This window comes from Macaca nemestrina, chromosome 20 (assembly GCF_043159975.1).
Source record: "Macaca nemestrina isolate mMacNem1 chromosome 20, mMacNem.hap1, whole genome shotgun sequence".
Taxonomy (NCBI): domain Eukaryota; kingdom Metazoa; phylum Chordata; class Mammalia; order Primates; family Cercopithecidae; genus Macaca; species Macaca nemestrina.
The window spans coordinates 65,592,957-65,657,699 of NC_092144.1; the positions used below are offsets into that span (position 1 = coordinate 65,592,957).

At 57.8% G+C, this 64,743-nt stretch overlaps 8 protein-coding genes and 2 long non-coding RNA genes across 15 annotated transcripts in view; 4 read left to right on the forward strand and 6 right to left on the reverse strand.

The window, feature by feature from the left end:
- LOC105488178 (lysine methyltransferase 5C) overlaps nt 1–726 on the forward strand; it is a 6,009-nt gene extending 5,283 nt beyond the window's left edge. Inside the window, 1 exon segment of the mRNA XM_071087898.1 lies at nt 1–726. This exon segment is cut by the window's left edge and continues 441 nt beyond it. Coding sequence (XP_070943999.1) covers nt 1–53 — 53 coding nt within the window. The 3' untranslated portion in view covers nt 54–726.
- A 2,863-nt stretch (nt 727–3,589) lies between these two features.
- LOC139360503 (uncharacterized) lies at nt 3,590–4,695 on the reverse strand. 2 transcript variants are annotated; one of them, XR_011617899.1, is made up of 3 exons: nt 4,558–4,695; nt 4,179–4,413; nt 3,590–3,727 (listed from the first exon to the last, which is right to left on the reverse strand). It is a non-coding gene; the product is annotated as an uncharacterized lncRNA (long non-coding RNA). The 2 variants fall into 2 exon arrangements; XR_011617900.1 differs by having other exon boundaries at nt 4,179–4,370; nt 4,558–4,687.
- Nucleotides 4,696–5,981: 1,286 nt separating this feature from the next.
- LOC105488177 (cytochrome c oxidase subunit 6B2) lies at nt 5,982–7,327 on the reverse strand. Its single transcript, XM_011752027.2, has 4 exons — nt 7,179–7,327; nt 6,944–7,056; nt 6,250–6,350; nt 5,982–6,158 (listed from the first exon to the last, which is right to left on the reverse strand). The coding sequence occupies exons 2-4, from the start codon at nt 7,053–7,055 to the stop codon at nt 6,105–6,107; spliced, it is 267 nt and encodes an 88-aa protein (XP_011750329.1). The 5' UTR covers nt 7,056; nt 7,179–7,327; the 3' UTR covers nt 5,982–6,104.
- A 115-nt stretch (nt 7,328–7,442) lies between these two features.
- GARIN5B (golgi associated RAB2 interactor family member 5B) lies at nt 7,443–15,116 on the reverse strand. The gene is made up of 11 exons (XM_071087895.1): nt 14,804–15,116; nt 14,466–14,620; nt 14,133–14,391; nt 13,387–13,411; nt 13,139–13,209; nt 12,965–13,068; nt 12,818–12,870; nt 12,658–12,734; nt 10,624–12,311; nt 7,771–7,862; nt 7,443–7,613 (listed from the first exon to the last, which is right to left on the reverse strand). Exons 1-10 carry the CDS (start codon nt 14,951–14,953, stop codon nt 7,835–7,837), a joined length of 2,610 nt encoding a protein of 869 aa, XP_070943996.1. The 5' UTR covers nt 14,954–15,116; the 3' UTR covers nt 7,443–7,613; nt 7,771–7,834.
- Nucleotides 15,117–15,473: 357 nt separating this feature from the next.
- LOC105488173 (interleukin 11) lies at nt 15,474–30,376 on the reverse strand. Of its 4 annotated transcripts, none has more exons than XM_024794800.2 (5): nt 30,306–30,376; nt 20,680–20,852; nt 20,392–20,478; nt 20,110–20,271; nt 15,474–17,815 (listed from the first exon to the last, which is right to left on the reverse strand). In XM_024794800.2, the coding sequence occupies exons 3-5, from the start codon at nt 20,419–20,421 to the stop codon at nt 17,645–17,647; spliced, it is 363 nt and encodes a 120-aa protein (XP_024650568.1). In that variant the 5' UTR covers nt 20,422–20,478; nt 20,680–20,852; nt 30,306–30,376; the 3' UTR covers nt 15,474–17,644. The 4 variants fall into 4 exon arrangements, with proteins under 4 accessions (XP_024650568.1, XP_070943998.1, XP_024650567.1 ...); XM_071087897.1 differs by lacking the exon at nt 30,306–30,376 and adding an exon at nt 28,907–29,033 and having other exon boundaries at nt 20,392–20,475; XM_024794799.2 differs by lacking the exon at nt 30,306–30,376 and adding an exon at nt 28,907–29,031.
- A 34-nt stretch (nt 30,377–30,410) lies between these two features.
- LOC105488174 (transmembrane protein 190) lies at nt 30,411–32,240 on the forward strand. The gene is made up of 5 exons (XM_011752025.3): nt 30,411–30,566; nt 30,646–30,681; nt 31,587–31,712; nt 31,796–31,880; nt 31,969–32,240. The coding sequence occupies exons 1-5, from the start codon at nt 30,509–30,511 to the stop codon at nt 32,195–32,197; spliced, it is 534 nt and encodes a 177-aa protein (XP_011750327.1). The 5' UTR covers nt 30,411–30,508; the 3' UTR covers nt 32,198–32,240.
- Nucleotides 32,241–33,236: 996 nt separating this feature from the next.
- LOC105488172 (transmembrane protein 238) lies at nt 33,237–40,456 on the reverse strand. The gene is made up of 2 exons (XM_071087896.1): nt 38,367–40,456; nt 33,237–33,360 (listed from the first exon to the last, which is right to left on the reverse strand). The coding sequence occupies exon 1, from the start codon at nt 38,899–38,901 to the stop codon at nt 38,374–38,376; it is 528 nt and encodes a 175-aa protein (XP_070943997.1). The 5' UTR covers nt 38,902–40,456; the 3' UTR covers nt 33,237–33,360; nt 38,367–38,373.
- A 6-nt stretch (nt 40,457–40,462) lies between these two features.
- Nucleotides 40,463–42,988, forward strand: LOC105488171 (ribosomal protein L28). The gene is made up of 5 exons (XM_011752022.3): nt 40,463–40,595; nt 40,975–41,063; nt 41,194–41,317; nt 42,539–42,657; nt 42,856–42,988. Exons 2-5 carry the CDS (start codon nt 40,983–40,985, stop codon nt 42,943–42,945), a joined length of 414 nt encoding a protein of 137 aa, XP_011750324.1. The 5' UTR covers nt 40,463–40,595; nt 40,975–40,982; the 3' UTR covers nt 42,946–42,988.
- An 11,977-nt stretch (nt 42,989–54,965) lies between these two features.
- On the reverse strand, nt 54,966–62,251 carry LOC105488170 (ubiquitin conjugating enzyme E2 S). The gene is made up of 4 exons (XM_011752020.3): nt 61,833–62,251; nt 61,061–61,208; nt 58,254–58,444; nt 54,966–55,444 (listed from the first exon to the last, which is right to left on the reverse strand). The coding sequence occupies exons 1-4, from the start codon at nt 61,833–61,835 to the stop codon at nt 55,118–55,120; spliced, it is 669 nt and encodes a 222-aa protein (XP_011750322.1). The 5' UTR covers nt 61,836–62,251; the 3' UTR covers nt 54,966–55,117.
- A 111-nt stretch (nt 62,252–62,362) lies between these two features.
- Nucleotides 62,363–64,743, forward strand: part of LOC105488168 (uncharacterized) — a 15,325-nt gene continuing 12,944 nt past the window's right edge. For both annotated transcript variants that reach the window (XR_011617902.1, XR_011617901.1), the window contains exons 1-2: nt 62,363–63,593; nt 64,498–64,604. This is a non-coding gene — a long non-coding RNA (uncharacterized lncRNA). The remainder of the gene's footprint in view (nt 63,594–64,497; nt 64,605–64,743) is intronic.

Here is a 64,743-nt window from a genome sequence, read left to right on the forward strand (position 1 = left end):
TGGTGGTCAGCCACGGTTCCATCGACCTAGATGTCGACGGGGAAGAGCTGTGACAGGCCGGACGGGGAGGCCCAGCAGGGAGAGAGGGTCCCTCTCCTAGCTACTCCCCAGGACCTTCAGAAGGAGCCCTTGGACCTCTGGGAGGGAGCTGACCCTTGACTCCAGCATAGCTCTGACCCTGGAATGGGGTTGGTTTGGATGCCCCCAGGGATCTGACCCCTGACCCTTTGTGACTGCTGACCCCTGAGCCACCCCCACTCCCACAGGGAGCCCTGGCCATTTGCTGCCCTTCCCACCCCTGCCCCAGCCTCAGGACTGCAGGAGCCGTCCGCCTCCCTCAGCCCCTTCCTCCCCAGGGAGCAAAGCCATAAGGGGCAGGGGCCACCCCACGGCATCTCCTCCTCGGAAGTACAGGCCTCAGGAGGAGGTGGAACTGACGGGGGGTGGCACTCCCCGGAGACTGTCCTCACGAGGGGACTGGGTTCGCTCTCAGCTCTGCAGCTGTCTACAGTGGGGGGAAGGTTGGGGGGTGTCTGGGGGCATGTTCCCCTCACCACCCCCTGTGGGTCTCAGGGAGGCCGGGTGCGACCTCATCTTTCTCATGGTGCTATCCTGGTGCTATCGGGGTGGGGGGCTCCCTCCCCTCCCCCACACCAGAAAGGGGTATGTTGGGGGATTGGAAGCACTTGAACTTTTTATTTTATTAAAACCTTGTTATAAGCAGCACCCTTGGCGGTGTTTGGTTTTGGCTTTACGTTTTCAGGGATATGGGGAGGGTGGGACCGGCAGCTGTGCTGGTGAGAAGGGGAAGAGGCAGCCCAGGTCTGCGGCCCTGAGAGCTGTCGGGAGAGGGATTTGGGAGGGTGACGGACTAGGGGGACTGAGGCTGGAGCCCCATCCCCACTCGGGCTGTGCTTATAAAAATGCCTTCAGACCCATCCTCTCCTGGGAGCGGGTCCTCCCATTTTCCAGGCGAGGCCAACAAGGTTTAGCAAGCAGAGTGACTTGCCAAGGCCACATGGGGACTTGAGGGCTTTTGAGGGCCCTTCTCCCTTCTGGCACTTCTCAGTGAGAGGCCCCTCCCACATCTCAGTCCAAACAGAGAGAGACTGGTGGGGGCTGGCTGAGTGGGGGTATGGGGGCTGCCCAGGACACCAGAGCCAGGCCTGGGGGAGGCGGCGCTGACGGGGCCTTCCTCAGCTGTGGCATCTTGGACTTTGTGGTGTCTGAGACCAGGATGATGAATCTTGTTTCTTAAGGTCCAATCCAGGATCTGGATTTTGCCGGGGCGTCTTAACTCTCCTTGTAATCTCGTTTTGCAAAAGGACTAACTGGCTGACTGTGAGCACTCCCTGATCCCAGGTACCTCCAGCTTCTCACAGACACTTTTCTCATTGGGGCCACCGAGCCCGTCTTACTTGGGCAGCTACAGGTCACCTGCTGGCTCCAGGACCCCCCTGTGCACCTCCACATCTGCCAGCCTTGAACAAGCTTACTGTGGAGGCGGACGAGGCCAGGCCGCAGGTATCAGGGAACTCTCCTCGGCCCTGGTGGAGAGGGAGCAACGGGGGAGGAGGGGCCACAGCGAGACCCATATAAGCACCTCTGCAGTGGCCCTGGGAGGTGGGGACAAGGGGGCAGTTGAGAACGGGTCAAACCTTGTTTACTTTAAAACTCGTTTAGATACATTGGATAATATGGCCTGTTCTATTTCTTTTGCAGGGAGAAAATTCCTCTTTCTTGTAGTGCAAATCCTGCTAAACCCTGTTTGTTTTCTTTCTCATGGTAAAAATAAGGATGGAGAGAGCTCCAGGTCGTCAAACGGCAGAGAGATGGCTCCAGTAGCAGTCCCCAGGGATTTGTCTCTGAATAATGAACTGAAGCCATGCCGTTCGTTTCTTTCCTTTTTTTTTTTTTTTTTTTTTTTTTTTGAGACAGGGTCTCGCTCTGTGGCCCAGGCTGGAATGCAGTGGCGCCATCTCGGCTCACTGCAACTTTCGTCTCCTGGATTCAAGCAATTCTTCTGCCTCAGCCTCCCGAGTGGCTGGGACCACGGGCGCACGCCACCCCGTCAAGCTGATTTTTAAAATTTTTTGTAGCGATTGTGTCTCACTGTGTTGCTCAGGCTGGTCTCAAACTCCTGAGCTCAAGCAATCCTTCTGCCTCCGCCTCCCAAAGTGCTAGGATTACAGGTGTGAGCCACCACGCCCGGCCTTTTGTTTCTGAAATTCAGGTGCTGTTGCAACAGCTCTTAGAAAAAGAGGGCAGCAGAGCAGGGAGTCTTAGCTGAGGACTCATGGGTGGACGTCGGAACTTCCAGGAACGTTCGGAAATCTTCAGTGCACGTTTTTTACAGGGAGTTCAGAGCGTTCATCACATTCTCACAAGTTTCTATATCTGCCCCACCCCACCCCCAACAAAAAGGGCTAAAAACCAGGGGCAAGCCGGGTGCGGTGGCTCACACCTGTAATCCCAGCACTTTGGGAGGCCAAGGCGGGCGGATTGCCTGAGATTGGGAGTTTGAGACCAGCCTGACCAACATGGAGAAACCTCATCTCCACTAAAAATACAAACTTAGGCAGGCGTGGTGGCGTATGCCTGTAATCCCAGCTACTCGGGAGGCTGAGGCAGGAGAATCATTTGAACCCGGGAGGCGGAGGGCGTTAAGAAACTGGCGATCAGGGTTTCCCGGCCTCCATGCTGCTGCCATGCCGAGCTGGTGTTTCTGGGCAGGGCGTGTCCTCTCCTATGCATTGCAGGATGTTGGGCAGCTTCCCTAGTCTTCACCCACTAGATGCCAGGAACATACCTCCGTCCCAACCAAAAATGTCTCCAGACCTTGCCTGATGTCCCCATGGGGGCCAGAGTCAGCTTCTGGCTTGAGCCAGGCAGCAGCTCAAGTGGTGCTTGGGGAGTGGTGGGGGAGGGGAGACGCCAGGACCATAGTGATCATTCCCTATCCTTGTTGCAGCATGATGGTCGGGACAGCCTTAGGGGCTTGGGCGCTCTCAGAGTCATGTGGCCCACGCAGACAGGAGCCGGCCTGGGGAGGGTAGATGTTTTGCTTGGGGTCCCTCAGCTGCGGGGGCCCCTGGCTTCCACGAAGTTTGAGGAATTCATGCTGGCACTTCCCAGCTGGCAGGACCTGGGGGCATCCTGGTGCAGCCGGGGCCTGGGGTCATGAGTTCACCAAGGTAGCTCAAGAACGGGAAGAAACGGTGGTGGCGGAGGGTCCTCTGGTCGAAGCCTGGGCCTGAGAACCCCGTCATACACTTGGAGGCCAGAGCAAGGGAAACAAGGAACTCGGAGGCTGGTGGCTGTAGGTGAAGGTGGAAGGAAGTTTATTGAAACAGGAAACCCTGACGACCAGGGCTGACCTGGGTGTGTGGCACTAGAACTGCTCTCAGCGTTTGGCTGGCAGGCAGCCAGGGCCCTAGCCAAGGACTCCCCACCCTGACCCCGTGTCTCCCTGTGCGGGCGCGCTCTGACTGCAAGCTAGTCAACCAGATGCCTCCAAGAGCTCCAGGACCGGTTTCTGGGGCCATCCCTGGGCTGTCTGTCCGGTCGATCAGTCCCACTGTCCAGTAGGAGATGGGGCACCAGAATTGAGCCGATATGCTGATTCGAGTGACTCAGATTGTCTCTCTGGCTAGAGACCCCACACACTGAGAAGAGCCAGACACTGCTCTGCTTTGTATGTTTTCACATCGCCGTCCTCCCCACAGCCCTAGGAAGTGGAGGTGTCATTATTATGTCATTGTTACCATATTTCAGATGAAAAGACCACAGTGCGGAGGGGCTAGCGAACTCGTCCCAGGCAACATGGTTAGTAAGCTTCAGGGCCTGGACCGAACTCATTTTCAGAACCGTTTGGGCTCTGCCGCCTTCAGGATGGGGAAGAGGGAAACCCAGAGAGAGGGGGCGAAGCTGCGCCCCTAGGAGCCAAGGGACAGTGAGTAGGAGAGGCAGAGCAGGTGGCCTTCAGGATCCATGATCTGGAGGCTGGGAGGACAGAGCAGGTTCTGAGGGAAGAACTGCAGAGGGAGGGGATGATGGGAGGATTGAAGAGATGGGGCTGGAGGAGGAGAAGGAAGTGGGGGGGAGGAGGTTGAGCGAACAAGGATGCAGGTGTTCTGGGTGGGGCAGGAATAAGTGGAGTGGCCTCAGTTTTCTCTGACCTGGGAGGTTGCCGAGTCTGCGAGGCTGGCACTGGGGGTCTCAGGACGCGGCTGCTAGACACCAGAGAAAGCCAGCTGGAGCACATGTTGGAGGTGTTTGGAGTTTGCACATGTGATGGTCCACCAGGCTGTAGGCCAGGCCGGGCAGGTCTGCCCCTGCCCCTGGCTCAGGCATCGGTGGGGCAGTGGCAGCTGCAGAAGGGGTCGGGAGTGTGAGAATGTGCTGAGATGAGGTCTGGAAGCAGTGAAGAGAAGATGGGAGGGGGAGGAAGAAGGAAGGCTGGCCAACAGCGCAAAAATGGGTTCTAGACACAGCTCTGGGGAGGTCACGAGGCAGTTGTGGCTGCACAGGTGTGGTGCCCTGTGCTTGGGATGTTACCTGGGTGACCTCACCAACTTAGCTCCATTCTGTGACTCAGAGAGGGGTCCTGCCCCCGTGGTTCTACCAGCGCCTCTGTGCCTGCGGCAAGGCTCTGGGGACGTTGCATGAACAGGAAGCCCTCCTGTAGCTGAGTCCACACCCTGTACCCTCACCCCATTCTCGGGTTGTGGTCAGAGACGGAGTCAGGAGGCCAAGATCTCAGAGGTGGCGTCATCCTGGGAGATGGCCCGTCTAGGGTGTGTCCTGGGCAGCGTGGAGGGCAGGTGATGGACAGGTCATCATGGAGCAGGGAGCAGGATGGAGTCAGTCCTCTGAGCTCACCCAGCTCCACCTCCTCTGATAATGGGGCCCTGAGCCATCTTAGCTTGCCTTGGGGAACCTTGGGTTCACACAGGTCAAGAAGCTTGTCTAGGGTCACCCTGCAAGTTGTCATGATTAGTTGTAGTCACCTTTGAACCCTGGGGTTGAACAGGGCCTCAGAGGACCGCTTCAGTCAGAGGTTGGGACTTCCCCCTCCTAAGAGCCCCTTTGGGAGGCTGATAGTTCAGGGAGCACCAGTTGGGAAAACCAGCACCCCAGGCTGACTGGTCTCACGGCTCCCTCCGCAGGACCAGGCTAGAACCCTAGGGATCTGTGCCAGGATGGGGAAGGAGTAGAGAATGATTCCAAGGGAGCTCTGAGCGTCCTCTGGGTGCTGGCAGTCTGGCGGGGGTCACGGGAGAAATTGCGGCGATATGTGTGGTAGGAGAGACCGACAGCGGCCTCTGCGGGGTGGGGTTGCGGGGTGAGCCTGATGCACTGGAGAACCGAGCAGGCTGCTACTCCTGGCTGTGGGTGTGGGTGCCAAAAGGGTGGACACCAGGGGACTCTGTTGGGAATAAGCTGGCTCCCGTGATGGGGCTCTCGATGTTCTGGGAGGGGAATGAGCCAGGTGGGAAGGGAGTGGTGGAGAGTCCAGAGAGAGTGGGGGAGGGAGGGATGGAGTCAGCTTTGGGTGGTACAAAGAAGACCCCTCAGGACCCCAGATGGGATGGATCGGGGTGGGATGGGGAAGGAGCCTGGGGAGATGGTGCAGGCAGGAAGGGAGTAGGGGAAAGACTGAGGTGAGAGGTAGGTGTGGTGATTGAGAGGCAGGAACACCTTGGAGCCATCTAGGTGGGACAGTGTTGAGAACTGGGGACCCTGAGCTGGCTCACAGCTGTCAACATGAGGCATCTACCTGCTGGATTGGAGAGGGAGAAGGACGGGAGGCACTCGGCTTCCTATCTTAGGGCCCTGACTGCCGTCTCTGCCTGATGGAGCAGCAGTCCTTCACCTGCCCCTTATTAGAAAAAGCAGTGTTAGCCCGGACACAGGCACAGGGAGGATCCCCACCACCACCACGACGCACCGCTGCCTGGGCATGAAGAAGGAACATCAGCAACAGCATAACATTATTCGTGGCTTAGACACTGGGAGGTAGGGGTGGATAACCGAGGCCGGGCCTCCGCAAGACAAAAAGATGCAGGGTCACTGCATCTTCAGAGGAGGCCGCGCCGGGGCAGTCAGATTTTGCCGGCGAAAGTCCCGTTCTTGATCTGCTCATTCCAGCTCTCCACCTGGGAAGCAGAAAGGCAGGGAGCGGGACGCCGGCTCAGCCTCAGCCGAGCCCTCCCCACGCCTGGCCCGGCGCCCCCTCTGCCGACTCACCCAGCTGGTGGGGCACAGCGAGTGGTACACGCGGTAATAGTACTCGCAGGGCTGCGTGCTCTTCCCACGGCGGGTCCTGATCTTGAGGCAGCGGTGGTAGTCTGTGGGGGGCGGGGTCACGCGACAAGCCACGCCCATTCCAGGACAGGATCCGCCCTTCCACTACTCGGTCCCTCCCAGTTCTTCCCTGCTTCGCCCCGCCTCCCTCTACCCCCGAGGCCTCCATCCCGCCCCTCCCAGCCATGCCCCAACCCCTGCCTCCCTCACACTGCTCCTCCTAGCCAGACCCTGCCCCTACCTACCTCGCCCCACACCTTCCAAATCAGGCCGTGCGCCTACCAACCTCGCCCCGCCCCGCCCCTCCCGGCTCAGCCCCGCCTTTTCTCGGCCCGGCCCCGCCCCTATCAACCTCGCCCCGCCCCACCCCTCCCGGCTCAGCCCCGCCTTTTCTCGGCCCGGCCCCGCCCCTATCAACCTCGCCCCGCCCCTCCCGGCTCAGCTTCGCCTTTTTTCGGCCCGGCCCCGCCCCTACCAACCTCTCCCCGCCCCTCCCAGCTCAGCCCCGCCCCCACCAACCCAGGCCCGCCCTGCCTCCCACCCTAACGGTCTCCACGGGACTTCGGGTGGGAGTGGCCCTCCCTGCCTTCCCTCGTCACACCCTGCTCCCCCCATAACCTGGCTGAGCAGGTCTCACCCAGGAAGTTCTGGTAGCAGTTACGGGTCTGGTTCTGGTTGGGGAAGCGCGGGTCGAAGGGCGGCGTCGACCATTTCCCCTTGGGGGGCTCCTGGGCTTCCACATCCAACATCCTAGAAGGAGGCAACTTCTGCGGGACGGGACGGGGACTCCGTGGGGCCGAGGGGGCGCCCTCGCTCCGACCCGTCCCCCCATCCGGACCCCCGCCCCTCAACCCCACCCGTCGTGCCCTCACCAGCCTGACGTCGGCGGCCACTGGATCTGCTGTAGGACGGTCCCCGGGTGCCGCTGGCTTCTGAGTCCGCGGGGTGCGGTGCCCCCAGGCTCAGGAGAAACGCACCCGCGGCCAGATTGGCTCGGACGCCCGAGCCCCAGCCAATGGGAGCAGTCGTGCGCCGCGGGCCTGGTAGGGGCGCCCCCACCCACCCCTCGCTCCCTGACGCCCCCTCGGGGACCCGCGCGCGCAGGCACTGAGGTGCGACCTGCTGAGTCTCAGACTCAAGCTTTAATCTCTGCGAAGTTGGTCGGCTCCACGGGCTCGCCCCGCCCCCGCCCCCCAATATATAAAGGCATATCGATAGTTCTGGTATCTACCGGACGGGGCGAATCCCCCCAAGCGGCCTTTCAACATTCCGCTTCTTACAGTCGGTGCGCACAGAACCCTGGGGGCCTGTGGAGTTAAGAGGAAAGAGTGGCGGTGGGGTCAGGGCTCCTGGGACCCCCCTTCCCCCCCCGTTCCTCCCCTCTGCCCTCCCCCCAGCCCTCCCCCCCTCCTCCTCCTCTCGGTCCCCTCTCCCCCCCCCCACCTCCAGGGTCTTAAAGGGTACCTGGCAGCGCTGGGCTCCTCCGGACAGTTTCCGACTGGGGTTGAGCCCCACCCCCCGCATCCAGCTACTCAAAGTGCTGGGAGTGCTGCAGGCTGCAGGGAGAAAGCAAGCAGAGAGAACTTTGGGGGACAGGGTAGGGAGAGAGGGGTACCCAGGGCTTTAAGAGCTGCAGATACCCGGCTTAGGAATCTGGGCAGGTGGTTTCACCTCTAGAACCCTGCTAAGCTTCTCTCCCTCCTGCCTGGTTAATATCAGGCCTGACTCAGGATTGGTCACTCTGGCAGCCAAATGTACGAATTAAGAATCCCGGCCAGGTGCGGTGGCTCATCCCTGTAATCCTAGCAGTATGTGGGGCGGAGGCGGGAGGATTGCTTGAGCCCAGGAGTTTGAGACTAGCCTGGACAACATGGTGAAACCCCATCTCTACAAAAAATACCAAAGTTAGCCAGGCGCGTTGACGCATGCCCGTGGTTCCAGCTACTCAGGAGGCTGAGGCAGGAGAATCACCTGAGCCTGGGTAGGTTGAGGCTGCAGTGAGCTGTGATGGCATCACTGCACTTCAGCCTGGGCAACATGTGAGACCTCGGTTTTGTTTGGTTTTGTTTGGTTTTGTTTGAGACTGAGTCTCACTCTCTCTCCCAGTCTGGAGTACAGTGGCACCATCTCCGCTCACTGCAAGCTCCGCCTCCAGGGTTTACGCCATTCTCCTACCTCAGCCTCCCCAGTAGCTGGGACTACAGGCGCCCGCCACCACACCCGGCGAATATTTTGTATTTTTAGTAGAGACGGGGTTTCACCGTGTTAGCCAGGATGCTCTCTATCTCCTGACCTTGTGATCCGCCCGCCTCGGCCTCCTAAAGTGCTGGGATTACAGGCGTGAGCCACCGCGTCCAGCCCCAGAGACCTCTTTTCTACAAAAAATCAAAAACTTGGCTGGGCTTTTGGAGGCTGAGACAGGAGGATCACTTGAGCCCAGGAAGATTGAGGCTGCCGTGAGCCATGATCACACCACTGCACTCTAGCCTGGGAGAGAGAGCAAGAGACTCTGTCTCTAGAGACTGCCCTCTAGCCTGGCGATAGAGCTCACCTCCAACCACTCCCTTTCCTCCACACCAGGCCCCTGGCCTCCAACCATTCACTTTCTGTCTCTGTGGGTTGGCCTGTTCTGGGGATTTCATGGAAATGGGGTCTCTGTGGCCTTTTGTGTCTGGCCCCTTTCATTTGGCATGGTGTTTCTGAGGTGTTGCAGCCTGGAGACACCCCTCTCTCCACACTCTCCTGACTGCTCCCATCAGGACTTCAACCCCAACCCCCACATCACTTCCACACTGGTAAATCCAGAGGTGTGACCCCAGGCCCCGCTTCCTTCACCTGACCACAGCGTTTGACACCGACGTTCTCTCCCCGCCTTGTCGCTGTCTCCACATGGTGCTGAGATGCCCCCGTCTCTGGCTGCTCTGCTCTCCCTGACTCTGGCTCCTCTTTGCCCAAACACCTCAGACTTTTCTCCATCTCCACTCACTCGCCGGTGAATTCCTCCAATCTCACAGCCTGAGTTAACCTGTCTGTGCACCAGTGACTCCCCAAATTGCTTTCCCTGAGCTCCAGACTCGTGTCCAACTGCTTACCCTGCATCTTCCCTGACACCTCAGAATCAAGGTGTCCAAAAGAGAGGCGTTCCTGAGCGCCTCCCAGAACCTACTCCCCTGCACTGCCGCCGCCTGCTCCGGGCATCTCGAACCCACATCCTCCCAGCCGTCTTCAAGTCAGCCTTTCTCTCACATCACAAGCCCCGATCCGTGAAGCAATCTATTGGCTCACTCTTCAAAGCATCTCCAGAGTCCCCCGCTTCTCCACACCTCCATCACCTCCCGTCTTGTGCAAGCCACCATCATCTCCTACCTGGGTTCCTGCAGCCGCCTCCACCCTGTCCTCCAGGCGCCCACTCTGGCCCCCTCTACATCCTCCACGCCCCAGCCAGAGGCAGCCTCTTCACACATAAATCAGTCCCCATTATTCTTCTGCTCCAAACCCTCCAGCTTGCTCAGAGTCAAAGCCAAAGTTCCTAAAATTGTCTGCAAAGTCCTCCGTGATGGGCGTCCCCCTGCTGCGCCTCTGAGCGAGTTTCCACCCTGGGATCCCCGTGGTCCAGCACATTACAAACACTCCTGCCCCAGGGACTTTGCAGTGGCCATTCCTTCTGCTGGGATGCTTTCCCTGCAGATGGCCTCATGGCTTCCTCCGTCCTCTCCTCCAAGTCTTCACACAAACCACTCCAGCTCAATGAGGCCTCCCTAGACCACCTGGGCTGTGGTGGGGGCTGTCCTGTGCACTATAGGATGCTGAGTAGCATCCCTGGTCTCTACCTGCTAGAAGCCAGGAGCACATCCCACCACCACCAGCCCCATGGTCAGACGCTGTATCCCCACTGCCTAGAACAATGCCTGGCACAGAGTCGGCACTCACTATGTATCAGAGTGAAAGGCGGCCGAGTGTGGTGGCTCACGCCTGTAATCCCAGCACTTTGGGAGGCCAAGGCGGGCAGATCACTTGAGGTCAGGTTCAAGACCAGCCTGGCCAACATGGTGAAACCCCGTCTCTACTAAAAATACAAAAATTAGCCGGGCATGGTGACACACGCCTGTAATCCCAGCTACGCAGGATGCCAGGAGGTGGAGGTTGCAGTGAGCCAAGATCATACCACTGCACTCCAGCCTGGGTGACAGAGTGAGACCCTGTCAAAAAAAAAACCAAAACAAAACAAAACAAAAAAAACGGGAAAGGAGGGAGTGATCGTCTCTATCTCATAAACAGCAGAGCTCACAGTAAATGCTAGCTGCTAACCCCCGCTACCTGGGTGGAAGGTTAAAGACACCCGATTCCTCCTGTATTTCCTCTGCCTTGGTGGCCGTGTTCCTCACAGTTTCAAGTTCTAAGAGCATGGGCAAAAGAATTTCTGAAGACGAGCCCACAGTGGCCAGGGGGTGCTGGGCTGGCATCTTCACGGGCTCCTGCGACAGTCTCTTGGGCTGCTGGGACGCCTTGGCTGTGGCCTCCGTCTTTGAGATGGGGGTCTCTGAGAGGGGGGATGGCGGTAAGCCCTCCCACCGTGAGGCGGGCAGGGGGATAGGCGCCTGGGAGATTCCTTCCCTCTTGGGACTGGCAGAGGTGGGCTTGGAGCGAAGGGGCACCTTGGGCGGCCCCTCGGGGTCCCAGGATGACCCTTTACTCTCGCCCCATTGCCGCTTGCCCTCCTTCACCCAAGTGTGCGACTCTGGCTGTTCTCTGACCACCACTGGCTTCCCCTCCGGTGAGGACAGCTGGCCTGGGTGGAAGGGCATTGAAGCCATCACTGACGTGGCAGACGCCTGCGAAGTCGCCAAGAGCCAGGAGGGAAGTGAGACCAGAGAGGGTTTCACGCGCTGCTCTTTGGAGTTGGCCAGGATCGTGAGCTTGGCGAGAGTAAGCGTTTCCACGGAGAAGGGTCTACTGAGCTTCTGGGAGGGGCCCTCGACGGCCAGCTCCTTTGTCTCGACCCATCTCTTCCGCTGCTCCAGCTCATTGGATCTTGCGCCAGGCAGGTCCAGGGACCTCTCTTCAAGCTTCGCCAAGTGGGCCCGGTCCTCCAACTTCCCCTGGCCCCCGAAGGCCTCCAGGGTCACCTCCTGGGTTTTGCTAACCAGGATGTCCTTGGACTCCTTCTTGGTCACGGTGAAGGGCGACTCCAGGGACTTGACCTGAGTCGTCATCACCACGTCTGTCTCCTGGGTGCCCACCGTCACCGCTGGCACCGTCACCGCTGGCTCCGGTCTCCCTCCAGACGGGCTTCTCTCCAGCGCAGCTCTTCCAGGGATTCCTGTTGGCAGCATGTCGCCAGGGAGCCTCCCCCGTGAGGCAGGCGAGCCCGGTGCCATCTGGTACTGGGGAGGTGAGGTCTGCAGAGCCTTTTGGGACGGGGCAGGGAGAAGCAGAGATTTCCTCTTCGGAGCAGTGGGGGACACAGCCTTCTGGGGAATGGTAGGTACAGATGGGGCCTTCTGAGATGGGGGTGGGGTCTTCTGGGGTGGGGCAGGTACAGCTGGGGCCTTCCAGGGAGGAGCTGGTGCAGCTGAGATCTTCTGGGGAGGAGCCAATCCAGGTGGGGGCGTCCACGAGGAAGCAGGTACAGCTGGGAGCTTCTGGGACTGGTCAACGAGGAATGGTGCCTTGCGAGATGTGACAGGGCCCGTCTGGCAGGGTGGTGGCCCCCGCCCCTGGTGGGAGCCCATAGACCTGGCCTTTTCCCTGCCCCTGGGGATGGAAGAGTAGGGTGTGGAGAGGCGGGCAGCCGGGGGATAGGGAGCCAGGCCGGAGGCAGCAGATGACAAAGTGCTGCTCTCAGAATCCATGAGGTCTTCCATGTCCTGATGCCACAGGCACGGGTCCAGGGAGCTGCCGGAGCCCAGAAAGAAGCAATCAGGGCTGTCAGCTGAGACACAGTACGAAGGGCTCTCAACCACAGGTCCCTGGCCTGTGGCCTCCTCAGATGCAGATGTGCAGGCCTGTAGATGGACAGAGGGGAGAGGATGCATGGTCAGGATGCATGGAGACCCCAGACCCGGGAGGGCAGACCCCAGCCCCTCCTCCCTCAGACCCAGGAGTCCAGACCCCCGGCCCCTCCTCCCTCAGACCCAGGAGTCCAGCCCCCCGGCCCCTCCTCCCTCAGACCCAGGAGTCCAGCCCCCACCCCTCCTCCCTCAGACCCAGGAGTCCAGCCCCCACCCCTCCTCCCTCAGACCCAGGAGCCCAGACCCCCAGCCCCTCCTCCCTCAGACCCAGGAGTCCGGGCCCCCAGCCCCTCCTCCCTCAGCTCTGGGGCCTGGGCCCCGCCCCGGGTATAAGGCTGGCCTTTGGAGAGGACTGTGTCTGCTTGGCCGTGCTGGAAATGATGCTGAAGATGGTCCAGATGGTGATGCTGGTCTTCTCTGGATGGGGGAGCAGTCTGAGCCCTTTGGGGCGGGAACCAGAGCCACGCAGTGTGGCAGGGGGTGGGGTAGGTTGATCTTACCAGAAAAGTGGACTTGGGTGTGAGTTCTGTCGGGGTGGAAGTCTGGGTGGGACCTGCAGGAGCAATACCGTGGGACTTTGGTGGCATCTGGGCTGGGGTCTCCCACCTTCTCCCACCCACCCACCGGCAACAAGACCCCACGCCCACTTCTTTTCTGCAGGTTTCTTCCCGACGTCAGCATGCTCCAGCTGTGACCAGATGAGGGGCACAGAGTCGCCCACGGCCTGAGACTTGAAACTGCGCTTGAGTGCCTGGCATGGGTGAGGAAGGGACGGTTAGACAGGGGCAGCCCCTAGGGCGCGCACCGCCCCGCCAGCTCACCTTGGCCTTCCTCTGTCTCCGAGTGGCCTCTTGAGGCTTCTTATAAGGAAAGTTGTGCTCAGCAACCCTGACTGGGAAGAGAGAAAACATCCTGGATCAGGGACCCCAGGGGAGGGCACGAGGACCTACCCCAGGAGCTTGTGCAGGCCCCGACCGAGGGAGGGGGAAGAGCCAAAGGGTGCAACTCCGTCCCTGCTGGGGGAGAACCCGACACCCAGAGGTCCTGAAGAACAGCAGGGCCTGCTCACCTGCATGTCTGCTGACGGGCTGGTCCTGCGGAGACAGAAGGAGGCAGGAGGGGCCTGAGCTTCCACATCTCCATAACCTACCCAGCCAGAGGTCTAGGCCCCCTCCTGCTCCCAGGACCCTGCGATCCAGCTCCTCCTCCCTCAGACCCAGGAGTCCAGACCCAGCCCCTCCTCCCTCAGACCCAGGGGTCCAGACCCAGCCCCTCCTCCCTCAGACCCAGGGGTCCAGACCCAGCCCCTCCTCCCTCAGACCCAGGAATCCAGACCCAGCCCCTCCTCCCTCGATTCAGGGATCCAGGCCCCAGCCCCTCCTCCCTCAGACCCAGGAGTTCCCCAGCCCCTCTTCCCTCAGACCCAGGAGTCCAGACCCCCAGCCCCTCCTCCCTCGACTCAGGGGTCCAGGACCCCAGCCCCTCCTCCCTGAGACCCAGGAGTCCAGACCCCCAGCCCCTCAGGGGTCCAGGACCCCAGCCCCTTCTCCCTCAGACCCAGGAGTTCAGACTGCCAACCCGCCACCCTCAGAACCAGGAGTCCAGGCCCCCAGCCCCTCCTCCCTGAGACCCAGGAGTCCAGGCCCCCAGCCCCTCCTCCCTCGACTCAGGTGTCCAGACCCAGCCCCTCCTCCCTTGACTCAGGGGTCCAGGCCCCCGACCTAGACTTTGGGCTCTTGGTCCCAGTCCCCTGTGGATCTGGCCGGGGAGTTCCTAGGGCCTGCCATGCCCTGGGCTGTGGAGCTGGGGTCCCACCTGCAGGTGCCAGGTGGAGGCAGGTGCTTTGGCCAGGGGCACATCCAGGGGGGCCGTGCACATGGTCCTGGGGGCCCAGGTGGGAGGTGGCTCCTGAAGCAGGTTGATGAGGCGGATCCAACAGCGGAACAGGAAGCCCGCCTCGTTGTCAGGGGCATCCAGGGCCAGGTAGTACTGGCGGCCCGAGACCAGGCGCAGCTTCAGGCGCCAGGCAGAGAGGTCATGGACGCAGAGGTGGACGAGGTCCAGGGGGATCATCCTGGGAGAGGGAGAAGGGAGCGTCTAGAGCAGGAAGGGCAGAGGGGGCGGCCAAGGGGTTGGGGGATGCGGCACCTGGTCAGCACGAGGCCCGAGCAGTCCCCATCCTCGGCAGGCTGGCCCATCAGCAAGATGTCGGGCAACACCAGGCCTGGCAGGGAGGCAGCCACGCCCATGGCCAGCCGGTTGGTTCTGTGATTCACGAACACTGGGCCCCCTTGATGGGTCACCTGGGGCAGTCAGGGAGAGGCGTTGGAACCACTCCTTCCTCCAGCACCCGCGGCCTGAGCCTCCCTCCTGATCGTCCCCTACACAGGGACGGCTAAACCCCATTCCCTCTCAAAATCCCCCAGCCCGGGTGGCCTCGCTTCCCCTCTGCCCCTCTCAGCCCCAGGGCACTGGGAGCTGGAGACCTGAACAAAGTTACTCTCGAACATGGGCAGTGCACGGAGGGGCAGGTATTCGCCCTTCTGGAGGGTCTTTTGCAGCTCCCCCAGAACAGGGACCCACTTCGGGGTGCCCTGGAGCGGCTCAGTGCGCCTCCTGTTTCGAAGCCAGATCATGGTGGAGGTGGGTGCTGGTTTAGGGACCCAGAACCCAGGTGTGCAGGCCTCCCAGGCCCGGCCCACCAGCCTTGGCCCCTGGGGCTTCACGGGTGCCTGGAGCTCAGAGTTACAGAGCGTGGAGATGCCCCAGGCTAGGAGACTCGGCCCTCGGCCATGGCCCTGCCAGGGTGGACAGCAGGGGCCGGGGGGAGGAGCCTCTGGTGGAGGGGCTTTGTGACCTCATCGGACACACAGGGGCCTCTTCCGGGAACTCTCCGGGGACCGTGGGCTCTCTTCTCCTCCAGGGATATAGCCTGGAGTTTTTTTGTGCGTTTGTTTTTTTGTTTTTTGAGAGGGAGTTTCACTCTGGTTGCCCAGGCCGGAGTGCAATGGCGCGATCTCGGCTCACCGCAGCCCCTGCCTCCTGGGTTCAAGCGATTCTCCTGCCTCAGCCTTCCCAGTAGCTGGATGGTATTTTTAGTAGGGACAGGGTTTCTCCATGTTGGTCAGGCTGGCCTTGAACTCCCGACCTTAAGTGATCCACCCGCCTCAGCCTCCCAAAGTGCTGGGATTACAGGCGTGAGCCACCGCACCTGGCCAGCCTGGAGTCTTGAGGGCTGAGATGGGTGAATCAAAACTCCGGGCCCAGGATGGGCACCCCCAACTGCAGACCCAAACTAGTGACAACACGGGGCCCCTGGAAGTCTGTCTGGGTTATTGTAAAGGGAAAATTAGGTAAAGGGTTTGAATTATCGTCCCTACTCTGCCATTGACCCTTCTCCAGGCCCTGGGTAAGACCCAAATCCCTGCTGAACCTGTTTTTCCGTATCTCATGTGTGTGCCTGTTGCAAGGGTTCCTCAACACCAAGTTGCAAAGAGAGCTTTGGGAAAGAGCCAGACATGGCACAGAATCCCACTTCCACCTCTCCCTAGCTGTGTGACTTTGTGCAACAGAGTCCCTACTCCTTGTCTGAGACTCAGTTTCCCTCGCCTGTAAAACAGGACGTATTCAAGGGTCCGGGGGATTTGTGTAAGTAAAAAGCCCACACTTAGTGCACAGCCCTGAGAGGCCCACTCAGTGGTCAACTTTGTCCCCTCCTGAGGGCTTATTTTTGGAGGGGAGGAGGCTGCTATTCTGTTCTTCTAAAAATAGTGTTTATTATTTTTAAAATGTGTCATGCAAAATACACAGTCATGGCAGAAATTCTGTAAAATACAGACAATCATAAACATCAAAAGTCACCCACAATCCCACCTCTCTCCTTTGACCTGGAGACAGTCCTTGTCAACATTTGGCTTATTTCCCTTTAGGGTTTTTTTTTTTTTTTTAATCCATATATAGAAAGAAAAACACAAAAATTGGAATCGCATCATGCAGTGGTTTTGTAGCTGTTTCATGTCAGGACATCGTTTTTTCTCTTTTGAGACAGGGTTTCGCCACGTCTCCCAGGCTGGTCTCGAACTATTGGACTTCAGTGATCCACTTGCTTCGTCCTCCCAGAGTGCTAGGATTACAGGCGTGACCAACATGCCTGGCCAATGTCAGGCTATCTTTCTATATCCGAAGCAGGCCTCTCTCCTTAGCCTCCCTGAATGCTAGTCCCTGCTCTGGGTGGCCAGGTGGCATTCCATCCACCGATGCACCATGTTGCTTAACCCTCACCTGTTGGATATCTGGATTGTTTCCAATTTGCTACGGTCAACACAGCCATAATGAACCATCTTGACCTTGCAGCTTTGTCACATACGGGTACCGTTAATCGCAGGGTGACTTCTGGAACCTTCCATTAAATATTTATTGAAGACCTATATAGGTCAGGTGCGGTGGCTCACACCTGTAATCCCAGCACTTTGGGAGGCCAAGGCAGGAGGATCACCTGAGGTCAGGAGTTCGAAACCAGCCTGGTCAACATGGTGAAACCTTGTCTCTACTGAAAATACAAAAGAAATAAATAATTAGCCGGGCATGGTGGTGCACGCCTGTGATCCCAGCTAATCGGGAGGCTGAGGCAGGAGAATCGATTAAACCCGGGAGGTGGAGGTTGCAGTGAGCTTAGATTGCGCCACTGCAACTCCAACCTAGGCAACAGAGCCAGCCTCCATCTCAAAAAACAAAGAGCCCTGTGCAGTGTGGGGCCCCAGGCGAGGCTCAAACTCTGCCTCCCCAGAGCTGTCTGGGTGACTGACCCGTCTCCCAGTCCCTGCCCCGCCCACTCGGGACCTCCACCTGCCCTGCCCCAGTTACCCGAGCATCCAGCCCCAGCTCTCAGACAAGTCGCCCTCAAGTGGATATGTATGACACATTTAATTCCTTGTTCTTCGTCTCACAAAGGTTTCTCACATTTTTGTACAAAAACCCAGGCTTCCCTTTCCCCTCCCTCCCCACCCCAACATGAAAAGTAATTGCTTAAATAAATAGTATGTATTCCTGCCCAGGCCTCGAGGGGGAGGAGCCAGGGCAGAAGTCTGTGGACACAAGAATCCGGGACCCCAGCTCCCTCCTCCTTGGGGACCCAGGAGCCCACCCCCGCTCCTGAAATAAATAAGTATAAATAAGGCACAGATGCCCCCCAGCCTCACGGAAGGACTGTCTCTAACTAGGGGGAGATAAAGGCAGGGGGATCACCTGGCTGTTTCGCCCCCAGTACCGAAATAAATAAATAAATAAGATGTGGCTTTGGAAGGACGGTGGTGGCTCTGGGCCTCGGGTCACAGCCGAGTCTTCAGCAGCAGTAGCCCCCTCACGGCCCAGTCAAGTGTCAGGTGCAGCCCCCCCAGGATGGCGTGGGCGGCCCTGATGCCCCCCCAGGTTGAGGAGGGGGGCGCCAGCGGGGGCGCCGGCGGGTCTGGGGGCAGCTGGGGCAGGGCCAGGCGGGACATCTGTGGGGAGAGGAGAGAAGGTGAGCCACAGGTAGACGGTGCAGCGGGGGTGCAGGGCAGGGGCGACGTAGAGCTGCAGCTGAATCGGGGCTGGGGGACCTCCAGGCTGCTTATTCACAGGGGGACTGTGGTGTGTGGGGTGAAGTGTTTAGGCTGGGAGCTCTTCAGGGTGTGGGGTTCAGAAAATTGAGGCTGGGGTCAGGATGGGCTTCCAGAGCTAAGTGTGGGGGTTGGGGGTGAAGTCTGTGGAGTCAGGGCTGGCATCTTAGTTGCAGGTGAGGGATCAGGCCTGGGGGTTGTGAGGGTTGCCAGGGCTAGAATCTCAGCGCTGGGTTTTTGTTGTTGTTGTTTTAAAAAAAATTAACCCTCACGCCTGTAATCCTAGTACTTTGGGAGGCCGAGGCAGGTGGATTGCCTGAGCTCAGGCAATCCGGTCTCTACTAAAATAGAAAAAAATTAGCCGGGCATGGCAGCATGGGCCTGTAGTCCCAGCTACTCAGGAGGCTGAGGCAGGAGAATCGCTTGAGCCCGGGAGGCGGAGGTTGCAGTGAGCCGAAATGGTGCCATTGCACTCCAGCCTAAGCAACAGAGCGCGAGACTCTGTCTCCAAAAAAAAAAAAAAAAAAAAAAAAAAATTAAAAAAAAAAAAAATAGGCCGGGCGCGGTGGCTCAAGCCTGTAATCCCAGCACTTTGGGAGGCCGAGGCGGGTGGATCACGAGGTCAGGAGATCGAGACTATCCTGGCTAACATGGTGAAACCCCGTCTCTACTAAAAAATACAAAAAACTAGCCGGGCGTGGTGGCGGGCGCCTGTAGTCTCAGCTACTTGGGAGGCTGAGGCAGGAGAATGGCGTGAACCCGGGAGGCGGAGCTTGCAGTGAGCCGAGATCACGCCACTGCACTCCAGCCTGGGAGACACAGCGAGACTCCGTCTCAAAAAAAAAAAATAAATAAATAAATAATAATAATAATAATAATTAAGAGACAGAGTCTTGCTATGTTGCCCAGGCTGTCTCAAACTCATGGCCTCAAGAGGTCCTTCTGCCTTGGCCTCCCATGCCTTGGGATTACAGGAGTGAGCCACGGCGCCCGGCCAGGGCTGGGGTTTTAGAGAGTGTCTGGGGTCTGTGGGCTCGAGTGTAGGGTCAGGCCCTGGATCTCAGGGCTGAAGTCCTAGAGGTGGGGTCTCTGGGTTCCAGTTCAGGAACTCATGGGTGAGGGCTGGAGTCTCAGAGCTAGAAGTTGGAATTTGAGATCCAGGGTCTTTGGAGCTATTTGGAGCTAGGCCCAGGAACCAGGGTTTGAAGGTTTCTGGGTTCAGGGCTTTGGGGCTGGCTTTGGAAGTGAGGGTCTTGGGGCTGTACAGGCACAGGCTCAGGGTCTGAGGTCTCGGGGTTTTAGATGTGGGGAGTGAGACATAGGGCCTCAGGGCTCAGGGTCTAGGGCCTTGAGGTCTTGGGTTTGTAGAGCCAGGGACCCAAGGCTGGCTTTGGGTCAGGGTCTTGTATCTTAGGGTCTGGGATCTTTAAGGTGTCAGGATCTCAGGGCCAGGGCCTGGGGTCTCAGGGTCTGGAGGTCCATGGTTTTCTTTTCTTTCTTTCTCTCTCTCTTTCTTTCTTCTTTTTTTTTTTTTTTTGTTTTTTTTGAGAGGGGGAGTTTCACTCTTATTGCCCAGGCTGGAGTGCAATGGCGTGATCTCAGCTCACTGCAACCTCTGCCTCCCAGGTTCAAGCAATTCTCCTGCCTCAGCCTCCCAAGTAGCAGGGACTACAGGTATACATCACCACACCTGGCTAATTTTGTATTTTTAGTAGAGACGGGGTTTCGCCATGTTGGTCTGGCTGGTCTCGAACTCCCGACCTAGGGTGATCCACCCGCCTCGGCCTCCCCCAAAGTGCTGGGATTACAGGCGTGAGCCACCGCGCCCAGCCAGGTCTGTGGTTTTCAACGCCATGGGGCCAGGGTCTCCAAGTCTTGAGTTGAGGATTTGAATTCCCAACTCTTTGGGCTTCAGGGTGGGGTCTTGGGTCTTAGGGGCTGGGATATGGGGACTTTGAGGTCATGGATGATGGAGTCTCAGGGTCTTGGGGTGAGGATTTGGAGTTTCTGGGTGGGATTTGGGGGTCTAGGGCCTCAAGGTCTCAGGGCCACAGGATCTTGGGGCTGTAGAGGCAGGGTCTCAGAGCAGGGCTGTTGCAGTTAGGTCTGGGGTCTCAGGCTTCAAGGACTCAGGCCACAGGATCTTGGGGCCGGGGTAGGGGTCTGGAGTGTCAGGTCTTGGGAACAGGACATACCAGGAGCTGCAGCCGGCGCAGCAGCCGGTCCAGCCGGGTCTGCAGGGTGCCCAGCTCAGGCTCCAGGGTCTTCAGGGAAGAGCCCATTGCCCGACGCAGCCACTGCACGTGCCGCAGGTAGGACAGTAGGTCCGCTCGCAGCCTTGTCAGCACACTCGGGAGCTGGGGACAGAGCCAGGACATCAGAGAACACCCAGCCAGTGCCCGCTGTGCCCCTCATCCTCCCCACCCCCTTTACTCCCTGCCTCCCGCCTTGTCCCCAGCCCACTCCCCTGCCCTTACCTGTAGAGCTCCCAGTGCCCCCGCACTCATGGCCAGGGTGGGCAGGGAATCCAGGTTGTGGTCCCCGTCAGCTGGGAATTTGTCCTTCTGGCAGGGAAAAAAGGCTGTGAGGGGGCCCCTGCCCAGCCTAGGGGCTCCCTCCATCCCCCACGCCAGGCCCCCAACTCTTCCTCTCCCTCACTCTGCCACCCGAGAGCCCAGGACCCCTTCAAGTGGCCTGCCCACAGACATCTCTCCATTCCTCTCTGCCTCTCACTCCTGTGCTGGCCCCAGCCCAGTCTCTCCTACCAGCTGTACAGTCAGCTGCCGCGTGTCCTCCAGGAGAGAGCGGGTCAGGAGCACGGTGCTGTCCAGCTCGGCCCGAGGGTCTGGGGAAGCTCGAGGGGAGCCAGGTGGTGGCCCAGGGGCAACAGCTGTATCTGGCCACAGGCTCAGCACGACCAGGACCAGGCGGCAAACACCTGAGGGCAGGATAAGGCAGAGAGCTCAGGCCGGACTCCGGGTCTGAGGGAGGAGGGGCTGGGGTCTGGACTCCTGGGTCTGAGGGAGAGGGACTGGGGGGTCTGGACTCCTGGGTCTGAGGGAGGAGGGACTGGGGGCCTGAACTCTGGGTCTGAGGGAGAGGGGCTGGGGGGTCTGGACTCCTGGGTCTGAGGGAGAGGGACTGGGGGCCTGGACTCCCGGGTCTGAGGGAGGAGGGCCTGGGGGTCTGGACTCCTGGGTCTGAGGGAGAGGGACTGGGGGGTCTGGACTCCTGGGTCTGAGGGAGGAGGGACTGGGGGCCTGAACTCTGGGTCTGAGGGAGAGGGGCTGGGGGGTCTGGACTCCTGGGTCTGAGGGAGAGGGGCTGGGGGCCTGGACTCCTGGGTCTGAGGGAGGAGGGGCTGGGGGCCTGGACTCCCGGGTCTGAGGGAGGAGGGGCTGGGGGCCTGGACTCCCGGGTCTGAGGGAGGAGGGGCTGGGCCTGAACTCTGGGTCTGAGGGAGAGGGGCTGGGGGCCTGGACTCCCGGGTCTGAGGGAGGAGGGGCTGGGGGCCTGGACTCCTGGGTCTGAGGGAGGAGGGGCTGGGGGCCTGGACTCCTGGGTCTGAGGGAGGAGGGGCTGGGGGTCTGGACTCCTGGGTCTGAGGGAGGAGGGGCTGGGGGTCTGGACTCCTGGGTCTGAGGGAGGAGGGGCTGGGGGTCTGGACTCCCGGGTCTGAGGGAGGAGGGGCTGGGGCCTGGACTCCCAGGACTGAGGGAGGAGGAGGCTGGGGCCTGGACTCCTGGGTCTGAGGGAGGAGGAGGCTGGGGCCTGGACTCCTGGGTCTGAGGGAGGAGGAGGCTGGGGCCTGGACTCCCGGCCTTAAGGAGGAGGGAACTGGAGGTCTTAAGTCCCAGGGTGGAACGCCCGCGGGCAGGTCGCAGGGCCGGGCGGGCTTCCCTCTCCCTCCCTGGCTCTGGCGGCCCCGCCCGTCGGAGCAGACGCGGCCCCGGGCGGGTAGACGGGCCGGGCGTCTCCCGTCCGCCCCCGGACGCCGGAATCTGGGCCCCGGGGCGGGGCATGGGGGGGGGAGGCACAGGCCAGAACCTGCCCCTCCCCGGGCCGCGGGAGCCCGAGCTGGCTGGGAGCAGGGGAAGGAGCCAGAGGCCAGGACGGAGCCCCGGAGACACGGACCTCTCCCACGGGAGACCCCTTAGACGCCCTCCCAGGAGCCCCGCCGGGTGGGCCGCAGGAATCCGGGCCGCAGCGCACCTGGGCGGAGACGGGCACAGCCACGGGCCCGGCCGGGCCGCGGGAGTGGGAGACCTGGCGGCGGGGGGCTCGGGGGTCCGGGACTGGCTCCCCGCAGCCCACCCCGGCCGCCCCGCCCACCCGGCCACTCGCCAGCCAATCAGCGCTCCCCGGCCGCCCGCGCCTCGCACACCCCCTGCCCGCCCCCTGGCCCTGCCAGCCGTCGGTCTGTCGGTGCGTCTGTCGGCCGCATCTGCCCGGCTCCCCTCGCTCTCCGCCCGCGCCCAGTCTCTCTCCTCCCCCTGCCTGGGGTCGCTGCTCCCTGGCTTGCTCCGGTCTCCGCGGACCCTGCCTCAGTTTCCCTCCGGAGCCTCTCTGCCGGGATCCCAGGGAGTCTGCGTCTCCCGGTCCCCGCGGGCTCCCTGGGGCCTGGGCCGATGGGGGTCCCCTCCCTCCCGGCACCAGTCCCTCCGTCCCTGCCCCTGCTCGGTCTCCGCGTCTCGCTCCCTCTCGGGGCCCTGTCTGGCCCGTCCCTCCCGCGGCGCCTCTGATTGGCTGCCTCCATCCGCGCCTGTCTGTGTCTCTCTCTGCCCATCTCCTCTCGGCCTCCTCCTGTCTCGGAAGCTGCTCTCCTCCTCGTCTCTGACTCCCCGGCTGCCTCTCTCCGGGTCCCTCTCTGTGCGACTCAGCGGGGTCTGCCCCCACCCCCGCCGTGGGTTCCTCTCCTCCCTGCCTCCCTGTCCCCTCCACCCACCCCACGAACCAACTTACAGTTCATGTCCCCGCAGGGCCAGGGGTTCCCCAGGGCAGGGGGCAGGGAGCCGGGGGCCTTTAACCCTTCCCTGTCCGCTGCCGGGGGAGCCCCGGGGGTCAGCTGGGCCGCGGCCTGGGGAGGGGAGGCATGTGCCCGTCAGCAGCAGGGCCGAGGCAGTGAGGGAGTGTGGACGCCTGGGGGGTTATATAGGGGGCTGGGGCGGGCGGGCGGGGGGCAGGCGGCAGGGGAGGGCGGCCTGACACATCCTGACTCACCCTCCCTGCCTGCCTTTTCCATTCACACGGAGCGGCTGCCTTGCAGGGCTCACGCCGCCGCGCTCGGAGGAGGGCACGGAAGGAAAAGTTGGAAAAGTTGAAAAGGGAAAGGGGGGGGGTGGTCGGAGAGGGGCTGGTGAGGTCATTGGCGTCCCCTCCCTCCACCTCCACGGGCCAGAGCAGACACTCAGGCTCAAGGGCTGGGGCCCGACTGTGGGTGGGGGTCCGGCTGGACCAGGACTGGCAGAGAGAGATGGGGAGGCAGGAGGACGGAAAGGCAGAGAGAGGCCGAACGGAGGGATAGGACAGGGGCCTGGAGAGGTGGAGGCAGGAGGAACAGGGAGTCGAAGGGACGGAGAAAGAGAGACACACACACAGAGTGAAGGAGAGACTGAGACAGAGACAGGGAGACCCAGATCCACAGAGATGGAGGCAGCCAGAGAGACACACCAGAGAAGCAGAGAGGATCAGAGGGCCAGTCCTGGAGACAGAGGAGAGGTTCTAGGAGTCCGAGATCAGACAGCGGGAGGAAGACAGCAGGAGGGACTTGGGGAGACCGGGAAAACCCTGAGGGAAAAGGAACAGAGGCACCAAGACTCTGAGAGAGAGGACACAGCAGCTGAAGGCACCAGGCAAAGAGACACGGGGCACATGACAGGGACAGAGAGGCCCCATTAACAGAGATGGGGAGACAGATATTAGAAAGACAGAGATGCTGAGATGTTGGGGACTCAGCAATGGGGCCAGAGAGTAAAAGCCTTTCTCATTTTTTTGTTTATTTGTTTTTTTGGGACTGAATCGCGCTCTGTCGCCCAGGCTGGAGTGCAGTGGCGTGATCAATGGCGTAATCTCAGCTCACTGTAACCTCTGCCTCCCGGGTTCAAGCGATTCTCTTGCCTCAGCCTCCCGAGTAGCTGGGATTACAGGTGTGCGCCACCACACCCGGCTAATTTTGTATTTTTAGTAGAGATGGGGTTTCACCATGTTGGCCAGGCTGGTCTCAATCTCCTGACCTCATGATTCGCCTGCCTCGGCCTCCCAAAGTGCTGGGATTACAGGTGTGAGCCACGGTGCCCGGTCTCGTTTTTGTTTTTTATGAGACAGAGTCTCTCTCTGTTGCCCAGGCTGGGGTGTAATGGTGTGATCTCAGCTCACTGTAACCTCTGCCTCCCAGGTTCAAGTGATTCTCATGCCTCAGCCTCCTGAGTAGCTGGGATTACAGGCACCTGCCACCACTCCTGGCTAATTTTTGTGTTTTTAATAGAGATAGGGTTTTGCCATGTTGCCCACGCTGGTCTCAAACTCCTGAGCTCAGGTCATCCGCCCACCTCAGCCTCCCAAAGTGCTGGGATTACGGGTGTGAACCACCACGACCAGCCAGAAAAGCCTTTCTTGAAGAGGCAGGTGGAGACAGGAAGGAGGAAGAGAGACGGAGACAGAGGACCAAGAGAAAGAGGCGCTGAAACACTCCACAGAGGCGAGACCTCCATGTGTGACTCTCCCACTCTGTGCCTTAGTTTCCTCATCTGTGAAGGGGGGGTTAATGAGCACCCCCAGCCCTGTAAACGCCACGATGAGGATAAAGTGAGCTCGTTCGCGTGAAGCACAAAGTCAGTGCTAACCATCCTTATTCCCCTCATTAGTTCTTATGAACACATCAGGGACACAGAGAAAAAGATGTTGCCTTTGAGAGAGACGGGGAGGATGAGGGAGACGCAGGAGCAAGGTGAGGTGAAGACGGGACAGCGGGGACACTGAGACAGTGGCCAGAACTGGGGCCAGGGGCCAGAGCCCTGGTCCTCGCTGCACAGAGGAGACAGAGGAGAGGTTCTAGGAGTCCGAGATCAGACAGCGGGAGGAAGACAGCAGGAGGGACTTGGGGAGACCGGGAAAACCCTGAGGGAAAAGGAACAGAGGCACCAAGACTCTGAGAGAGAGGACACAGCAGCTGAAGGCACCAGGCAAAGAGACACGGGGCACATGACAGGGACAGAGAGGCCCCATTAACAGAGATGGGGAGACAGATATTAGAAAGACAGAGATGCTGAGATGTTGGGGACTCAGCAATGGGGCCAGAGAGTAAAAGCCTTTCTCATTTTTTTGTTTATTTGTTTTTTTGGGACTGAATCGCGCTCTGTCGCCCAGGCTGGAGTGCAGTGGCGTGATCAATGGCGTAATCTCAGCTCACTGTAACCTCTGCCTCCCGGGTTCAAGCGATTCTCTTGCCTCAGCCTCCCGAGTAGCTGGGATTACAGGTGTGCGCCACCACACCCGGCTAATTTTGTATTTTTAGTAGAGATGGGGTTTCACCATGTTGGCCAGGCTGGTCTCAATCTCCTGACCTCATGATTCGCCTGCCTCGGCCTCCCAAAGTGCTGGGATTACAGGTGTGAGCCACGGTGCCCGGTCTCGTTTTTGTTTTTTATGAGACAGAGTCTCTCTCTGTTGCCCAGGCTGGGGTGTAATGGTGTGATCTCAGCTCACTGTAACCTCTGCCTCCCAGGTTCAAGTGATTCTCATGCCTCAGCCTCCTGAGTAGCTGGGATTACAGGCACCTGCCACCACTCCTGGCTAATTTTTGTGTTTTTAATAGAGATAGGGTTTTGCCATGTTGCCCACGCTGGTCTCAAACTCCTGAGCTCAGGTCATCCGCCCACCTCAGCCTCCCAAAGTGCTGGGATTACGGGTGTGAACCACCACGACCAGCCAGAAAAGCCTTTCTTGAAGAGGCAGGTGGAGACAGGAAGGAGGAAGAGAGACGGAGACAGAGGACCAAGAGAAAGAGGCGCTGAAACACTCCACAGAGGCGAGACCTCCATGTGTGACTCTCCCACTCTGTGCCTTAGTTTCCTCATCTGTGAAGGGGGGGTTAATGAGCACCCCCAGCCCTGTAAACGCCACGATGAGGATAAAGTGAGCTCGTTCGCGTGAAGCACAAAGTCAGTGCTAACCATCCTTATTCCCCTCATTAGTTCTTATGAACACATCAGGGACACAGAGAAAAAGATGTTGCCTTTGAGAGAGACGGGGAGGATGAGGGAGACGCAGGAGCAAGGTGAGGTGAAGACGGGACAGCGGGGACACTGAGACAGTGGCCAGAACTGGGGCCAGGGGCCAGAGCCCTGGTCCTCGCTGCACAGGGGTGGAGGCGGGAGAGGTGCGCAGGGGGGAGGGGACCCGCAGGCCAGGGTGGAGGCAGCAATGCCACCACGGTGGAGGCATGACCTCATCGCCTCAGGTAAGAGCTCTTTCCCTTTCTCTGGCTGTCACAGCCACCCCTTCCAGGGCCCCCCAGGGGCCCTCCCCAGCACCGGCTCCTGCTGGGACCCAGGCCTCTGACCACTGGGTCTCCGCCCCTCAGGGGGCCTGCTTCCGGCTGAGTCAGATGGGGGGCCCAAGGCTGCGTCAGTGAGGGGAGAGCTGACGTAGACCCCCCCCAGACCGGCGGGGCCAGCCAAGGTGACTCAGGCCACCAGCTTGGGGGATGGACTAGCCTGAGGGGATAGGGGACTGGCTTGGGGCCAGCTGGGGAGCAAGAACAGGGCTCTGGTAATGCCAGCCCCGTCCCCCTACAGGGACCAGAGCCCAATCCCCAGCCCCTCCTCCCTCAGACCCCAGAGTCCAGGCCCCCAGGCCCTCCTCCCTCAGACCCAGGAGTCCAGGCCCCCAAACCCTCCTCCCTCAGACCCAGGAGTCCAGGCCCCCAGGCCCTCCTCCCTCAGACCCAGGAGTCCAGGTCCCCAGCCCCTCCTCCCTCAGACCCAGGAGTCCAGGCCCCCAGCCCCTCCTCCCTCAGACCCAGGAGTCCAGGCCTCCAGCCCCTCCTCCCTCAGACCCAGGAGTCCAGACCCCCAGCCCCTCCTCCCTCAGACCCAGGAGTCCAGACCCCCAGCCCCTCCTCCCTCAGACCCAGGAGTCCAGGTCCCCAAACCCTCCTCCCTCAGACCCAGGAGTCCAGGCCCCCAAACCCTCCTCCCTCAGACCCAGGAGTCCAGGCCCCAGCCCCTCCTCCCTCAGACCCAGGAGTCCGGGTCCCCAAACTCTCCTCCCTCAGACCCAGGAGTTCAGGTCCCCAGGCCCTCCTCCCTCAGACCCAGGAGTCCAGGCCCCCAGCCCCTCCTCCCTCAGACCCAGGAGTCCAGGCCCAGCCCCTCCTCCCTCAGACCCAGGAGTCCAGGCCCCAGCCCCTCCTCCCTCAGACCCAGGAGTCCGGGTCCCCAAACTCTCCTCCCTCAGACCCAGGAGTCCAGGTCCCCAGGCCCTCCTCCCTCAGACCCAGGAGTCCAGGCCCCCAGCCCCTCCTCCCTCAGACCCAGGAGTCCAGGCCCAGCCCCTCCTCCCTCAGACCCAGGAGTCCAGGCCCCCACGCCCTCCTCCCTCAGACCCAGGAGTCCAGGCCCCCAGCCCCTCCTCCCTCAGACCCAGGAGTCCAGACCCCCAGTCCCTCCTCCCTCAGACCCAGGAGTCCAGGCCCCAGACCCTCCTCCCTCAGACCCAGGAGTCCAGGCCCCAGTCCCTCCTCCCTCAGACCCAGGAGTCAGGGCCCCCAGCTCCTCCTCCCTCAGACCCAGGAGTCTGGGCCCTAAATTCTAGTTCAAGAAAGGTAGAGGAGAATCTTGTGGCCCTTCTACACTTTGGGGAGCATGTATGGGGAAGGTCATGGGTCTGGGACGAATCCGGGGTCCCAGCTGCTGCCAGTTTCCTGTCTCGTCTGGGTCCCCAGCCCTGGGTTGTGGGCTCAGACTCCATCCCGACAGCGAGGCTGCAGGAGGTGCAGGTAGATGGGGCGGGTGCAGAGTGGCAGGGCTGGGAGTTATTGGCAACTCCTGGGTCTGCCCAGATCAGGGTGGGACACATTGGGCTACTTCTGTGAAAACAAGAGAAAGAGAGAGAGAAAGAGATGAAGATTGGAAAAGAGACCCAGAGGCAGGACTAGGGAATCCCAAGAAAGTGACAGATGACAGAGACAAACAGAGCTGGAGAGACAGGGGCGACCCCAGGAAGCAGCCAGGGCTGTGGAACCCAGGGGAAGCTAGAGACCAGCTTGGGGGCTCGGAAACAGACTGGGCAGCCGGGGCACAAAGCCTGGAGTGGTCAGAGACACTGGGGAGAAGCCACGGGGACGTGGGGGATGACCAGGGAGTCCTGGCTCCCGCGCGGCCCCGGGGGGAAGCTGAGCCGGCAGGGTGTGAGGTCAGCAGGTCCCAGGCTGTGTGTGTGTCCGTCTGTCAGTCCCTGGGGGGTCCTGTCTGGCCTCTGGGGGGTGACGGGGCAGGCTGGCCACAGAGGCAGCCCAAACCTGTCATTAGCGGTGAGGGCCGTGACGGCGGGGGCCCCCCCAGTCCCAAGCCGCGGTCCAAGGCCAGGCGGCCCCACCCCCCACCCCCTCCTTGATCCCTGAGGAATCCCGGGAATTGGGAAGTGGGTCCAGATGATGTTGACACAGGAAACGGTCAGCAGCTTCCAGGCCTCAGCCCCACAACCCCTCTGACCCCCACCCCCGGCCCCCTGCAGAGACCCCTCTAACCTGTGTCATCTCTGACGAAGGCAGCCCGGGGCCCACTCAGTACCCACCAGGATGTTTACAGGAGAGATGGGCAACACAGGGAGTCACCCCATGGGGCTTCCTGAGAAATGGGTCTGGCTCCTGGACCATCCACACAGACCCACAAGTTCAGGCCCCCAGCCCCTCCTCCCTCAGACCCAGGAGTCCAGGTCCCCAGGCCTTCTTCCCTCAGACCCAATTCTGGCTCCCAGCCCCATCCTTCATACCTGGGAGTCCAGCGCTCAGCTCCTCCTACTTCAGACCCAGAAGTCTGGGACCTCCAGCCCCTCTTCCCTCAGACCCAGGAGTCCAGGCCCCCAACCCCTCCTCCCTCAGACCCAGAAGTCTGGGACCCCCAGCCCCTCCTCCCTCAGACCCATGAGTCGAGGCCCCAGTCCCTTCTCCCTTTAATGCAGGTGTCTGAGTTTCCAACCCCCTTTTCCCTCAGATGCAGCAGTTCCAGCCCAGAGACTGTCCCAGGGGAGCTGAGACTCCCTTCTCACTGTGCTGCAAAGCTGACTGGATGATTTGGGGTACACTAGGGGTTATGGTCCCAACCCAGTCCCTCAGTCCGGCTTCCTCCTCTTGGAAGCCAAGTTTCCTCCCAGTCACTGGGGAGCGGAGGGTGGGAATCAATGTGGAAGCTTCAGGATCTCCATTTGGCTGACTCCCTCCCTCCACTCTCTAACCTCTGTTCACAGATGGGGAAACAGATCTAGGAGGGATATGGAGGTTCCCTGCCCAGGAGCCACCATCACAGTCTCCGAGCAGCTCCAGCCCACCAGGCCCTCAAATCTCAGCAGGGGCCACATGGCCTGTCCCCTTCCCTGTTTTTGTTTGTGTTTGTGTGTGTGTGTGTTTTGATTTTGTTGTTGTTTTTTTTGGATACAGAGTCTCACTCCTTCACCCAGGCTGAGTGCAGTAGCACGATCTCGACTCACTGCAACCTCCACCTCCTGGGTTCAAGCAATTCTCCTGCCTCAGTCACCCAAGCAGCTGGGATTATAGGCAACTAACTACCATGCCCAGCTAATTTTTGTATTTTTAGTAGGGACGGGGTTTCCCCATGTTGGCCAGGCTGGTCTCGAACTCCTGACCTCAGGTGATCCTCCTGCCTCGGCCTCCTAAAATGCTGGGGTTATAGGCATGAGCCACCGCGCCCAGCCCTATGGCCTTCCCTGCTAAACATTCCCTAGACAGCAGGCCTGGCGTGCCTGAGACGAAAAGCCTCTCGGGGTCCCCTGGACTTAGGCTCTGGCCCCCATTGTCTCATCTCCTTCCAAGGTCTCCTTGTTGCCGGGGTGGTAGGGGGGGACCTTCCCCAACAATGGGGCTCAGTGAGGACTCTGTGTCTCCCAGCCCCCCTTCCCCTGGTTGCTAAGGCGAAAGACTCCCTAGCAACGGGTTTCCTGAGCCTTCGGGCCACCCGAATCCACCTTCTCAGGTATCACTTTCCTAAGGAAAGGAATTCCCTCGCAAGATCTCCCAGTTCCCCACCCCTCAGGGCACCCTGGGTGATGTGGAGACACACCCCAGACCCCCGCGCCCTCCCAGACTTCTGGTCCCCGCCGTAAGTTGCCAAGGAGGTTCTTCTAAACCTGAGACGCCCCCCCTCCCACCAGGTACCTAAAGAATCAACACCCTAGAGCAGGCATGGCCAGGCTGGTGTGAAGCCCCCCCACCCCCCTTCATTCCCGTTGCCGCGGGGACTCCCTAGCAACAGAACTCAGAATCCTGGGGCCTGGCGGGCAGGCGGGCGCGGCCGGTTACTGGGGTGATGTCCCGTAAGGCCTCTTCCCACAGCGGCCCCAGGGGTCTGGGGAGGCGACATGTTGGGCTCTGGGATCCCAGCGCTGGGCCTGCTTCTGCTCCTGCAGGGCTCGGCAGGTGAGGGGCTGGTGAGGCTGGGGAGCTGAGGAGGGGCGCCCGGACCTGCACAGCCCTAACACTGCCCTTTCTCTCGCAGACGGAAATGGAATCCAGGGATTCTTCTATCCATGGAGTGAGCAGCGGCTGAAATACTGGGTCGCCCAGAGAGGGGAGCCCAGATCAGAGCCCTGAATCTGAGGGAGGAGGGGCTGGGGGCCTGGACTCCTGGGTCTGAGGGAGGAGGGCCTGGGGGTCTGGACTCCTGGGTCTGAGGGAGGAGGGGCTGGGTCTGGACTCCTGGGTCTGAGGGAGGAGAGACTGGGGGCCTGGACTCCTGGGTCTGAGGGAGGAGGGCCTGGGGGTCTGGACTCCTGGGTCTGAGGGAGGAGGGGCTGGGGGTCTGGACTCCTGGGTCTGAGGGAGGAGGGGCTGACCTGGACCCCTGGGTCTGAGGGAGGAGGGGCTGGGCCTGGACTCCCGGGTCTGAGGGAGGAGGGGCTGGGCCTGGACTCCCGGGTCTGAGGGAGGAGGGGCTGGGGGTCTGGACTCCCGGGTCTGAGGGAGGAGGGTCTGGGGGTCTGGACTCCCAGGTCTGAGGGAGGAGGGGCTGGGGGCCTGGACTCCTGGGTATGAGGGAGGAGGGGCTGGGGGTCTGGACTCCTGGGTCTGAGGGAGGAGGGGCTGGGGGTCTGGACTCCTGGGTCTGAGGGAGGAGGGGCTGGGCCTGGACTCCTGGGTCTGAGGGAGGAGGGGCTGACCTGGACCCCTGGGTCTGAGGGAGGAGGGGTTGGGGATCTGGACTCCTGGGTCTGAGGGAGGAGGGCCTGGGCCTGGACTCCTGGGTCTGAGGGAGGAGGGGCTGGGGGTCTGGACTCCTGGGTCTGAGGGAGGAGGGTCTGGGGGTCTGGACTCCCAGGTCTGAGGGAGGAGGGGCTGGGCCTGGACTCCTGGGTCTGAGGGAGGAGAGGCTGGGGGCCTGGACCCCTGGGTCTGAAGGAGGAGGAGCTGGTGATGAAGCCACTGGCGGTTGGTCCCCAGGCTGTGAGGGTGACATATGGGACCGGGAGAGCTGCGGGGGCCAGGCGGCCATCGAGAGCCCCAACCTCTGCCTGCGCCTCCGGTGCTGCTACCGTGATGGGGTCTGCTACCACCAGCGCCCAGACGGTGAGGGCTCCTGGTCCCAGGTCCTCGGGGCGTGGGTGTGGTGGCCGGGAGCCCCGGGTCTGAACCCTGCCTCCCTTGTCCAGAAAACATGCGGAGGAAGCACATGTGGGCGCTGGGCTGGGCGTGCGGCGGCCTCCTCCTCCTGAGCTGCAGCATCTGCTTGTTCTGGCGAGTGGGCCTGGGATGGGGCGGGCGCCTGCACCCCCAAGGGGAGGGTCCGGCCGCGGGCAGGGGCTGAGCCGTCCGCTCCCTGCAGGTGGGCCAAGCGCCGGGACGTGCTGCACATGCCTGGTTTCCTGGCGGGTCAGTGCGACTTGTCCAAGTCAGTCTCGCTGCTCTCCAAGCACCGAGGGACCAAGAAGACGCCGTCTGCGGGCAGCGCGCCGGTCGCCCTGTCCAAAGAGTCCAAGGATGCGGAAGGGGCCACCGAGGGGGAAGGGACAGAAGAGGGTGAGGAGACAGAGGGCGAGGAAGACGAGGATTAGGGGCGTCCCCGGGGGACTGCTCAATACAGATATGGTGGACGGATGCGTGTTCTCGTCTCTGAGAGCTGTGGGGAGCAGGGGGCATGGCGCACACACAGGCGAGGGTAACAGGTGGGGGCTGGAGGGGGTTTGGGGATGGAAGCTCAGGGGGCCCCAGGCTGTGGCCATGGGGGTGTGAGCTGAGGGGGACCCTGGAATGAGAGAGATCTGGGAGGTAAGTGGGGAGCTTCTGAGCTGAGGGGGATCTGTGCTCATGGGGGTGTCCTGGGCTGTGATCATGGGAGCCGTGGACTGAGGGTGTAGAGGTGTACGAGTGCTGGAGTGCGGGTCTGAAACGAGGGACTTGGGGATATGTGGGGGTGGTGGGGTCTGAGGGGTGCCTGGACTGGGCGGGGGCAGGAGCATGCCACAGCCATGGAAACGTGCCCCTCAGTCTCCTCCATGGAGTGCCAGTGACCGACAGTACTCCCCCGCCGCCACCCCAGATACACCTAGATTACCATGGGCTGCTCTCCACCAGTAACAGCATGGCGAGGCAAGGGGTGGGGGTTCCGGGCACAGGCGCCTCCTCAAAGGGCAAGGGCCTCTCTCATGGACGATGACTTCAGCTCCCAACTCCCCAGTGGCCAGTGGCAATTTTCCTGGAGGTTCGCTGCAGTCTAACACTCGTCCTACCCATCCCTCCCTCCCTCTCCCTGCACCAAGCTACCCTTCAAAAGTGTTTCCCCAATAAATATCTTGCAAGTCCAATTTGTCTCCGTGTCTGCTTCTCAGAGAACCCAAACTCACACAGCGATGTCGGGGTAGAGTGGAGGGGTCTGGGCTGAGATCCTTATCCCCCGGGCCCCTCCATGGTCCCCTCTGAGAAGGGGCCAGTATAAGGCTGGGCTCCTATATCCCCAGGGCTCCCGGTCTCCCCAGGGCAGGGGCAGCCTCACCTCAGGTGTGGCCAGGCCCACCTGGGTGCTAGAAGGAAGCAAGCCATCTTGTCTCCGTTCCCACCCCAGCAGGGTCCCTCTCCCAGACAAACATGCAGCGCTGAGGCAAATCTGCTTTTTATCCAAGTGAGGAGGGAGGGGGGAGAGGGAGCGTCCTGCTGGCCACGGATGAAGAGGCAGCTGCACACTGCAGTCCGGTCCTGACAGCTGGAGCCGAGGGGTTGTCTGCAGGAGGGAGGGTGGAGTGAGTGACGGCTCAGGAACCCCCCGCATCCCTGTGTTCCGGGCTCTCTGCCTGGGGGGCAGAGGCAGGGAGCCCTGTCCACCCACCCTTGCCCCTCACATGGACCCACACACTTGTTCCTTCGTCCCTGCATGCCCCCATTTGCTAAGTGTGTGCATGCGTGTGTGCCGTTAACGCACTGGAATCCATGGGTAGCAGACTGGGAATGCAAGCCAGGGAGAGGCAGAAACGGGGAGATGCAAAAGAGAGAGGAAGACGCAGACATGCAGAAAGGGAGAGACAGAAGCACAGGGACAAAGAGACCTGGGAGACAGAGACACAGAGACAGAGAGAGAGAGAGGGAGACAGGCAGACACAGAGAAGACAGAGGCAGAGGGAGGCCAGGCATGGTGGCCCTCATCTCAGACCCTCACCCCAGCATTCTGGCTGCAGGCAGGAGGATCACTTGAGCCCAGGAGTTTGACACCAGCCTGGGTAACATAGGAAGGACCCCATCTCTGGTACCTGTAGTCCCAGCTCCTTGGGAGGCTGAGGTAGGAGGATCGCTTGAGCCCAGGAGGTCGAGGCTGCAGTGAGCTGTGATTGTACCACTGCACTCCAGCCTGGACAACAGAGCGATGGGGGTGGCTCTGCCTGGCTACTCATGGTGGTCTCAGAGGCTGTGGGGGCTACCAGAGCTAGAACCTGTGGGTCCCTCTGCTCAAATTCAGATTCTCTGTCTTTCATGTGCTGGAAGCTGCTCGCTCTCCCCAGTAAGCAAGAGTTTTGGTTTTCAATAGGCCCATTTTCCTTGTAAGTGGGGCCTACGTTCGAGTCAGTGTGGTCTGAGTCTTTGGTGGAGGCTCCAAGAGTGGAGGCCTGTGCAGCTGTGCTAGATGTTTAAGCTACGCAAAGGATTTTTGTTTCTTTTTTTTTGAGATGGAGTCTCGCTCCGTTGCCCAAGCTGGAGTGCAGTGGCACGATCTTGGTTCACTGCAACCTCTGCCTCCCAGGTTCAAGTGATACTCCTGCCTCAGCCTCCCTAGTAGCTGGGATTACAGGTGTCCGCCACCACGCCTGGCTAATTTTTGTATTTTTAGTAGAGATGGGGTTTCGCCATGGTTGCCAGGTTGGTCTCAAACTTCTGACCTCAGGTGATCCACCTGCCTCGACCTCCTAAAGTGCTGGAATTTTTACAGGTGTGAGCCACCATGCCCGACCTCATAAGGGATTTTCTTTTCTTTTCTTTTTTTTTTTTTTTTTTGAGACGGAGTCTCGCTCTGCCGCCCAGGCTGGAGTGCAGTGGCTGGATCTCAGCTCACTGCAAGCTCCGCCTCCCGGGTCCACGCCATTCTCCTGCCTCAGCCTCCCGAGTAGTTGGGACTACAGGCGCCCGCCACCGCGCCCGGCTAGTTTTTTTAGTAGAGACGGGGTTTCACCGTGTTAGCCAGGATGGTCTCGATCTCCTGACCTCGTGATCCGCCCATCTCGGCCTCCCAAAGTGCTGGGATTACAGGGTTGAGCCACGGCGCCCGGCCTCTTTTCTTTTCTTTTTTTTTTTTTTGAGATGGGGTCTCACTCTGCTGCTCAGGCTGGAGTGCAGTGGCTTGATCTTGGCTCCCTGCAGCCTCTGCCTCCCAGGTTCAAGCAATTCTCCCACCTCGGCCTCCCTAAGTGCTAGGATTACAGGCATGAGCCACTGTGCTCAGCCAGGATTTCCAAAGGTAACAGTAACTACAGGTGCTTATTTTCACATTTTATGCCAAGCTTCATGTTAGCTTATGCTTCACCCGTGCAAACAGATGTTCATGCTTTCTTACACCAGTTCTTCCACTGAACCACAACATGTAGCGTATGATTGGGGTGACTACTTCTTCAAATCTCACAAAGAATAATATACAACTGGAAGCATTCTGGATGCATAGGAGAAAAGTTAATTCTAGCTGGGTGTGGTGGTTCATGCCTGTAATCCCAGCACTTTGGGTGGCTGAAGTTGGCGGATCACCTGAGGTTGGGAGTTCGAGACCAGCCTGATCAACATGGATAAACCCCGTCTCTACTAAAAATACAAAATTAGCCGAGTGTGGTGGCGCATGCCTGTAATCCCAGCTACTTGGGAGGCTGAGGCAAGAGAATTGCTTGAACTCGGGAGGCAGAGGTTGCAGTGAGCCGAGATTGTGCCATTGCACTCCAGCCTAGGCAACAAGAGTAAAACTCCGTCTCAAAAAAAAAAGTTAATTATTTACCTACATAAAATGTCCTAAGATAGAAGAGTTTAATTCTTTTACCAAACCCCTATTTGAGAGATGGATTCAGTCACCCATCCATCCATGTGCCAATAAATGCATTCATCCACTCATCTGTGTACCAAACATCTGTCCAACCACCCATTCATCATCATCTACCTATCTATCCAGAGAGCACGCACAAGCTAGGCGAACCCCGACTGTCCTACGGAGAGTCCTATGAACCAGCTGACGCCCCTGCCCCAAGAAGTTCCCAAGTGTAACCACAAGTTAAGGTGCCCCGGGGAAGTGACACAGGCACCCTCATTCCTTTTGTTCAGTAGGAGTCTCTGAGACCTCCCCAGTACCATGCTGCATGGGTGAGGCCGAGGACACAGAGAAATATCAGGAAAGGCTCTTGTCCCTTTATCAAGCAAGGCTCCCTCCCCAACCATATCCATTCATGGTCCATTCACCAATCCACCACCTAACCACATCTACCCATTAAACAACCCATCCAGTCATCGATCCAACCACAGCTCAGCATCAACCAACCCATGCATTCACCCATCCACCGCCCACCCATCTATCCATTCACCCATCCATCCACTCACCCATCTATCCGTTCACCCATCCATCCATCAAACAACTCATCCATCCACCCATCCACCCATCTATCCATTCACCCATCCATCCACCCACCCATCTATCCGTTCACCCATCCATCCATCAACCAACTCATCCATCCATCCATCCACCCGTCCATCCACCCATCCAGCCATCCAGCCATCCATTCTTCCATTCATGTATCCATCCTTCCACCTCCCTACCCAACCATCAACCTTTCCTGATTTCACACTTTTTGCTGGGTAATGTTAGGACCAAGGACACTAGGGACCTAGGTCTTACCCTCAAGGCACTCCCTCTCAGGTGGGAGAGACAGTAACAACGTAGACACAGCACATGGTCATACAAGCAGCAAGAGAGGTCGCTCAGACAATATGAAGACCCAGAGAAGGCCAGAGAAATTGAGTTAAATCTTAAACATGTGAGAAGTTTTCTGGGCGGTGTGGAGACAGCCAAGGGCACTCCTGGTATAGAGAAGAGCAGGAACAGGGACCAACTGGCCATCTGTGGACTGAGAGACATCATTAGTGCAGAGAGGCAGGAGAAACAGGGCCAAAATATGGGGGGGTCCACAGGCCACTGAGTGCTTCGGTTTAACTGAAAGTGAAGAGGGAGCCACAGTAGGTCTTTGAGCAGAGGCAGCTAGCTGGAAAGGTGTGATTAGGAAAGAGATAGAAGGTAGAGGGGAAAGGGGAGTGAAAGTGTTGTGGCTTCCCTTCTCCTGCCTCAGTTGGTCCTTCTTACTCCTCCTTTCCTAGGACTACAGGTCAGGAGAATCCCAGCTCCTCCACCTACGTGTTGTGCGGCCTTGGGCAAAATTGGCGCTTTTTTTTTTTTTTTTTTTTTTTTTTGAGATGGAGTCTCGCTCTGTCGCCCAGGCTGGAGTGCGGTGGCGCTATCTCAGCTCACTGCAAGCTCTGCCTCCTGGGTTCACGCCATTCACACGCCCGGCCAGTTTTTTTTGTATTTTTAGTAGAGATAGGGTTTCACCAGGATAGTCTTGATCTCCTGACCTCGTGATCCTCCCTCCTCAGCCTCCCAAAGTGCTGGGATTACAGGCGTGAGCCACCGCGCCCGGCAAAAGTGGCGCCTTTCTGAGCTTCAGTTTCCTCCACTGTAGAATGGGGATGGTAAGGCCGGGCGCGGTGGCTCAAGCCTGTAATCCCAGCACTTTGGGAGGCCGAGACGGGCGGATCACAAGGTCAGGAGATCGAGACCATCCTGGCTAACACGGTGAAACCCCGTCTCTACTAAAAAAATACAAAAAACTAGCCGGGCGAGGTGGCGGACGTCTGTAGTCCCAGCTACTCGGGAGGCTGAGGCAGGAGAATGGCGTGAACCCGGGAGGTGGAGCTTGCAGTGAGCTGAGATCCGGCCACTGCACTCCAGCTTGGGTGACAGAGCGAGACTCCGTCTCAAAAAAAAAAAAAAAAAAAAAAAAAAAAAAAGAATGGGGATGGTAATAGTAGTGACCTCGGAGACTCAGTTACATCGAGAGGATTAAATGGGGCCTGGGCTGGGCTCGGTGGCTCAGGTCTGTAATCCCAGCACTTTGGGAGGCTGAGGAGAACAGATCGCATGAGTTCAGGAGTTCGAGACCAGCCTGGCCCACATGGTAAAACCCTGTCTCTTCTAAAAATACAAAAATTAGGCCGGCAAGGTGGTGCACGCCTGTACTCCCAGCTATTTGGGAGGCTGAGGTGGGAGGATTGCTTGAGGCTAGGAGGTCGAGGCTGCCGTGAGATGAGATCACACCACTGCACTCCAGCCTGGGTGACAGTGAGAGATCCTGTCTCAAAACAACCCCAAACGACAACAACAAAACAAAACAAAACAAAACAAAAAAATGGGGCCTGGTGCACCTGGAGGCTGGGGCAAGTGTGGCTCTCCCCGGGAGGGGGGCCTGTGTGACTCGGCCCCCACACTTCCCATCTCCAGCGGCAGGGTCTCACAGCCTTCCCCACGTCTGCACCGGTGCCTGCTGTCTCTGCGGTTCTCCGCCAGAGTCTGCCCGTCCCGGTCTCCACCCCTCCCTGGGACTCTACTTCCCCATGGCCGCTCTGTGTCTCCATCTGTCCATCGCTCCCCCGTCTGTCTCCATTCCCGTCCCTCCCTCGGTCCCTCCGTCTCCCCGCACTGCCCCGCCCGCCCCTCACCTGGGCCTCACTCGCTGCCCGCGCCGGCCGCCCCGGGCCCGGCCTCGAGCGTGGCGAGCTGCAGGCGCACGCGGCGGGAGCCTGCGGGCGGCGGGGGCGCGCGGGCGGCTCGGCGCGCTCTCCGGGAGCCGGGCGCGGGGCGCTGGCCCGCGGCGGCGGGCGCCGACCAGCGGCGGGAGAGCTTGCGCGCCAGGCGGGCGAGCGCCGAGGGCCGCAGGCCGTAGTCGCGCTCCAGCTCCTGGCGCGAGATCTCGATGTTGCCGGTGTACCAGAGGATCCAGCCCAGCAGGCTCAGGAACACCAGCAGCGCGCCCGAGTAGATGAGCAGGTCCCCGAAGTCGCGGCCGCGCACCTGCAGCTGCGCGAACACGCCAGTCAACAGCGCCGCCATGCCTGCCACGTCCAGCGCCACGGCCAGCAGCAGCGCCATCCGGCAGCGGCCCAGGCCAGCCGCGGGTGCGGGCGCGACGGCCGGCGCGGACGGTGCACCCGGCGGGGTCCCCTGCGAGGCGCACACCGCTGGCACCGCCGCCATGGCCTTGCACCGCCGCCGCTGGCATCCAGAGAGAGCGTTCCGGGGTGCGGCCCGGCCCGGGGCGGGGTCAGGGGACGGCGCCAGGTGTGCCAAGCTCCCGCCTGGTCACCTGAGCCCGGCTGGGCTCAAACCGACCCCGGCCGTGGTTTCCGTGTAGGGGCTATTATTGCTCAGAGGCCTGCGCCGGTGGTAGCCAGGCGCACAGCCACGGGTGCCTCAGGGGCCGTGCCACCCAGGGAGGTCACACATGGCCAAAAATCAGGGCATTTCAGTGGTGGCAGCGTGGGACACTCGGAGCCGGGCGTGGCGTTGTTTCTGCTCAGTGTCCGCCTCCCGAAGCCAGTGCAGATTAGACAGTGCAGATCAGACAAGGCCCTTAGACGCCAAGGAGCTCTGGGACGCGAGAACCAGCAGTCGGGATGGTCTAAGAGGGGGAATCTCGGGGCTCAGCGGAAGCTGAGTTTCCTTTACTCAGAGCGTGTCTTCTGGAGTCTCCTGTGTGCCCAGCGAATGAAAGCCAAGGGAACAAAGCCGGACGAGACCCATCAGGTCCAGAGCGCACCCGTGGAGGAGGCTGGGCGAACCCCGACTGTCCTATGGATAGTCCTATGGACCAGACGAGGCCCCTGCCCCAAGGAGTTCCCAGCTGTAACCACAAATTAAGGAGCCCTGGGGAGGTGACACAGGCACCCTCGTTACTTTTGTTCAGCAGGAGTCTCTGAGGCCTCCCCAGCACCATGCTGCGTGGGTGAGGTCGAGGACACAGAGGGATATCAGGCAAGGCTCCTGCCCCTTTAGGGTGGCCCTGACAACGGATCATAACCTCCCAGGGAGCTGATGGGGCGTGACAGGCACACTGCAGGCTGGAGGCACAGGTGGAGGGCAAAGAGGACTGGCAAATCTACAGAATCCTAAGGGGAGCCAACAGCAGCCACATGCAAATCTCCCTCCCTCCAAACAACTCTCCCGTAGAGGGCATCCGTGCTCCCATGGGGTGGCAGTCTACGAGAAGTTTCCGTGTAGGTTCTCCCCAGGCTTAAACAGTTCAAAAGTTTTATTTCAAGAAAACTCTGGGGAGGGCGAACTGCAAGGGGGCTGCCGAGATTAGCCGAGGGATCCCGAATGAAGACGGAATGTTTCCGAACAGACACACCTCTCCGAAGAGCGTTTCCGGAGGGTTCCGAAAATGCCCGAGCGGGCCTCGGCGCCTTCATTGGCCATCACCGCGAGGGCTTACGAAGACCGGAAATATCCAAAGGTGCCGGGGCTAGGCTTAAATAGTTCACGCATTCACCAGTTCGTTCATAAAACAAACGTTCGTTGAGCGCCCATCATATGCCAATCACAGTGACAAGCGCTGGGTGAGCAATACCGGAGAGACAACGATGAGGCGTGGGTACCAGGACCTCTCGAATTGGAGCCACTCAGAAATCCAGCGGTGGAGTTCCGAAAACTTCCGAACGGTCCTCGGAACACGCTCTCGGCTCTCTAACCGAAGAGTTCCGAATATTCCCGAGCGTTGAGCGATTGGTAGGCGGAAGTAGCCGAATATCATCGAGCCGCCTCGGAGGTGGGGACCGACAACTCCCGTTGCGCCCGCCCAGAGAGGAAGCGGAAATGCGTGTGCGGTATTAAAGGTGTCGTCCCGCCCCCTCCCAACCTCTTTCCATCTCAGGTCGCCGCTGCGAGACGAGGTGAGGTTCCGTCTTCTTGGTGTGGCCGCCATCTCGCGCCCGCCGCCCGCACCCTCGCAGCCCTGTGCCTGCCTTCTCCCCTTGCGCCTCAAGGGTCCTTGGCGGACCCCATCCCCACCCCCTGAAGTCGTTGTGAATTCTCAAGTTCTTTTCCCCTCACTCTCCCGGAAGTTAGTCTCGGCTGCCTGAGTGCGGTCCCGCCGCCTTAGGTCACTTAGTCCCGCCCGACGGATTTCTAGGTCGCTGTCTGCCCTCAGGGGTCTCCCATTCACCCACGTTCCCAGTCGCCGACTTCCTCTGCTGTCCTAGCGGGGCCCCCGGCCCAGCGCCGGTTTAGTTCTCAGGGTCTGACGCTTTCCACGTGCCCGTTTCCCCGCAGCCGCCGCCATGTCTGCGCATCTGCAATGGATGGTCGTGCGGAACTGCTCCAGTTTCCTGATCAAGAGGAATAAGCAGACCTACAGTACTGTAAGTGGGGCCCGGATGCGTGGCTCCTGCGGGAGGAGGGTCCTGGGTCCCTGTCTCTGGGTCAGCGGGCGGGACCTTCGCATGTCTCCGGGTCCCATCTTCACGATTCCTTGTGCCGCCTCCTTCCCAGGAGCCCAATAACTTGAAGGCCCGCAATTCCTTCCGCTACAACGGGCTGATTCACCGCAAGACCGTGGGCGTGGAGCCGGCAGCCGACGGCAAAGGCGTCGTGGTGGTCATTAAGCGGAGATCCGGTGAGTTTTGTCTGGTTTGGGCCAGAGAGCGGCCCGTTTCCCGGGGCAGGGAGCTGTGATTTTTTAACTGTCAGGCAGGAGGAGTGATAACTGCCATTGCGGCGGGCATCCCTGGCGCCAGGGTGTTGGTCTGGGAACCGGTTTCGCTCTCGGCCGACTCTGTGAGCCGCGCGCGTCTGAGCCTGTGTCCTCACCTGTAAAGTGGAGAAACAAAAAAGGACCTGAACTTCCCCGGTGTGGTTGAGAGTGAAGGCACGGGATTGATGTTTTCAGACGAAATCCTCAAAGCGAGTCAGGGTGGCGATGGATGGCTTCATCCCACAGGTGGGAAAATTGAGGCACAGTAGGGGAGGGGCCCTCGCTGCCACACTTAGAAGGGGACAGGCTGGGTTGGTCGCAGCCATTTGACCCCCATTCCGCCTGTGTAGGTTAGAGAAGAGGTTTTGAGGACCCCACTCCATACGTTCTGCTGTCAGGTGCAGGCCGTTTTGAGGGATTCCCTGAGTGTTCATGGGAGTCGGGGGCGACTGACGAGGAGTCCAGCTTCACATGTGTTCTTGCCAGGGCTGTGTTTTCTTTTTTTAGAGTGAGTTTTTCTCAGGTCCTTGACTGGAACTGCTTCAGAGCCAAGGGTCCATTGATTCAATGGCAGCAGCAAACGCAGTCTTGGCTAGTGATCCTCCTGCCTGAGGGACACGTAGTCCAGGGAGCAGGCAATTGCTTGGCACCTGGGGACCCCGTTTTGGGGTGTCCTGAAAGCTTTCCCCTCTTGGATTGCCGAATACATGGGTGGCCTTTCCTAGACGAAGGGACTGGATTGAGTGAGGCTGGGCCCCTCAGCCAAGCTGATGTTTAACCACTGCTGTGGGGATGGGCCTGGGGTTCCTGGGAAGTTGTTCATACCCATTGCCAGGAGCGTGGGCTCTGGCTAGACCTGGATCAGATCCTAACAAGCAGCAGCTTCCTGGCATGAGAAAGGAGTGTTATTGTGGTGGACAGAATTGGGCTATGAGTATGACAAGCTGTGTCCTCAGTACTCTGTGATGAGTGAGCCTCTGTTAAATGGACAGGTGGGGAAACAGCTACCTGCTGGCCTGCCCGGGCGCCTGCCATGGGCCCGGGGTGCTCAGCTTCTCAGTGTGAGACTGTCCGCACCTGCGTGTTGTGCTAAAGGTGCAGGTTAGGTGGACTGACCCCAGGACCTCCCTGACCCCCAACCAGGCCAGCGGAAGCCTGCCACCTCCTATGTGCGGACCACCATCAACAAGAATGCTCGCGCCACGCTCAGCAGCATCAGACACATGATCCGCAAGAACAAGTACCGCCCCGACCTGCGCATGGTGAGCTGGGGTTTGGGGGTCAGGCGGGGGGGGGGTGGCCCGTGCTATGGGGAAGGGCCTCCCACTACTGGTTGCATATGGGCTGGAGAGGGATGGATTCTTGCTTTCAACCTACTCCCCACCCCCGGCATGTCCTAGGGGACAGCTTGTGGAGTGTGTGAGCTGAGCCTTGCTCTGCCCCCGTCCAACCCCCTCCAGGCGGCCATCCGCAGGGCCAGCGCCATCCTGCGCAGCCAGAAGCCTGTGATGGTGAAGAGGAAGCGGACCCGCCCCACCAAGAGCTCCTGAGCCCCCTGCCCCCAAAGCAATAAAGAGTCAGCTGGCTTTCTCACCTGCCTGGACTGGGCGTCCCTTTGTGAAGCGCTCTGGGGAGCTCTGGCCCTGTGTGTTGTCATTCAGGCCATGTCATCAAAACTCTGCATGTCACCTTGTCCATCTGGAGGTGACGTCTGGCCATGGAGGAGAGGTGGGGTAGCTGCCTTGGCTCTGGTTGGGGCAAGGGTCATTGTCTTCATGGAAAAAGCTTGCTGACTTGTTACCGAGACCTACTGTCCCATTGTGAGGTGGCCTGAAGAATCCCAGCTGGGGCAGTGGCTTCCATTGAGGAGAAGAAAGGCGTTTTCTAACCCAGAAGGGTGCGGGCTGAGGGCTGGGCCCTGGTGCTGCAGCAGGGTTTGGGGGCTTGGGGTGTTCCCAAGACCTGGGGGACAACAGGCAGCACCTGAGGAAGGTGACTCACATGCAGAGAGTGGGCACAGCCACGTGTGGAGGGGATGAGCTTTGGTTGATGCAGCCTCGTCTCTGAGATGGGCAGCTTGCTGGGTAGTGACTCATACCCGTAAGGGAGGTGGCAACCCCAGGGTACAGCCAGTGGATGTTGAACAGCCTTAGCATCGTCCCCCTGCTCCAGCCCTCCAGCTGTCCCCATCCCTCCCCAGTCTCTCTCAGCTGGCTCTTGTCTCAGGTATCAGCTCAGTGGCCACTCCTGGGCCGCCCTGTCACCCAAGCTCTTCTGATTGCCCTGTCCTCCTGTTTCCTTTGGCCTGTTTGCTCCCTACCATTTATGACAGGTTGTGAGGCCAGGAGTTTGAGACCATCCTAGGCAACATAGTGAGACACAGTCTGTAAAATAAAACTACCTGGGTGCGCTGGTGTGCTCCCTGTGGTCCCAGCTCCTCAGAGGTTGAGTAGAGGCTGAGGTGGGCGCCGCACTTGAGCCAAGAGTTTGAGGCTGCAGTGAGCCCATGAGCCCACTACTGCAGTCCAGCCTGGAAGACAGCGTGACACTCGAGAGAGAGGCTTGGATGGGGAAAGAGTCATGCTAGGCACCTGTAAACCACTGCCAGGGACCGAGGATCCAGCATCCAGGACACCCCTGGTTCTGGCCATCGTGGGGTACCCGATTCTGAGAAGGACTCTACTCCGTGTCTGAGACTACCCATGGCCTTGTGACTGAGAGTAAAGGGACTGTCGGCCTTGACTTGCCATTAGTTGGCGTCATAGAGGGCTGGGAGCCCTGCCTTTTGGGGCAGACAACTGCCCTTCCGACCTCAGCCCTGTCTGCTCCAGCCTTGCCCAGCTTGAAGGAGAGCAAATCTGACCACTTCTTGCCAGCCCGTCTGCTGTGGATTACCATGTCCTCTGTCCTTCCCTTAGTTGGGTCTGTTAACTCGGATTGAGGGGTTGCTGTAGAACTGAGTTGGGTGACTTGGTATCTGCTCAGGACCCTCGCTGTCCCAGTCCCACTCAGGCCCACCTATGGCTTGCCTCACTCCACTGGGACTCCACCTTCATAAGGTGAGCTCACTGCTCACCTTAGTAGATGGCACCTTCTCGTGAGGCCTGCCCCTCGCACCTGCTTCAGTTGTCGTCCACAGCACTGATTTCCAGCCAACAAGCTGGCAGGTTTGTCATGTTTTTCCTATGTTGGCGGGCAAGGGGTTTGTCTAGCACACCAGCATACAATAGATGCTGAATGAATGGGGGATATTGAATGTATTAAGGCCTGAGGCCCACCAGGCCTGAGAGTTTGCTCGCCGGAGACTTTGTTTTGGAGATGGAGTCTCACTGTGTTGGCGAGGCTGGAGCGCAGTGGCACGATCTCGGCTCGCTACAACCTCCACCTCCTGGGTTCAAGCGATTCTCCTGCCTCAGCCTCCTGAGTAGCTGGGACTACAGCTGGGTATCACCACACCCAGTGCAGTATCGTATTTTTAGTAGAGACGATTTCACCATTTTGCCCGGGCTGCTTTGGAACTCCTGACTTCAAATGACCCACCTGCCTCGGCCTCCCAAAGTGCTGGGATTACAGGCGCCTGAGGCTTTCTGATGTGGCTGCTGCTGCTCAGGTGGTCTTGTCCTTTAACTGCCTCCTTGCCTGCCCTGGAGCCTTGCCCCTCTAGGCCCAGCCCCCTGTGGAGTCCTGCTGGCTGTTTCCATCCCTGTCTGAATCCTCCCTGCTGTGTGGCCTCCCCTGGTCTCATCCGTAACACAGCCCAGCTTAGTGGACCTCTGTTCTGCGGGTGGCCAGTCCGTCTGTGTGGCTGGGCTGGGGAGGCTATATCTGGTACCTGAGTGCTACTGGTGGGTTGGGGTGGAGGAACCAGGAGAGGGCTGGAGGGGGAGAGTTGGTCTCAGCCCCAGGGAGTTTGGAGTCCCCAGTGTGCAGAGCAAACATAGATGCACCGTTTCCCTCCTCCAGACCTCATCTTGGAGAGGGAGGTGTTGGATGGGGCCATCTGTTGAAGCTTTGTTCACACAAATCACGTCTGTTGGCCTGGAAATTGGAAAACAGGTTAAAGCAAATACGTGATATTAAAATAAGCAGGCAGGCTCACCATAGTAAAAATGCCGAAAGCCAAAGACACAATTTGGAGAACAGAAGGAAAGCGTCTTGTCACGTATGGAAGGTCCCCGATAAAGTTAGTAGCTGCCCTCATCAGAAACAACAGGCCCAGGCAGTGGGGACGTACCCAAAGTGCTGAAAGGACCTCCAGGTCATCCTGTCCCCAAGAGTGATGCCGCCAGCATTCCCAGCTCGGGGCTAATGGTTCACAGAAGCCAGGAATCAAACTGCCCGGGTTCCAGTCCCAGCTCTGCCAGTTGTGCCCAGCTGTGGGGACTTGGGCAGCTCATTTAGTAGTTCCGTGCCTCAGTTTCCCATAAGTAAAAGGCCGTTTCGAGTGCCTTTCACAGACCTGCATGAGGCAGGTGACTCTGTTCACCGCTGTCTCTCCAGCTCTTAGTCTGGTAACTGCATGGTGAGTGAACCCAGGGCGCACCCTGGAAGACTGCCAAGCCCAGTTGTGTGCAGAGCGCTGGGGACTCCAGACCCCCCACAGCAGCAGAGACTCGGGACTGAGGTGTGCTCTGTTCACAGGACATGCTGGCATCTACTTGTCAGGGCTGCGTTGCTGTGGCTGTGCAACCTTGTGCAAGTTCCTCAACCTCTCTGTGTCTTCGTACCCTCATCTGTAACATGTCAATCGACCTTACTACTCAGGGTTGATGAGAAGATGAAATGTGCAGAACCTGCTTCACTGTGCCCACAAATCTTGATTGTAGGAATAAATTAATGACTTTTTGTAAATATTTTGATCAGATGGACTCAGATGATCACAAATGTCTTCACATGCCTATGACACATTTGCACACAAACTAATGCTCGTGTTTCCCGAGCACCTGGAAGACACCAGATCCATGTGCAATAATGCCTGGTGGCTCCAGGTCTGCCCCGCCGTCCTGGGGGGCCGTGAGCTTTCCCAGCCTCCTGCCTGTGTTTGTTTCTGTCCTTGGCTGCATTTCCAGCCCAGGCTGTTTGGCTCTGCCCGGGAATTGTATTGATTCCCCTTTGTTTTTCTTGTAGTCAGTTACTGGAATAAAATCATCTACTTTAAAATCTTTCATTGTGAAACATGCATGTGGTCTTGAAAAACTGCAAATGTGGCCGGGCGCGGTGGCTCAAGCCTGTAATCCCAGCACTTTGGGAGGCCGAGACGGGCGGATCACGAGGTCAGGAGATCGAGACCATGCTGGCTAACTCGGTGAAACCCCGTCTCTACTAAAAAATACAAAAAACTGGCCGGGTGAGGTGGCGGGCGCCTGTAGTCCCGGCTACTCAGGAGGCTGAGGCAGGAGAATGGCATAAAAACCCGGGAGGCGGAGCTTGCAGTGAGCTGAGATCCGGCCACTGCACTCCAGCCTGGGCGACACAGCGAGACTCCGTCTCAAAAAAAAAAAAAAAAAACTGCAAATGAAAGAGGAGTATGCAGGGGAAGAAAATCTCAGAATCCCAGCCCCTAAGTCAGCCACCTGCACTTCTCCTTTCTGGAAACTTCACGCATATGCATGCAGATCTCATCTTTTTGTTTAAGAGACAGTGTCTCACTGTTGCCTGGGCTGGAGTGCAGTGGCGCAGTCACGGCTCACTGCAGCCTCCAACTCCTGGGCGCTCTCAATTGTCCCGCCTCAGCCCCTTGTGTAGCTGGACTAAGGTGTGCAGCACCATGCCTGGCTAATTTATAAAGATATTTTGTAGAGACAGGGTCTCACTTTGTTGCCCAGGCTGGTCTTGACGTCCTGGGCGCAAGCAATCCTCCTGCCTCGGCCTCCCAAAGCGTTGGGATTATAAGCGTGAGCCACCACACCCTCGTCTTTTAATGTCCTACACAGCGTGGAGCATGGCAACAGGAACCTCCACCTCGCTCCTTTCCCCTCACGCACTGGGCTGTCTTTCGTCAGCACACACAGGCTGCGGGCCCCTTTCGGTGGCTCTCAGCGGATATGCTGCATTGACGAAGCCATTTATTTAAACACCCCTCAATGGCTAATCCCCCAGAGGCTCCCCAGCACCCCTCTCCTCTGTTCCTCTTGAACACCTGGCCCTCCCCCAGGCCCAGCCATCCCTAGCATGTCCGCCTCACACCTCCAGCGACCCCTGCTCCCACCGGCCTCCCACACCCGCCGCTCTCCTGCTGTCCCTCCAGGCTGTTCTCGACACAGGGGCAAATTGATCTTTACAAATGATAAATCAGACGTGTCGTCCCCCTTGGCCGACGCCCCCCTCCATGATGAATGGAAGCCCAAACCCTTCTCTAGGGCCAGCAAGGCCTTGGATCTGGCCCTGTCCAGTCTCCCCAGCCTCCTTAGGCTGCCATCTCTAAGGCCTCTCTCCTCCCTGAAGCTCCTAGCTGGTCCCTAGGCTCAGACTAAGACTGTCTCCAAAAAAAAAAAAAAAAGATATTCACATAACATAAAGTCCATGGTTTTATAGTGCACAATTCAGTGCTTTTTAGTTTTCACAAAGCTTTGCAACCACAACCCCTATCTTATTCCAGAACATTTCGTCATCCCGAATGGACACCAGTATCCATAAAGCAGCCACTCCTACTCATGTTCCCTCTAGCCCCTGGCAATCGCCAACCTTTTTTTTTTTTTTTTTTGAGACAGAGTTTCGCTCTGTTGCCCAGGCTGGAGTACAATGGCATGACCTCAGCGCACTGTGATCTCAGCTCACTGCAACATTTGCCTCCTGGGTTCAAGCGATTCTCCTGCCTCAGCCCCTCAAGTAGCTGGGATTACAGGCACCTGCCACCACACCCACCTAATTTTTGTATTTTTAGTAGAGATGGGGTTTCACTATGTTGGCCAGGCTGTTCTCGAACTCCTGACCTCCAGTGATCCGCCCGCCTCGGCCTCCCAAAATGCTGGGATTACAGGTGTGAGCCACCGTGCCCGGCCACAAATCTATTTTGTTTTTAAGAGACCGGGTCTCAGCAAGTGGCTCAAGCCTGTAATCCCAGCACTTTGGGAGGCCGAGATGGGCGGATCACGAGGTCAGGAGATCGAGACCATCCTGGCAAACACAGTGAAATCCTGTCTCTACTAAAAATACAAAAAAATTAGCCAGGCGTGGTGGTGGGCACCTGTAGTCCCAGCTTCTAGGGAGGCTGAGGCAGGAGAATGGCGTGAACCCGGGAGGCAGTGGAGCTTGCAGTGAGCTGAGATCCGGCCACTGCACCCCAGCCTGGGCGACAGAGCGAGACTCCGTCTCAGAAAAAAAAAAAAGATCAAAATTTCTACAATGAAATGGCTCCCTCTCATTCTCGTGTCTGGGACAACCAGTTCCCTTGATCAGGGACACCCAATGTTAGCAGGTTCTTGTGTATTTTTCTGGAGAAACTCTATGCAAATGCGGGGAAATGTATATATATGTATTCTTTTGACCCCACTCCTTTACATGGCTGGTAGCGTCCCATGCACGGCGTTTTGCACCTGCTCTTTTGACTCAACGGTAATCTTCGGCTGAGCATGGTGGCACACGCCTGTTATCCTTGCACTTTGGGAGGCTGAGATGCGAGGATCCCTTGAACCCAGGAGTTTGAGACCAGCCTGGCCAACATAGTGAGATTCTATCTGTACAAAAACAATGAGCTGGACGTGGTAGTGTACACGTAGTTCCAGTTCCTTGGGAGGCTGAGACTGGAGGATCACTTGAGCCCGGGAGTTTGAAGTCGCAGTGAGCTATGTTGGCACCACTGCACTCTAGCCTGAGCAACAAGAATGTAACCTTGCAAAAATAAAAAACTTTTTTTTTTTTTTTTTTGAGACGGAGTCTCGCTCTGCCGCCCAGGCTGGAGTGCAGTGGCCAGATCTCGGCTCACTGCAAGCTCCACATCCCAGGTTCTCGCCATTCTTCTGCCTCAGCCTCCCGAGTATCTGGGACTACAGGCGCCCGCCACCTCGCCCGGCTAGTTTTTTGTATTTTTTAGTAGAGACGGGGTTTCACCGTGTCAGCCAGGATGGTCTCGATCTCCTGACCTCATGATCCGCCCGTCTCGGCCTCCCAAAGTGCTGGGATTACAGGCTTGAGCCACCGCGCCCGGCCAATAAAAAACTTTAAAATTAGAAATTCTGAAATACAGCATACACACAGAAAAGTGCGTAAAATGTATTTATACACTTAAAAAAATCATAAAACACCTATGTAACCAATACCCAGGTCAGGAAATGGAACCCTCAAAACCACCGAAGTTTTCAACCCTGGCTGGAGGTAAACAGTATTCTCACTTTTAGGAAAGTACTGCCCTGCCCTGCCCTCCCCTCGCCTCCCCTCGCCTCCCCTCGCCTCCCCTCCCTTCCCCTCCCTTCCCCTCCCCTTTCTTTTCTTTTTTTTTGTTTTAAATTTTTTGGGGCCGGGCGCGGTGGCTCACGCCTGTAATCCCAGCACTTTGGGAGGCCGAGGCGGGCGGATCACAAGGTCAGGAGATCGAGACCACGGTGAAACCCCGTCTCTACTAAAAAAAAATACAAAAAATTAGCCGGGCGCGGTGGCGGGCCCCTGTAGTCCCAGCTACTCAGGAGGCTGAGGCAGGAGAATGGCGTAAACCCAGGAGGCGGAGCTTGCAGTGAGCCGAGATCGCACCACTGCACTCCAGCCTGGGCGACAGAGCGAGACTCCGTCTCAAAAAAAAAATTTTTTTTGAGACGGTATCTCGGTGTCTCGCTCTGTGGCCCAGGTTGGAGGGCAGTGGCCCGATCTTGGCTCACTGCAAGTTCCGCCTCCCGGGTTCACACCATTCTCCTGCCTCAGCCTCCCAAGTAGCTGGGACTACAGGCGCCCGCCACCTCGCCCGGCTAAGTTTTTGTATTTTTAGTAGAGATGGGTTTTCACTGTGTTAGCCAGGATGGTCTGGATCTCCTGACCTCATGATCTGCCCACCTTGGCTTCCCAGAGTGCTGGGATTACAGGCGTGAGCCACGGTGCCCGGTCCCCCTCCTGTTTCTTTTCTGAAGCAAGCTCTGGCTCTATTGCCCAGGCTACAGTGCAGTGGCATGATCTTGGCTCACTGCAACCTCTGTCTGCCAGGTTCAAGCCATCCTCCCACCTCAGCCTCCTGAATAGCTGGGACTACAGGTGCACATCCAGAAAATTTTTGTGTTTTTTGTACAGACACGGTTTCACCACGTTGCCCAGGCTGGTCTCGAACCTGTGAGCTTAAGCCATCTGCCTGCCTCAGCCTCTCAAAGTGTTAGGATTACAGGCAGGAGCCACTACACTCGACTTCCTTGTTTTCTCTTACAGTTTTATAGTTTACCACCAACATATGTATGTTCAGCAGGAGAATTTATTTTTGCCTATTTATGAATTGTGTATGAAGGCATTCAGACTGTAGTATCTTTTGTGACTTGCTTAGTTTTGATTACGTTTGTGCTGTATGGTATTGTTTCTAGAATATACAAGTATGTTTATACTGTTTGTAATCGGGACAAATGTTTTAAATCTGTTGTGTATTTTCAAGTATATGAGAGCTGGGCATGGTGGTGTGTGCCTATAGTCCCAGCTACTAGGGAGGCTAAGGTGGGAGGTGGAAGGATCAGTTGAGCCCGTGAGTTTGAGGCCATCTTGGACAGCAGAGTGATACCCCATCTTTTTACAGAAAACAGCCTGTGTCCTGTAGAGTCAGAAATGGGAATGTGAGGCTGGGCGCGGTGGCTCACACCTGTAATCCCAGCACTTTGGGAGGCTGAGGCAGGCCGGTCACTTGAGGCCAGGAGTTCAAGACCAGCCTGGTCAACATGGTGAAACCCTGTCTGTACTAAAAATACAAAAATTAGCCCAGCTTGGTGGCGCATGCCTGTAATCCCAGCTACTCGGGAGTCTGAGGCATGAAATCACTTGAGACCCGTGAGGCAGAGGTTGCAATGAGCTGAGATTGCGCCATTGCACCCCAGGCTGGGTGATGTAGTGAAAATCTGTCTCAAAGAAACAAAAAGAAAGAAATGGGAATGTGAATTTCTAGAGTGGGATTTGGGCTTGAGACACAGGAGGGAGTTACCCCCACATGGATGGTTGTGAAGAAATAGAAACAAAGGGAACCTCGACGTAAATGAAAACCAAACCAAAACAAAAAAGATTGTTGAATAATAAGCTGAGTTATTTTGACTTTACTACAAAGTTTCAAAACAGGCTTTACCATCTCACTCTTCCAACTGGAGTCTGTAGGAGTGCCCAGTGCTCTGCCACCTTGTCAACACTTGGTATTCTCAGATTTAATTGTTGTTCATCTAGGAGTGTGATGGCCTCAATCTTGGTTTACATTTGCGTTTTTCCAATTACTAATGATGTTGAATACCTTTACATGTGTTGAGTAACCATTTGGATTTCCTGTGTTGTGATGTGCTTAAGTGTTTTTGCCAATTTTTGTTTCATTTTTTGTGTTTTTTTCTTATTCATTTGTACGAACTCGTTATACATTTTGTTGTGTGTTGGGGGGAGTGGCAGGGGTGTTAAGACAGAGTCTCACTCTTTTGCCCAGACTGGAGTGCAGTGGTGCAATCTCGGCTCACTGCAATCTCTGCTTCCTGGGTTCAAGTAATTCTCCTGCCTCAACGTCCTGAATAGCTGAGGCTTTGGGCATGCACACAATGCCTGGCTGATTTTTGTATTTTTAGTTGAGACGAGGTTTCGCCATGTTGGGCAGGCTGCTCTTGAACTCCCGAGGTGAAGTGGTCTACCAGCCTCGGCCTCCCAAAATGCTGGGATTACAGGTGAACCACCGTGCCTGGTTTGTTTTGAGGAAGGGTTTCCCTCTGTCACCTAGGCTGGAGTGCAGTGGCACGATCATAGCTCACTGCAGCGTCAACATGCCCATCTCAAGTGACCCTCACATCTCTGCCCCCCGAAGAGCTGAGATTACAGGCGCACACTACTATGCCTGGCCAATTCTTTCTTTTCCTTTTTCCTTTCCTTTCCTTTCTTTTCAACGGAGTCTTGCTCTGTCACCCAGGCTGGAGTGCAGTGGTGCAATCACCGCTCACTGAAACCTCCACGTCCCAGGTTCAAGTGATTCTCCTGCCTCAGCCTTCCGAGTAGCTGAGATTAGACATGCACCACCATGTCCAGCTAATTTTTGTATTTTTAGTAGAGATGGGGTTTCACCATGTTGTCCAGGCTGGTCTTGAACTCCTGACCTCAGGTGACCTGCCTGCCTTGGCCTCCCAAAGTGCTGGGATTACAGGCATGAGCCACTGTGTCCAGCCTCGTTTAGTGTTTTAATGGAGGTTTCATTACATGGGCATATTAGACAAATCATTGACTGTTGGTCATTGACCTCAGCCTTCAGCTCCTCTCTTCCCAGAGGTTGGTAGGGGTGGGTGGGGCTGAAATTCCCAACTATCTAATTCTGTCTTGGTATTTTTAAATTTTTTTTTTTTGAGACGGAGTCTCGCTCTGTTGCCCAGGCTGGAGTGCAGTGGTGCAATCTCGGCTTACTGCAAGCTCCGCCTCCCGGGTTCACGCCATTCTCCTGCCTCAGCCTCCTGAGTAGCTGGGACTACAGGCGTCCGCCACTGCGCTTGGCTAATTTTTTTGTACTTTTAGTAGAGACGAGGTTTCACTGTGGTCTCGATCTCCTGACCTTGTGATCCACCTGCCTTGGCCTCCCAAAGTGCTGGGACCACAGGCGCCCACCACCACGTCCGGCTAATTTTTTGTATTTTTAGTAGAGACAGGATTTCACCGTGTTAGCCAGGAAGGTCTCGATCTCCTGACCTCATGATCCGGCCACCTCAGCCTCCCAAAGTGCTGGGATTACAGGCATGAGCCACCACGCCCAGCCCTGTCTTGGTATCTCTAATGACCAACCCCCTCCTGAAGCTACACAGGGCCCCATCACAGATGACTTCATTAGAACAAAGACTGCTCCTATTAATACCCAGGAGATTCCAAGGGATTTAGGAACTCTGTCAGGGGATAAGAGCAAATATTATTTTTATTATGTACTTCGTTAAATTATTTCAGTGGGTTCCCTGAGGCCTAGGATGCAGGCACCTGCCTTCAGCAAGGACTGTTTGCTTCTCTCATGCAGAAATGCTTGACGATAAATGCAGAGCTTAAGATTTCTTGGACGGCCAGTGATGTGAATTTGGTCTGAAAATCTGAAAGGTTTTCTTCCCTTGTCTTTCCTTTGCTCCCGGCGCCGCTAGAGGTAGGGAGGAGGGCAGACTTTTGGTTCCTTTTCTCCCTTAGCTTGGGGGACCTTCACTGGAGGCAAGGGCTCGAGGAAGGGTCAGACCCGTTTCAGAGGTTTAGTTCTAGGTTTCAACCTGTTTTATTAGAATAGGCAAATTCCTTCAGGACAAAAGCAGCCCTTGAGTTTTCCACCCTCCTATGGGTCAGAACTTGTAATTTTTATCGTAAATGTATTTTACTTTTTGTAGAGATGGGATCTCACTGTGTTGCCCAAGCTGGTCTTTAACTCCTGGCCTCAAGTGATCTTTTCACCTCCTAAAGTTGGGATTACAGGTGTGAGCCACTGTGCCCGGCCTTTTTTTTTTTTTTTTTAAATTAATGAGACATTGGTCTAAATAACCTAAACCCATTAATAGAATGGGAAGTTTCCCCACTCTCTGATGTGCACACCCAGGACAATCCCTTCCCCTTGAGGGCAGAAACTAAGGCTAAGCTGGGATCTTACCCCTGAGATTTAGTCATTATCACTTAAGTATGGATGGGCCTGACCTAATCGGTGAGCACCTCAAAGGGAATGGGGCCCTTAAATCAGGCCTGCCAGGGCCGAGGAGGGGCAGCTTCTGGGAGCCAAGACCCTAGCTCTACAAGAACCGAAATCAGCCAACAGCCATGAGCTTGGATGGAAGAGGACCCAGACTAAAGAACACGAACAACCAATACCTCGATTTTAGCCTGCAAAGCACTGAGCAGGGCCTAGCTCACCCGTGTGCAGACTTCCAACAGGAAGTCTGAAGTGGGTGTTGTTTTAAGCCACTGGCTTTGTGATCTGTTGTGCAGAAATACACGTGGGAACAGGCTTTGCTGCCCACAAGGGAAAAACCAATCTTTAGCGCAAAACCTTTAGCGCAAAGCAGGATCAGATGATTCAAGGGGACTGAACCTTGACCCAGTCCAGAACCAGACAGACAAGGCGAGCCTCATGCCAGACTGCTCGCACCTGGCCATCCTGAGCAGGAATACCAATGCCATACCAACGTGTCCATTATTCTAGAGGGAGAAACATAGGGCAGTGCCACTCAGGCCACCAGGAGCAGCCTCCAGGTCCCCACCCCACTTTAGATTGGAAATCTGACTCCAAAGAGGGGTTGTGACTGCTCTACCCCCACAGAACAAAGAGGGGGACCCAATCCTCACACAGGAGGGCTGGTGAGCTAGATGGCTCTACTGCTGCAGTCCGTGAGGCTTTATAAGGACCCAGGGCCTATGCAGGGGAACCAACCTCCCAGAGACACGTGGCAAATGCAGCGGTCCTGGGGCATTTGTGAGACACACCAGCTGCTTTTCCAACTTTATTTAGAAAAACAAATCCAGGTCCCAGTGCCCCCGTACCCTCCCCGACCCCAGCCATAATTTAAATAACTTAGAGACAGAGTTGGAGGGAGGGGACAGGAGAGGTTGGGGTCACGGCGGAAGGAGGAAGAGAGCCCACTACAGCCGCCGCAGCGCCCGCTTCTTGTCCGTCTTTTTCTTGGCCGCTAGCTTCTTATCGCGCTCACCAGCATGCTTCTTGGCCATGGGACCCTCAGCCCCTCCCGGGCCCCCTGGGGCCCCAGGGTCGGTAGAGGAGGCTGCAGTGCCACTGGCCAGGGCCCGACCGGCTTCGGCCCTGCCGCTGGGCCCGCCAGCGCCCCCGTGGATCTCCGTGAGCAGCCGGGCCCGAGCCGCATACTCCTCGTAGTTCTCCAAGAGCAGGCGGCCCGCCTCCTCGTTGAGTGCAGACTCGGGGTTAGGGTGGATCAGCAGGCACTTGATGGTCTGTGGGAAGAGGCCCAGGGTCATGGAGGGTCGGGCAACCTACAGGGACCCGCAGGTCCCCACAAGAGGGTGGCCTCCGCTCTGGCTGTTCCTTCTGCTCCCAACTCAGCTGCAGATCCAGGCCCCACCTATGCTATGCTGCATCCTCCCTCATCTTTGCTCCGTCTCCCTCAGAGCCCACTTTCCTGTGACCTGCCTACAGTACATGTTCCCAAAAGGACACGATACCATAGGCCCAGTGGTTTGAAATGTCCCTAGTCCTCTGTGGAACTTGCGGGGTGATGGGGGAAAGGCCAAGGCCCCCTCTCAGGAGTCCACTACTTGTCTGAGCCCCAGACTTGAGTCCTATCACGGCTTTGAATTTGCCTCCGTGCAGTTCAGCATGACCTCAGAGGCCCTCTGGTTCAATGAGGCCTGGAGCCTGGACAGAGGGAAGAGACTTCCCAGGGCCTCAGGATGTGAGGAACTCACACCCGCGTGTTGGACTCTAAAGCTCCCCATCTTTCCAGATCCAGCGTAAATCCTGACCTCTCACTGTCTTTAATCAGAAATCCCAAGTTCACAGCCTAAGACTCTAGATGGGTTGGACCATACACAAGAGGGCAAGACACGAGGACTGGTGGTCTGAGGTGCATTTCAAGGGTGGTCCAGAGATTCCTCTTAACACCCTTCATCAGCCCGTCCTGAGGGGTACATTGGAGTGCAGAGGTGTGACCGGCAGCCCCTGCTGGATCCTCTGAAGTGGGTCTGGGCAAACTGGCCACAGCAGTTTGTTCTCTGTGGCCACTATGACACACACACAGTACCTGCCTCAGCAGATGGCTCAGCAGATATCACCGATGGTGACCAGGACGCAGGTTCCCACCCTAATTCTCATCACTGCACCCAAACTGCAGGTCTAGCTGCCCTTCTTGCGGCTCTCTTGCTGGCTGAGCCCCTGACAGGCCCAGATGTCGACCTAGCAGCAAGTAGGCCTGGAGCTCAGTGCCAATGTTCCCAGCAGCCTCCAATGACACCCCAGGGGAAGGGAGGCGATGCACGTGGGAGGGAAAGGTTTGGGGTCTGTTTACCTTGGAGCTCAACCCTCTCCCTGTGCATGGCAGGAAACCCCAATGCCCCACCCTCTCTGCCAGGTGCCCCAGGGACTCATTAGAAATGTGGTTAATTTTTTTCAGCTTGTGGGAAGGGTGGGGAGGCAGCAGGCTGTAAGCAGCCTGTGGAGACCTTGGAGCACCAGCCTAGACCAGGATGCCTCCACCTCGGCAACACCGCAGCCAGGTCATTCCGTGTTACGGAGCCATCTCGTGCACTGCAGGATTTGGGCAGCACCCTTGGCCTCCACCCACTAGATGCCAGTGGCACCCCCGAGTTGTGACAACCTTTTTGGTCTCCTGACTGCACAATACCCCTTCGGGGGCACAATCACCTCTGGCTGAGAAACACTGGTTTATGGACCCTATCGCTATTAAAAAACCACTGAACTGATACTTTGGAACAGTGAGTTGTACGACATGTAAACTCAGCTTTAGCCTCTAACGAGACCCCATCTCTGCAAACCATACAAATATAAAATATAAAAACTAAGTATGGTGGTGCATGCCTGTAATACCAGCCATTCAGGAAGCTGAGGCAGGAAGATCACCTGAGCCCAGGAATTCAAGGCTACAGTGAGCTATGATTGCGCCACTGCACTCCAGCCTGGGCAACAAACAGCCTGTATCTTTTTTTTGTTTTTTTTGAGACGGAGTCTTGCTCTGTCACCCAGGCTGGAGTGCAGTGGCGCCATCTCGGCTCACTGCAAGCTCCGCCTCCCGGGTTCACGCCATTCTCCTGCTTCAGCCTCCCGAGTAGCTGGGACTACAGGCGCCCGCCACTGCACCCGACTAATTTTTTGCCTTTTTAGTAGAGACGGGGTTTCACCGTGTTAGCCAGGATGGTCTCGATCTCCTGACCTCGTGATCCTCTCGTCTCGGCTTCCCAAAGTGCTGAGATTACAGGCGTGAGCCACTGCACCCAGCCACAAACAGCCTGTATCTTTAAAAAAAAAAAAGAAAGGAAGGAAGAAGGAAAGAAAGAAAAGCTTCTAACTAGACCCTTGACTTCCACCTTTCAGAAAACTATCCTACAGGCTAGGCGCAGTGGCTGGCTCCTGTAAGCCCAGCACTTTGGGAGGCTGAGGTGGGAGGATCACTTGAGTTCAGGGGTTCGACACCAGCCTGGGTAACAAAAGAGACCCCATCCCTGTTTTATTTTTTATTTTATTTTATTTATTTATTTTTTGAGACAGAGTCTCACTCTGTCGCTCAGGCTGGAGTACGGTGGCGCGATCTTGGCTCACTGCAATCTCCACCTCCCAGGCTCAAGCAATTCTCCTGCCTCAGCCTCCTGAGTAGCTGGGACTACAGGCGCACGCCATCACGCCCGGCTAAATTTTGTATTTTTAGTAGAGACGGGGTTTCACCATGTTGGCCAGGCTGGTCTTGAACTCCTGACCTCAAGTGATCCACTGCACCTGGCCTACCCTATCCTTGTTTTTAAAAAGAAAGAGAGAGAAGAGAAAAACCATCCTACAATACAAACTCACCACTCGTTGTATAGCAAGGTGCCCTTGGGCACTTCTCAACAGTACTTGGTGTCCTGGGTCTGGCACTGTCCATCTTTCCAGAAAGCTAGCAACCTGGATTTTTATGTGGAAACCTTCAACCACTTCAGAGTTGATTCAGCAAAACTAAACAAAGTGCTATGGCTGAGACACCAGTGGACCTCCAGAGTCAGGAGGCAGGAGGCCCAGCCCCAGCCCAGAACTCACCAGCAGTACGTGTCGGATGCCCAGCTCAGCCGTCCAGTCCCTCTTGAGCACGTTGACGCAGATCTCGCCATTGGCGCCCACGTTCGGGTGGAAGATCTTGGTCAGGAAGTAGCCCTTGGGTGGGGAGGCAGGGAAGTCCTTCCCCAGCAGGAGTTTCATGCGGAACAGACCTCCAGCATATGGGGTCCCCTCTGGAGTGGAGGGAGGGGCACAGGGTCAGGGCACTCAGGACTCCCAAGGCACCTCAAAACCCCAAAGTCCAGTCTCCACGGTCCGGCTGTGACGCAGGTGGATGCCCTGCCAGCTCTGTCATCAGACGGGAGAATTCTTTTTTTTTTTTTGAAATAGGGTCTCTTGTGTCACCCAGGCTGGACTGCAGTGGCACAATCTCAGTTCATTGCTGCCTGCAATTCCTGGGCTCAGGTGTTCCTCCCATCTCAGCCTGCCAAGTAGCTGGGACTACAGGCGTGCCACCAGGCCTGGAGGGTCTCACTATGTTGCCCAAGCTGGTCTTGCACTCCTAGGCTCAAGCAATTTGTTCCCCTCAGCCTCCCAAAGTGCTGGGATTACAGGCGGGAACCACTACACTCAGTCAGGCTGCAGAATTTTTTTTTTTTTTTTTTTTTTTTTTTTTTTTGAGACGGAGTCTCGCTCTGCCGCCCAGGCTGGAGTGCAGTGGCCGGATCGCAGCTCACTGCAAGCTCCGCCTCCCGGGTTCACGCCATTCTCCTGCCTCAGCCTCCCGAGTAGTTGGGACTACAGGCGCCCGCCACCGCGCCCGGCTAGTTTTTTTGTATTTTTTAGTAGAGACGGGGTTTCACCGTGTTAGCCAGGATGGTCTCGATCTCCTGACCTCGTGATCCGCCCGTCTCGGCCTCCCAAAGTGCTGGGATTACAGGCTTGAGCCACCGCGCCTGGCCATGGCTGCAGAATTCTTAAGAGCAAGAGGCTGGGCGTGGTGGCTCATGCCTGTAATCCCAGCACTTTGGGAGGCTGAGGCGGGCGGATCAACTGAGGTCGGGAGATCAAGACCAGCCTGACCAACATGGAGAAACCCTGTCTCTACTAAAAATAGAAAATTAGTCAGGCATGGTGGTGCATGCCTGTAATCCCAGCTACTCGGAAGGCTGAGGCAGAAGAATCCCTTGAAACCGGGAGGCGGAGGTTGCAATGAGCCGAGATTGCACCATTGCACTCCAGCCTGGGCAACAAGAGTGAAACTCTGTCTAAAAGAAAAAAAGCCAAGCGCGGTGGCTCACGCCTGTAATCCTAGCACTTTGGGAGGCTGAGGCGGGCAGATCACAAGGTCAGGAGTTCGAGACCAGCCTGGCCAACATGGTGAAATCCCGTCTCTACTAAAACCACAATTAGCTGGGCGTAGTGGTGCACACCTGTGATCCCAGCTACTCGGGAGGCTGAGGCAGGAGAATTGCTTGAACCCAGGACGTGGAGGTTACAATGAGCAGAGATTGCGCATGACACTCCAGCCTGGGTGACAGAGCAAGACTCCGTTTCGAGGAAAAACAAAAACAAAACAAAACAAAAAAACAAGAAAGGCTGGGTTCTTAGGGGGCCACAGGACCTCCCCCAGAACCTCAGAGATGATGCTCATCTTGCAGCCCCCACCTGTGTCACTATCAAGCTCGTCTGCACTCCCCTGGATACCCTTTCTCAGCCCAAGTGACCACTCCAGTCACAGGCCCTTCCCAGGTGGCAGGGACCCGAGTACGCACTTATCTTCCTATAAGATGCCCACTTATATGCCTTTCAGATCAAGGATCCAACCGTGTCAACTCCAGTCTCCCACCTCAGTCAACGCTTCTCCTGCTCACCCACTTGCATGGGTCAAAATACTGTCCCTCTGCTAGCCCATCAACAGTCTGAGCATGGCCCACTAGGTCCTCCCCTGAATCTCATCCCATTTCCAAGGCTGGTTTCCTGGCTGGCCTCTGAGTTCTTCCCCCTGCCAGGCCGGCTCTCCTCACTATAGTCAGATAGGAACTTTGGAGGGATCTGTCACACCCCTGCTTTAAACCTTCCACCAGCTTCCTCTACAAACTCCTTGCAGGGGCCTAGAAGCCCTAAAAGACCTCGGCAGCTTCACCATCAACTTTCTTCATGTGTTTTTACCACGCACCCAGCTCCACCTGCCCCAGGGCCTTCCTGGGAGCCTTCCCATTCTCATGATCCCGTGCCCCCTGCAACAAGGCATGAAGGGCCCTCAACTGTCACCACTTTCAGGTCTGCCCTGACCACCTACCACCGTCACCACAGCGGACTAGACTGTTCCTTCGCACTTCACAGGCTCTGCTCAAATCCCGACTTTGTAGGCATTCTGGTGATAACAGAGATGTAGCTTGCATGAAACAGAATTCTAAATCACTCCGCAAAGCCTGTGGATATTTATGACCTGTCTCCCCACGATCTGCATCTCCTTGTTTCCTCAGCCCTGACACTCACAGCAGGATGGAGTTTGAGATCATTTGGCCCACCCTCCCAGGCCCTTGCTGACACCATTCCCACCACCTGGAACTCTCTTCCCATTCCTACTTAATTCCTACCCACCCGCAGGTCCAGGGAAGCCTTGCTTCAAATCTAGAGTACCGTCCCATGATATACTAACTCAGAGACCAGGTATTTCTCAACTTTTACGGGAAAAAAGTACTTCATTGTCATTTGTGGCGTCCTGCCCTGTCCACGACTGCATCCCCAGCACCTGACACAAGGCCAGCCTGTAACAGGTACTTCCCGGTGGGATGATGGAGGATCTAAGCAGCAGCCCCTTCCCTCTTTCCTTCCAAACTCACCAGGGCCCTCGATGGTGACCTGGAGGTCGGTGAGGTCCTCCTCGTTGGGAAAGACCTTGATGCCATCGGGTGGGTCTGCGGTCAGTGTCGTCACCTCCTTATACACCAGGCGGATGATGTGCGGGGGCAGGTTCTCCACGTTGGAGTTCTGGGCACGGATGGGAGAGCAGGGTGAGCGGGTGTTAAGAGCTGGGCTTCCCTCAGGGCCTAAAGATGCAGAGACTGCCCAAGTCTTGACTCAGTGGCCCCCGGCTGTCAATCACCCTTGAACTCCCAGACCCTCACCCAGAATGCTTCAGGCCACCAGCCCAGGCAGAGTTTCCAACAGAAATGGGGGCGGGTTCCCGCGGGGGGGGCTTGCACATAACTCCACCCACCCCAGAAACCCCCAAAGCCCGCTCCTAACCCTGCTTGGGCCCCAGTGGTTCCATGTAGGCCAGAGATCTACTCTCTCCTCCTTATCCACTAATTTTTGGTTAGAGCATCCTTGAAACCCCGGCTCAGGTCTGGAGATGGCGGCGGGGCGTCCTTGCTCCTGGTAACACCCATGGGCGGGCCGCAAAGCGCCCGGAGCCCTCGCCGCCAGGGAGACTGGGGGCCGCCCGAGCTCCTGCTCTGCCTGCAGGAAGGCCCTCGGGCCCATCCCGGGTCAGGGACCCCCAGGCTGGCCCTGAAATCCCTCAAGGCCGCCCATCGTGAGGCCCCTGAGACTCCACCTCCTCCCTCAGGGACACCCCCGACCACCCTCTTGGGCCTCACCGTCCGCGCTTACCATGGCTGCGGCAGGCCGGGGGCGGGTCCCCCCGGCCCCCTTCCTGCGTTCTTCGGTCCGCCGGCCGGGGCGGGGGGCCCAACTGCTGCCGCTGCGGCCCTGGAGAGGCCCCGGCGGCCCCGCTCCGCTCCCCGCTGCCTCCGACGTCCGCCGCGAAGAGCCTTCACCAATCCGCCGCCCCGGTGCCCGGCAGCACTGAGCCGACCGCGCGCGCACCACGGCCTCTTTATAAGCCGCCCGCAGGCCACGCCCTCCGCGGCCTCTCAGCCCCCGAGCCTCAACCGTGACGTCAGCGCGCACGTTCCTTGGTGTTCGACGCGCTCGCTCCCTTCCCCGCAAACTATGGTCAGAAGCTAGGGAAGTGGCGGAGAGGGCTGGGTAGCGGGCCGGCCAATGGGGGCCCGCGGGGGTCGGGGAGGGTTCTCAAAGAACGGAGAGGCTGAAAAGGGGAAGTAGAGAGGCAGGGGACGGGGAAGGCGACGCGGCCGCTGATTGGGCCGTTTGAATGAGACGCCGCCACGGCCCAGCCTACGCGCGCGCGCGCGCGCGCCCTGACGCCGAGGAAGTCGCGCACGCGACTAACGGTCTTCCTGGAGGCTGGAGCGTGGCGAGAAGAGGCGGGACTCGGGGTTTTAAACGCGTGATAGAAGGCCCTGGGGCCAATAGGGATACACCTTCCTGACTGGTGGGTCACGAGACTCTCATGGGCCAATGGCTGACAGACCGGTCAGAGGGCGGGCAGGAATGGATAGCGACCAATACAGACCCAGTTTCGTGCAGGTCAAACCGCTCCCAGCCAACGAAATCCGCTGATTTTTTATACATGCAAATGAGGTGTGCGCTGCCGCCCGCGCCCCCTCTTCTGAACCGTGGTGGAGGTGGGCGCTGAAACTCCGGCTACATTTTTCTACGAGGCGCCATTTTGTGCTGGAAATGGTCTTGGGCCCACGTCCTGTATTGCGAGGGCTCAAAGATCAGTCAGAATGACCTTGAAGGCTTGGACAGCCTTGCCCTCCGTGTGTGACCCCGACCCCTGCCAGGCGTCATCGAAGACCCCAGCCTCAGTTTCCTTATGTGACAAATGGGCACTGGGATCCGTTGTGATGCGAGGGAAAGAAGTCAGAGAGTCCCAAGACGTTTATTCAGGGCACGGTTCTGCCTGTGCCTGACCCATGGCCTCCAGCCACACCCACTTTCTCTGGGACTCAGTTTCCCTCTCTAGGAAATGGACACATAGCTGCCTGGAAAGGGGACCGTCTCCAGCCCTCAGTGTCAGTAAAAACGTCACGCGGTTGCCTGAGAACGGTGCCAGAGCTCCTTGAGCAGGCCTTTTGGAGGTGCTTAGGAGGAGGGAATGTTGAAGTTGCCTCCCTTTGCTCATCTGTGCAGTGCGGTTGCAGTGCCCTCTTGGTGTCTCTGCCAGTCTGCGTCCACAGCTCTTCTTAGTTTCTTGGGCTTTTCAGCCGTGGATAAGAGCATTAACATCTGGGCCTAATTTGGCCACAGGTACCTGAAAAGACCCTCGGCTACCAGCTTCCCCTTGGCTACCAGCTTCCCCTCATGGGGCCTCAGTTTCTGAAGAAGGAATAAGGAAGGTGTGAAAGAAATCTGCATGGCCAAGGCCAGGCGTGGTAGCTCACGCCCGTAATCCCAGCACTTTGGGAGGCTGAGGCTGGCGGATCACTTGAGGTCAGGAGTTGGAGACCAGCCTCGCCAACATGGTGAAACCCCAACTGTACTAAAACTACAAAAATTAACCAGGTGTGTTGATGCAGCCCTGTAATCCCAGCTACTTGTGAGACTGAAATGGGAGAATCAGTTAAAAGCCGGGAGGTGGAGGTTGCAGTGAGCTGAGATCTTGCCACTGCACCCCAGCCTGGGCAACAGAGCAAGACCCCATCTCAAAAAACAAAACAAACAAAAAACCTTCATGGTCGGGTACAGTGACTCACGCCCGTAATCCCAGCACTTTGGGAGGCCAAGGTAGGTGGATCACTTGAGCCCAGGAGTTTGAGATCAGCCTGGGCAACGTAGTGAGAGACCCCTGCCAATGTGTACAAAACAAAAAACAAAACCCCAAAAACCCCAAAACAACAGAAAAAACAGCTACAGCATAAAAAGTCATCATCATAACTAGTTTGTGGAGAAATGGCAGCTACAGGTGATCCCTTCCTGCTCCCTCACCCCTGGTCCAATCTATACCAGTTCCCGTTGATGTCATCTACTGAATCTCATCACTTCTCCCCATCCCCTATGCCACCAATCCTGCTTAGAGTCACCGTCATCCCATTTTGCCAATCAGCATTTTGCTGATCTTCAATTTTAGCCTGCTGGGTGTGGAGGATTCGAGCCCAATTCACAGACAAGGAAACTGAAGGAGCAGGAGGTAAAGTGACTTGCTCGGGGTACCCCAGCTGGGATAAGGCAAAGCTGGTGGCTAAAGTTGTCTTGATCTCAAAAATCTACCCAAAAGACATAACAATAATGATGCTAATACTAATAGTTATTATTTATTATTTGCTGTGTGCCAGACCCTGTTCTAGTTTCTTTACATGCTTGATGTCATTTAATCCTCGCAACAACCATGACGGGTGGATCTTATTAATTATTATGATCCCCCTCTGGACACCTGCATTTATTCAATACATTTGTTCTTCTTTATCAGCATCTACGCTATAGCTGGCAGGATGCTATGGGATACAGCAGAGAATAAAAGGGACAAAACCTCGACTTTCATGGATCCTACCTCCTGGTGCGGGAGCCAGATAGCAAGTAAGTCTATACCATCATGTCAGCAAGTGATAAAGACTGAAAAACAACCAGCAAGTGATAAAGATGAACAATCAATGGGAGGGGGAAGTTCGAGGGGGAGGGATGGGGCTGCCATTTTACCTTGACTGAGCAGGGAAAA

Excerpts from the sequence above, each read along its gene's own strand:
- LOC105488177 (XM_011752027.2), bottom strand. The coding sequence starts at position 7,055 with ATGTTGGATGTGGAAGCCCAGGAGCCCCCCAAGGGGAAATGGTCGACG. Across the intron at positions 6,351-6,943 it reads CTGCTACCAGAACTTCCTGG|ACTACCACCGCTGCCTCAAG; the intron begins GTGAGACCTGCT and ends CGCCCCCCACAG. Across the intron at positions 6,159-6,249 it reads CGCTGTGCCCCACCAGCTGG|GTGGAGAGCTGGAATGAGCA; the intron begins GTGAGTCGGCAG and ends TCTGCTTCCCAG.
- GARIN5B (XM_071087895.1), bottom strand. The coding sequence starts at position 14,953 with ATGATCTGGCTTCGAAACAGGAGGCGCACTGAGCCGCTCCAGGGCACC. Across the intron at positions 12,871-12,964 it reads AAGAAACCTGCAGAAAAGAA|GTCCCACCCAGACTTCCACC; the intron begins GTGGGCGTGGGG and ends TTGCTCCTGCAG. Across the intron at positions 12,312-12,657 it reads AGACACAGTCCTCTCCAAAG|GCCTGCACATCTGCATCTGA; the intron begins GCCAGCCTTATA and ends GTCCATCTACAG.
- LOC105488173 (XM_024794800.2), bottom strand. The coding sequence starts at position 20,421 with ATGAGTGCGGGGGCACTGGGAGCTCTACAG. Across the intron at positions 20,272-20,391 it reads GGGCACTGGGAGCTCTACAG|CTCCCGAGTGTGCTGACAAG; the intron begins GTAAGGGCAGGG and ends CTCTGTCCCCAG. Across the intron at positions 17,816-20,109 it reads TGCGCCGGCTGCAGCTCCTG|ATGTCCCGCCTGGCCCTGCC; the intron begins GTATGTCCTGTT and ends CTCTCCCCACAG.
- LOC105488174 (XM_011752025.3), top strand. The coding sequence starts at position 30,509 with ATGTTGGGCTCTGGGATCCCAGCGCTGGGCCTGCTTCTGCTCCTGCAG. Across the intron at positions 30,567-30,645 it reads GCTCCTGCAGGGCTCGGCAG|ACGGAAATGGAATCCAGGGA; the intron begins GTGAGGGGCTGG and ends TTTCTCTCGCAG. Across the intron at positions 30,682-31,586 it reads GGGATTCTTCTATCCATGGA|GCTGTGAGGGTGACATATGG; the intron begins GTGAGCAGCGGC and ends GTTGGTCCCCAG.
- LOC105488172 (XM_071087896.1), bottom strand. The coding sequence starts at position 38,901 with ATGGCGGCGGTGCCAGCGGTGTGCGCCTCGCAGGGGACCCCGCCGGGT.
- LOC105488171 (XM_011752022.3), top strand. The coding sequence starts at position 40,983 with ATGTCTGCGCATCTGCAATGGATGGTCGTGCGGAACTGCTCCAGTTTC. Across the intron at positions 41,318-42,538 it reads GGTCATTAAGCGGAGATCCG|GCCAGCGGAAGCCTGCCACC; the intron begins GTGAGTTTTGTC and ends ACCCCCAACCAG. Across the intron at positions 42,658-42,855 it reads ACCGCCCCGACCTGCGCATG|GCGGCCATCCGCAGGGCCAG; the intron begins GTGAGCTGGGGT and ends AACCCCCTCCAG.
- LOC105488170 (XM_011752020.3), bottom strand. Across the intron at positions 58,445-61,060 it reads GGTCACCATCGAGGGCCCTG|AGGGGACCCCATATGCTGGA; the intron begins GTGAGTTTGGAA and ends CCTCCACTCCAG. Across the intron at positions 55,445-58,253 it reads GCATCCGACACGTACTGCTG|ACCATCAAGTGCCTGCTGAT; the intron begins GTGAGTTCTGGG and ends CTCTTCCCACAG.